The 72,089-nt window shown below is 47.8% G+C and overlaps 1 long non-coding RNA gene across 1 annotated transcript; it reads right to left on the reverse strand.

The window, feature by feature from the left end:
* Nucleotides 1-21,807: 21,807 nt before the first annotated feature.
* Nucleotides 21,808-51,923, reverse strand: LOC143823590 (uncharacterized). The gene is made up of 4 exons (XR_013226514.1): nt 51,840-51,923; nt 30,777-30,896; nt 28,486-28,535; nt 21,808-24,146 (listed from the first exon to the last, which is right to left on the reverse strand). It is a non-coding gene; the product is annotated as an uncharacterized LOC143823590 (long non-coding RNA).
* Nucleotides 51,924-72,089: the final 20,166 nt, after the last annotated feature.

Here is a 72,089-nt window from a genome sequence, read left to right on the forward strand (position 1 = left end):
AATGGGATACAGAGCTCGGAAGCGCTTAGACTCTATCGGTGCTCCCAGAGGGGTGGAGTGGCCAAAACAGCCTTTCTCTGTTTTTAAAATCAGAGTCCAGGAGCACTTTTAAGACCGACAAAGATTTATTCAGGGCGTGAGCTTTCGAGTGCAAGCACTCCAAGCACTCTTCATCAGACGAGTTCTGGCAAAGAGTGCTTGCACTCGAAAGCTCACGCCCTGAATAAATCTTTATTGGTCTTAAAAGTGCTCCTGGACTCGGATTTTATCGTGCTACTTCAGACCAGCACGGCTACCGATTTGAATCTTTCTCTACTTTTGTACCTCTGAGAAACCCCTGAAACATTTCTCAGCCTTCGAGAGTGGTGGTGCGATTGTGCGATTGTCGTGTGACTGTGCAGAAACGGTGTGACTGTGCAGAATATAGCTGTGAACATACCCACCCGGCTCCCCTCCACGTCCCGACCCCCTCCAGGCCCCATCATTGGCCACTTTGGGGGGAGGGTCAACATGACCATGTATGGCCATATCACCCGATAAATGTTTAACACTGTTGTTGTTAATAAAAAAATTTAAAATATATAAAATATTAATTAACTCCCACCCATTCGGGAAACCCTTCTAGGGTTTGAACCCTGGTTGAGAAACGCTGGGTTAAAATGTTTGACTAGGGTGTAGGGGAACCGGGTTCAAATTCCGTACTCTGCCATGGACCCTTGCTGGCTGAGCTTGGGCCAGACTTGCACTCTCTGCCTAAGCTACCTCACAGGGTTGTTGTGAGGCTTAAATGGAAAGGAGGAAAGGAGAACGATTGATGGAAGCTGCTCCGGGACCCCACCTGGAAGAAAGACAGAGGATAAATGCAGTCAATAACCTGAATAAGTAAGCCACAGAAAGTAACGTGACATAGGCTCTTCTCTCTATGAATGGGGCTTGGCGTGTTCCAAAGCAAGTGGGAAAAGACGGAGTGGAATGCCATCAGCCTGGGGTTGCCAGGTTCTCCTGGCCATCAGCAGGATAGGAGGGCTAGGATTATCAGAGGGTTCCCAGTTCTGGATTAAGAAATACCTGGAGACTTTGAGGGGGGAAAACAGGAGCAGACAGTATTTGGGACGGGAAGGACCTCATTGGAGGAGAATGCTGTGGAGTCCCCCTTCCAAAGCAGCCATTTTCTCTTGGGGAACTGATCCCTTTAGTTTGGAGATGAGCTATAATTCCAGGGCATCCCCATGTCCCACTTGTAGGCTGGGACCCCTAACCTCAGGGTATAGGGCCATAGCAGCTGTTCTCTCCAGGGAAACTGATCTCTTCATTCTGGAGATGAATTATAATTCCAGGGGATCTTCAGGTCTCTTGTGGGGACTGTTGTCCCTGTTGCCAGATACTGGTTGGGAAGCTCCTGCAGATTGGGGAATGGAGCCTGGCATCTAATCTGGTGAGCTGGGTTTGATCACCCACTCCTCTACATGCAGCCAGTGAAGGAAGAGAAGGTGATTGTAAGCTGCTTTGAGACTCCTTCAGACAATGAAAAGCAGGGTATAAAACCAACACTTCTTCTTCCACCCTCCAAAAAGTCTCTTTCTCCAGGGGAACTGACCTCTGTAGTCTGGCAATGAACTGTGATCCCAGGGGGTCCCCAGGTCCCACCTGGAGACTGGCATCCCTAACTGCAGCCAGAACAGCAAGGAACCAGTAGCAAACGTATTTCAAAGGGGGAATGGAGGAAACGCTAAGCCTGGTGAGTGGGAGAGCTTCTGCTGTAAGGAAAGAAGCTATTGTTGTCCGTCAAGGTTGATGGAAGGGCAGCAGGAAACCTGGGGGTGGGGAAGCTCAGGAAAGGAAAACATCTGGGTTCAAAGGAGCCCAGCCCTGGCCTGGCGGGGGGGGGGGGGGCTGCAGCCATGGTGCTGACACTGGGCTCCCAGGGATGGATCCCATTCCAGCCAGAACCAGGAGAAACCAGAACCAAGGCAAAAAGGTCAAGGTGAGGAGCTGCATTAGCCTGCGTGGAGAGCAGAGAGCTTTGCGCGCCTCCCAATTGGCCACTTGGCCCTGGAGTGCCACTCGGAGGAGCGAATTAGGAGCCGCTTTGCGGCTCCTGATTCGCTCCTCCAAGTTTTTATCCCGGACAGGGCCCGCCATAACTCCTCCCCAACAGCCCTTATTCCTTTATCTAATCCGCCCCGCAGGAGCGGATTAAAGATTAAAGATTTTCGGTAAAAAAAATCATTTTGGTTTCATTTCAATTTGGTCTCTCTGTGGGTTTTCTGAATGGAACCCCCTTGTAAATATTGGTGGAAATCTTGTTTGTTAGCCCCCTCTCTCTCTCCTAGAATTCTTTAATTCCCCCATCTAGATTCAGAAAATGGTCTACGTTAGATAGCAATGACTCTACAGATTTAGTGTCCAAATGGAGGACAAACCCTGCTGTGGTGGGTGGGACAACTGCCGTGACCATCTGTTGCTGGGCCCCTGATCTGGATTTGTTGGAAAAGGAACCCAGCAAGACAAGATGCTGCTTCTGTTTTGCAGCTGCCAGGCAAGACTCCCCTTGTACGACTGCGGAGAGACGTTATCTGCCAGGATTTCTGCTTGGCTGCTCCGAAGAATTCTCCTGTTCATACCTGCTTAGGCACTTCATGGCCAGTAAGAGAGGCAACATATTCCACGTATACACACAAGTGATGTGCTTGAACATCAGTGCTAGGGTCGATAAACTGGTGCAAATGACTGCTGGGGAATGTCATTTAGAAAATGGTGGGCAATGTGAGAACAGCAGGTGGGGGGAAACAAGCAGCGCACTGAGAATGCCACATGCCAAAAAGCAAAGAGCATTGATTTATTGCCAGAGGAGTTGGTTTGGAATGTTTTGCTTCCAGCAGTGGGTCTGGGCCTTTTCAGCACATGTCAGCCCAGGGCCAGAACACTCCTGCCAACTCACCTGTGTGCAGTGCTCCCCACTTGCCTGGCAATGAGGATACTAGAACTCAGCTTTCTTTGATGCAGTCATCTACATTAGCGATCCCCAACCTGTGGGCTGCGGACCACATGTGATCCATCGACTAACTGAAGGTGGGCCCCGAAGGACGTCTTCTCCCCCCCCCCCGGCCCTTTACTTCATCCACGATCCGGCAGGCGCACATGGGACTATCTTGTTGCAGAGAAACAAGCTCAGGGTTCCCATTGATTTGTCATTGTCATGAGTTAAAATTTCCATGAAAATAAAATGTTCCTTATGTTATTTATCTATCTATCTATCTATCTATCTATCTGTCTGTCTGTCTGTCTGTCTGTCTGTCTGTCTGTCTGTCTGTCTGTCTGTCTGTCTGTCTGTCTATCATCTATCTATCTATCTATCTATCTATCTATCTATCTATCTATCTATCTATCTATCTATCTATCTATCTATCTATCTATCTATCTATCTATCTATCTATCTATCTATCTATCTATCTATCTATCTATCTATCTATCTATCTATCTATCTATCCATCCATCCATCCATCCATCCATCCATCCATCCATCCATCCATCCATCCATCCATCCATCCATCCATCTATCTATCTATCTATCTATCTATCTATCTATCTATTTATTTATATTTCTATACCGCCCTCCCCGGAGGCTCAGGGCGGTTTACATTAAACTTATAAACAATACATGGAACATGTATTTAAAGATAAATTTATTTAAAGATAAATGTTCATTGTTGTGGCGTTTCTGTATCTTATTTTGAAGGGATGTTTAAACATTACCATAGCGACCAGAGTCAGAGAGCGTTAGGGCAGTGGGCCTCAGTAAAATTGTCAAGCGTTGAGTGGTCCCCGGTGATAAAAAGGTTGGGGACCACTGATCTACATGTTAATGTCAATGGGGTGGGTCCTTTTCTTTCTGTCGGACCAATAGCATGTGGGGAAGGGGGCAATTTTTATTGGTGAAATGGCACACAGGGAGGCTAATGCAAAGCCGTGGCCCTGTTCCACATTCCCCTCCCCACTAGAGCTGCTTTCTAAGAAAAATAAACCTCTTGAGAGCCAGTCATGGTTCTCTCATGTCTTACCTGATGGAGTTCTTCGCCACCTTTTCGACCAGGTCTTCTCAACCAAGGTACCAAGGTTCCATACCTCCATGGTGCAGGGCGGATTCTTCTGCCTCCCCTTCGGATGGGGCAAATGAGGGCCCAGTCCAGAGCAGGCCCGGGAGGGGGCCAGCCCGGCATTGGCATCATGTGGAAACTGGGATCCACCCCGCTTCCATATGACCTCCCTCTCAGTCTTTTCTGCCCATACGGAATCAGCCTCTGTGCTACTTCCTGCCGTGCATTCGTATGATTGACAAGAGAGGGCAAGGAAAGGATTTGTCTGTTTTCCCTCACCCCTACCTCCATGGCCAGCCTGCTTCCCCGCCTGTTGTCCCGGAGGCAAGCAAAATATTTGCCTTCCTACCCAGCAATCAGTGCAACGGTGCAGAGTAACAAGCCTACAGGGGCTTTCTCCAAGTTGATGAACCAGCAGTGTGTTTGGGGTATGTGCTGCAGGCTCTTCTTCAGAGGCGAGACCTGTGCCCGTCCGTTAAGGGGAAGACTTCTCTTCCCATTATCTCATTTGCCAAGTGACTCTTCCCCCTTTTCCCCTTCCTCTGCCTTCTGCACATTAGAATCCCGAACTAGAATAGCAGACAGATCCAAAGATGACAAAATGGAATCGTTTTCTCTGCTTGGCTTTGATATAATCACAACATTAACCACACTCGCAAAAGAGAGAGAGAGAGAGAGAGGCCTTTTTGTCGGTTATTTGATTTGCAAGTGCCACGTGGTCCATCTCCACCTGACTGGACGTAGCCTGCACAAAGCCGGAAGAGCAACAGGGTCAGCTTTGATTCAGAACTGGTCTGCGGAGACCCCTCCGTGACATCACAAGCTCCTTTCATCGCCTTCTCCAAGAAGCGCCATCTGTCCGTGCCATGCTCAGTTTTCCTCTAACGTCTTCATTTGTTCTGAGAGAAGAGGGGAAAGAGCAAGCTAATTGAATTTGCAAAGGATGTTAAATAAGAAGATGCTGCAAACAGAACCCAGGACAAGGAATGGGGAGATAATGATCTTAAAAGAGCACCAAGAGGTCATGTCTGGGAAGAAAATGGCAGATGAGATTAATTCCCAGCAAATGGGATTTTATTATCCACCCGGGATTGGGGTGGGAGGGGACTTCAGAGGTGAAGAGATGGCTGGGCTAGGAACAGTTCAAGATCCTTCCAAACGGAAGGATTCAAGATGGCTCTCATGCGCAGGTAATAAGGGTTGCACTGTACAAAATGGTTGTACGAACTCACTTGGATAAATTATCTTTAAACCGCCCGTGGCGCCGCGGGCGCCACGGACTAAATAAAAGGCTAAGGGGTTCTAGGGCGGGATGTGTCCGTGATGAGGAAGGGTCCGGATTCGACCCTTCCTCTGGACAGACACTCGGAGGGACCAATTGGCAGGCGCGCAGCGCCTGCCGATTGGTCCCTCCGATTCCCAGCCCCAGCAACTGCGAGCCGTGCACAGCGCGGCTCGCAGTTGCTCCTTGCCGGCGGCCTGAGCCCTCGGGAGGCGCTTCGCGCCTCCCGCCGCGTTAGGCAACTGGCAACGGAGCACCCACCAGCCGCGCGTAGCGAAGCGCCTCCCGAGGGCTCAGGCCATCACCAACGGAGTCCGAGCTGCCTTTCCGCAGCCGCGCCCCCGAGCCCCAGCGGCAGCGCCGGCGGCGGCCCCCAAGCCAGCCAACGCTCGCAGAAAACCAGCAGGAAAACGTCTGTGTCAAGCCGCCGCCAACGGAGTCCGCCCTGCCTTCCTGCGCCCAGACCCTCAAGCCCCAGCAGCACCGGCGAACGCGTCCCCCAAGGCGGCCAACGGCCGACGAAAAACAGCGCCAAAGCCTTGGGGGAGGGCCTGCCCAGCAGCCGCGTCTACGAGGCCGCGTTTCCTCCGTGCTGGCCGGCAGCAGCCGTGTCCCCCAAGCCAGCCAGCAGCCGCGGGACAGCCGGACCTCGACCTGCCTTCAAGAAGCGGCGTCCGCGAACCCAGCCGGCAGCTGCGGGACAGCCGGAGTCCGAGCTGCCTTCCTGCAGCCGCCCGCCCGAGCCCCAATAGCAGCAGCTGCGCCGTTCCCCGAGCCAGCCAGCAGACGGAAAAAAGCCTCGGCGAGGGGGCTGGCCAGCAGCCGGCTCTCCGGTGCCGCCTCTCCTCCGTGCTGCCCGGCCTCCTTGCCCACGCCCGGCCCCTTCACAGACAGGAACAGCGCGAATCCGGTGAGTGGGCCTGCAGTTCTGTCTCAGCTTCGGGGGGAGGAGCGCGGGGCCGCGTTTCAGAGGAGCCTCTGGGACACGGGCTGGGCGGGTGGCAGCGTGTCCCTTACCCCAGTGGTCCCCAACCTTTATTAGGCTGGGGACCGGCAGGGCATCGGGCTGCGCCCACGGGGGCCACGCCCTGCGGGCCACGCCCGCGGATCGGGCCGCGCCCGTGAGCCGCGCCCGCGGATCGGGCCGCGCCCGCGAACCGCGCCCGCGGATCGGGCCCCGCCCGCGGATCGGGCCGCACCCGCGGATCGGGCCGCACCCGCGGGCCGCGCCCGCGGATCGGGCCTGCACGGGCGCGGCCTGCACGGGCGCGGCCAGGCCCTGATTCCCTCTGCCCGCCGTCCCGCAGTAAGAAGCTTCCTGGGCCGCAAGCTTGCGGCCTGGGAAGTTTTTTACTGCGGGGGGGGGCGGGCAGAGGGAGCCGCGGCCCGGCGCGGGGACCACTGCCTTACCCTTCCCCCTTCTCCCCTTTCAAACCCCATTTTTATAAATGGGCTTTGAAGCTAGTTAAAGATAAAGGTAAAGGTATCCCCTGTGCAAGCACTGGGTTATGTCTGACCCTAGGGGTGACGCCCTCTAGCGTTTTCTTGGCAGACTCAATACGGGGTGGTTTGCCAGTGCCTTCCCCAGTCATTACTGTTTACCCCCCAGCAGCAAGCTGGGTACTCATTTTACCGACCTTGGAAGGATGGAAGGCTAAGTCGACCTTGAGCCGGCTGCTGGGATCGAACTCTCAGCTTCATGGGCAGAGCTTTCAGGCTGCATGTCTGCTGCCTTACCACCCTGCACCACAAGAGGCTCTGCCTTCTTGCAAAGGAATCACTAATTCTAGGCTCACATAGAAACAGTTGGGAAAACTGCATGCCTTCTTTTCTTCCATTTCTTCCCTTTAATTGCATTTGCATGAGGAATGAAACCAATTTGTTGTCATAATTTTAAAAAAATCTGCAACTTTTGATTGTGAATAGTATAAGATCAAAAGAGTATTGCTGGATCAGATCAGGGGTCCATCTCATTTAGCATTCTGGTCTCACATAGTGGCCAATCAGTTCCTTTGGGTGGCCAATCACAGAAATTTGAAACAAAGCAAGAATATAAGAAAAGCCTTGCTGGATCAGAGCAGTGGTCTATCTAGTCCACCATAGGATCACACATAGTGGCCAACCATTTCCTCTGGAAGCCCTCATAAGAACATAATATCCCTTGTGGATTAGACCAGTGGTCCATCTAGACCAGCAACCTGTCTCACAGAGTGGCTAATCAGTTCCACTGGAGGGCCAGCAAAAGGACACAGAGGCTGTCTGGCTCTGGGATTCAGAAGCTTAGTACCTCTGAATGTGGAGGTTGCCCCAAGTCACCAGAGCTAGTAGTCGTTGATAGACTGATATCTCTCCTCTGCACTTTTCCCAGCTTGAAATGTAAACTGATCAGGCATAGCAGGTGGGGGGGGGGAAGCGGTGAATCTAAAGACCCTGGTTCAAACTTAATCTCCACCGTGAACCACATGGTAGCCTTAGAAAGACCCAGTGAACACACATGAAGCTGCCTTATATTGAATCAGGCCGCCAGTACATCAGTAGCTCTCTGGACTCTCAGGAAGAGCTCCTTCACATTACCTACTGCCTGGTCTTTTTTAACTGGAAATGCCAGGGATTGAACCTGTGACCTTCTGCATGCCAAGCAGAAGCTCTGCCACTGAGCCACAGCTCCTCCCAAGTGTTCTAAATGCTACATATGAATACTAGTCCTGAATGATAATGTAGAGTTGTAAATATTACAGCAAAATGGTGTATGTCAAACAGTTAGAGTTGGTGTTGTAATTAAAAGCAACTGCCTCTACTCTGAAGAACCAGATTTGATTCCACACTTCTCCACATGCAGTCAGCAGTGCAACTTTGGGTCAGTCACAGTTCTCTCAGAGCTCTCAGCCTCACCTACCTCACAGGTTGTCTGTTGGGGGGAGCAGAAGGATTGGTGATTGTAAGTGATTTTGAGACTCCTTTGGGTAGTAAAAAGCAGGGTACCCAAGAACCCAGCTCCTCTTCTTCAGTGACCAGCCTGGAAACTATGGGTTCTTAGCCTAACTTCTCTTCTGAATAAATAGGGGAAAGAGTTATTTAGAGCAGGATTATTAAGCATATATTTATTTATTTATTTATTAATTTATTATTTATTAATTAGATTTATTCCTCGCCTTTCCCCGGAGGCCCGAGGCGAGTTACAGACATATAGAAGAAGTTAAAGACATATAGAAGAAGAAGCCTTGCGGAGGGAGAATCAGCATGGCTTACTTCATGGAAGGTACTTTCTCACCAACCTTTGGGAGCTGATTGAGAGTTTCACAAGCAAATGGATACAACTCATCTGGTCAATATCATGCCTTTGGATTTCCAAAGGGCTTTTCCTCTCCAAAGGCTCTTGAGTAAACCTTACAGTCATGAAACAGAACAATGGGTCTACTCTCTTGTAGAGTAATAACTGGTTGAACAACAGGAAGCAGTCAGTAAGATAAACACAGCATGGAAGGAAATATGCACAGGATCTCTAAGGGATCTGAATTGGGATGAGTCTCCAAGTGACTGAAGAGCTCCAAGAGAATCTCTCCAAACAGGGTGGACAGGCAGCAAAATGAGATTCAGGGCCATTCTGCACAGATTCTTTGTAGGAAGAGTGTGGCAAATTATAATCGCTACAAAAATGTGGTTATGCACAGTGTCGTAGACCATCTGACATACTCCTGAAACCGATCCGCAAAACGTGTTTCGTTGTAGTGCTTTCAGGGAAATCCCAAAAAGTGGATTCACCCTCCCAAAAGCACTACACTCTTGCAACCAATCTGCAACACTAACGGAAAAGTTCTGTGCATTACCATTGTTGTGATTTCAGCAAAGTCCCTCCCCCTGGCTCTCTCCTCTGATCTTCCGGCGAAGCGATCACCATTTTTTTTTCTCGGAGCGAGCAGAGATCAACGAACCGGTGAGCCTTCATTCACCCAGCGAGGCTTCCCCGGCTGCAGTCCCTCCCCAGAGCTGTTTTGAGTCACCAAGCACCACACAGCCCCATTTGCTGGTTTATTTTCCCTTTATTTTTCCCTTTATTTTCGGCTGAAAATCGCGCCCGTGCGGGGGGGGGATTTTGTTTTCACTCGGAGGGAGTGTGGCAACGATGAAACGGCAGCTAGATGGGTCTCTCCGTTGCAACGAATCAACGCAGATTCGTTGCAACGTGTTTATTTTTTTTAAGAACCTGCCTTAAAGGGAAAGGGGCTTTTCGGGAACATGATAACGGCCACCCATTGGCTGCTCGTTTGGTTGATGGCCAGGGGCGGGACAAAGCTCGGCAAATATCGCTTCCTGGCTAGCGATTTTTGCCGAGACCAGAAGCCTGTGGGAAACGATAGAAATGCAACTGGATTCCACTACAAAGGCAGGTATGCATAATGACAAATTCCACTATTTAAAACGGCGTTTTTTCGTTCCGAAACCAATTTGCAACATTGATCCTGGTGCGGAATGGCCCTCAGTATTAACTAGTGTAAAGGAATGCATCCTACTGCAAAAAAAAAATCCTAAAACGCAGGGGTAGTCAACCTGTAGTCCTCCAGATGTTCATGGACTACAATTCCCATGAGCCCCTGCCAGCAAGCAACTACCCCTGCTGTATACAGTGACTGTGACTGAACTGGGGATGATAACCATGATGAAAGGGATCATTTGATACCTGTATGAAAACGTCTGTTCAGTGAAATGGTAGATCCTGTGCTAGGGATTATTAGGAAAAGGTTTTGAGAACAGAACAGCCACGTTGATCGTACTTTTTGTATCAATCTGTTGGGCTGCTGTGTTTGGAACGTGGCGTACAGTTCTGGAAGCCAAATCTCAACGAGAATATCAGAGCGCTAGCAAGCTGTGCAGAAGGCCAATCCAAAAAAGGTTGCAGCTCTTTCCCTGCAAGGAAAGGTTAAGGAGACTGGGGCTTTTTGGTTTAGCACATTAAGGACGTCTAAGGAAATCTACATATGCAAAGTAAGAGACTTCAGGGAGAAAAGCTAAGCGTGCTGGGTTTCTGACGGCGTTCAGGCTCACCCAAAATATGAAGATGAAGAGGAACCGTTTGTTCTTAATAGCTAGATCAAGAGGTCACCAAACTTTTTGAGACTCTTGGTGCCTTTGGAATTCTGGCACAGCGTGGTGGACACAGTCACAAAGTGGCTGCCACAAAATGGCTGCCACGGAAGGTGGAGCCATCCACAAAATGGCTGCTGCAGCTCTTCAGCCACAAAGAGCTGCGGTGTCAACTGCTACAAAAGCAATGTTTTTAAAAATCTGCCAAGCCAATCAGAAGTCTTGCTGGGCAAAAGACCCACTTGGCCCCTCCCATTTCCTAAAAATATGTCTGCAGGCAACACGTTGCCCATGGGCACCAAGCTGTAGGCTAGATAAATAAGCAAAAAATGGAAACTAATAAGGACCAAAGAATAAGAAGAGTCTCAAAGGCCATCTGGTGTCACAACCGTACCTGAAAGTTTATTCAGGGAGATTGTGATAATGGACAGGTTTTAGGGATGCCACACCCCTGCTGGGGCTGGGGGAAACCCTGTTTTGGTAACTCCCCCCCCCAACTTTAGGGATTTAAAAAATAGGGGATTCCTCCATCCCCACAATTCTTCCCACCAGAAACTCATAGACCCAATGTTTGCAGCTCCACCCACCACCATCGCATGCATTGGCTCCCTCTCCCCAAAACTTGCAGAGCTGACTGGCAGTTCCTCATTTTTTTTTGAGGGGGGGGGGAGTAAAGGTAAAGGTAAAGGTATCCCCTGTGCAAGCACTGAGTCAGGTCTGACCCTTGGGGTGACGCCCTCTAGCGTTTTCATGGCAGACTCAATACGGGGTGGTTTGCCAGTGCCTTCCCCAGTCATTACCGTTTACCCCCCAGCAAGCTGGGTACTCATTTACCGACCTCGGAAGGATGGAAGGCTGAGTCAACCTTGAGCCGGCTGCTGGGATTGAACTCCCAACCTCATGGGCAAAGCTTTCAGCCGGCTGCCTTACCACTCTGCGCCACAAGAGGCTCTTCCAAGGGGGGGGGAGTGGATACATTCAAAGATGATGTCTGGGCAGCACCTTTTCTGGGTTTGCCCATTGAGTTTGCCCAAAATCCAGAGCTCCACTTCTGACACGCCGACATCATTTCTGTGTGACATCCACTTGTTGGGAAGTTCCCAGCCACATCCCCAAATCCCCCTGCTGCCAGCCCACTTCCACCGGGCTACGCTTACGGGGTTGTGAGTCTGACAGGAGATGGAATAATCCGCCTCAGTCTCCTTTGGAGCAGAAAAGGTTTCCTGGTTATTAGAGATAAGCTAATCTTGTACTCTTGATTCATGAAAGAAAAGAAAAGTGACCCATTTGTCATATTCATGATTCATTTTGTATTTTGTTACAGCTCCAGAGCACCAGAATCTGGAGCATTTTCAGCTATGGGTTAGCCCTCCCTATAGTGGCTCTACTCCTGGGGTAGTCAAACTGCGGCCCTCCAGATGTCCATGGACTACAATTCCCAGGAGCCCCCTGCCAGCGAATGCTGGCAGGGGGCTCCTGGGAATTGTAGTCCATGGACATCTGGAGGGCCGCAGTTTGATTACCCCTGCTCTACTCTGTTTTGGAAACCAGGATCTGATCCCGAGAACAGGATCTTCAATGTCATAAATTAGTTTGTATTTGTCTTTATTGTATATACATGTTGATCAAATAAAATGTTCCCTGGGGGTTATTAGAGTTAGAATTTGGGGAGAGGGGGGTTAGAGGGGGTCATGGACAAAGGGGAGGTGGTCAGAGGCTAAAATGTAACCTTTATATGCAAAGGTTGGATATCCTGGAATGCCACTTGCTTGGAGGCCATAGTGGGAATAGATGCACCTTTTCTACTGTTGGATTCTCAAAAACATCTGGTTGACCATTGTAGAAAATGGGACTGCTAAACTAGATGGATAGTTTAGCATGTACAGTTTGCCTAGGATGGGTCATTTGAACTTGTGGGTCACTGTACTGAGAAAATGTGCTAACCAAATGTGTTAATGTGCTAACCAAATGTGCTAACCAAATTAGTTTTGTTGCTCACCCTGTCTTTTATACTGTTGACTTGCATCTTCCCCACATCTTCCTGATGTGGTTGACTCAGGGGGCAATTCCGCACCCGGTAAATGTAGTGAAAAGCCTATGTTACGTAGTCATTATATTCTGGCCCCTGCATATGATGTCACCAACATCCAGCATCTGGGCAGTAACTGGCTGGCTACATCCTCCATTTTAAAGCGCTAATTGGGGAATCACATGAAGTGGATTCACCAACTTATTTAGCGCTAGCTACCGGAGGGCAAGAGCCTCTTGTGGCTCAAGAGCTTCTTGTGGCTCAGAGTGGTAAGGCAGCAGACATGCAGTCAGAAAGCTCTGCCCATGAGGCTGGGAGTTCAATCCCAGCAACCGGCTCAAGGTTGACTCAGCCTTCCATCCTTTCGAGGTCGGTAAAATGAGTACCCAGCTTGCTGGGGGGGGGGGGGTAAACGGTAATGACTGGGGAAGGCACTGGCAAACCACCCCGTATTGAGTCTGCCAAGAAAACGCTAGAAGGCATCACCCCAAGGGTCAGACATGACCCGGTGCTTGCACAGGGGATACCTTTACCTTTACCTTTACCTTTACCTTTACCTTTACCTTTACCTTTACCTTTACCTTTACCTTTACCTTTACCTTTACCTTTACCTTTACCTTTACCTTTACCTTTACCTTTACCTTTACCTTTACCTTTACCTTTACCTTACCGCAGGGCAACCAGCAGAGAAAATGTATGGAGGCTCAAATGTGCTAAAGGCCCCTGCCTCATCCCGCCCTCACATCCGCCTCCCTCTGCCCTGTTCCCGGGGACAGGAATGTCTTTTAAAAAATGTTTAACATCCTGGAGCAACGAATAGGTAGACAAGCATGCAGGCAATGCCAGAAATAAAAGAATTTTTCCCCAAAGTTGTAACACAAAGCATGCCTCTCTAAAGGCCCTCCCCCACAAAAAGTATCAGGAACAAGATTAATTTTTAAAAGTATCCAAAGACTTGTGACTTCATAAGGGGTGGTGTTCAAAAATGCTTTACATCTATCATTATATGCATAGGCATTTAAGCAGAGAAGTATGAATTTAAAAGAAAATTAGTAAGTATCGCAGGACCGTTAAAGCATGGAGAAAGGGGATTGGTTCCTAGAACTGATTGACAGATGGAAGAAAGTCACGTATAAAGCATGTTGCTCTTTTCCGCCATTTCCAGCATTCAACGTGGAAGGTGAGAAGCACAAAAAGGCAGCAAACAAAAGCAACACAACAAAAAGGTAAGGAGGGGCTTGGAGGTGCGATAATATCTAGCACTACGCCATTCAGCTGGCATAACGCTATTTCTAGCAATGTGCGGAAATGCCCTGAATTTCTTATGTATACATTACAGTCTTGAGCGTGAGGCTCAAAAACATACTTTCTAAACAGCAACTGATATCAACACAACCGTGCTACAGTCTAATTCCCTGTGCTGTAAATTGCGGCTAAATTTGGTGAGAAGTAGAGATATGGGGCATTTCACCATGAGCATGTTCAGTAGCTCAAGTAAGGTGTTCAGAGGTGTTGATTGAACATGAGCCAGTCTGCTGGTCTGCATGGTTCGTGCCAAACAGCTGCTAACACACATTAACAAGTTTGCACTGGGTTTTGACAAAACCGTCCCTTCTCAAAAACACTGACATGGAAGCCAATCAGCGGCCATTACTGTCACTAGGGTCTACTCAGGCAAACATCAAAAGGTAGGATTTCATTTAAAAAGAACTATAATTTGTGTCAAGGAATGCAAACGAAAGCCATGGATTCCCAGGGCTAGTGGTGCACAAGAAACAGACTTTTGTAAATATATATACACATGTGTGTGTGCGTGACTTTTATTAGAACACATTTTAGAATATCAAATTACCAATTAGCATCACCAGCCTCAAAAAGCAAGCTGCATAGACAATAAGAAGCACCAGCTTAACTATCTAATACATTCAGAAATTGCATTAGATGGCACAGTCTTCTCTACATTGTTGATAGCAAATCATAGGTGTAGTAGACCTTTAGTCTATAAGAATCCAAGCTAGTTTCTCTTTCTCCAAGCCCCTGGGCCAGTTATAGTTTTTGGCCCACCTGGATCAGATGATAATGATGATGATGATTCAGTCAGGATACATCCTGGCTAGAACTCTCTGAAAAATTACCTCACTACTCCTGATTCTTCCCCTCCCATTTTGTGGCTCGCAAGTTCTCAAGGAGAGCCTATTAGTCCCTTCCATAATTTGGCCATGAAGATAAGAGGGTTGTAGGTTGAGAGACCCAACTGGTAACACCTGAAAGATGGAATATGTTATTCACTAGACACATTAAGCCTGTTAACGCCAATAAATGCTTTGTTGTTGCACATTAAGCCTTGAGGGTATTGTGAGTCAGCCCTTAGCACAGGACTCCTCAGGAGATGAGGAATCTAGATCTAACAAACACAGACTGAAGGACAGTCTCTGGAGAGAGATTCTACAGAAGGTTCATCTCCTGACAATGAACCTCCCATACCTGAGCCATCAGCACACTCTCAGAAAAAGAAGGACCCAACTCACTTGTACACCATTAGAGCAAAAGAGCTGGTAGCAAAGACAAGCGTTTAAAGACAGAAGATGTAGTGCTCATCTGTAAGCTTTCTATTGCAACTGGAAGAAGAAAGGAGCTCTTTGCAGGATGACGGCTGAATGGAGGGACTCAGTTGCTGGAAGCAATCCCTGGATCAGGACCTGGGGATTGCCATGCCCTATATAAGTGGATTGCAACAGCAGGTCAATGTGGGTGAAAACTGGATCATCATTACACAAGAGTGACAAGACCCACTTGGACTGCTTGGAAACCCTAACCTTGGCCTCTTGGATTTCTTCTGGATCACACCTTGACCTTCTATTTCGCCCAGCCTCTCACCTTGTTCCTGACTGCTGCCTGCCCAGACCTTGGACTGTATCCTGACTATACCCTTGACTGCTGCTTATCCTGACCTTAGACAACACCTGTGACTTTTGCCTGGAACATTCTGATGCTGTGCCCTTCCTGCTAAGCTGCACAGAGGGGAGGAATCAGGGCTGCAGTACCGCAAAATCTGTAACTGATTTAATGGTCTATTTCAACAATTGGCTTCTGAGCAGGGCAGTCCTGTGGCAACGATGGTGGAGGGGGGACTGGAGCTGGGATGCACAAGAATGCAAGTGCATGAGAAGATACTGGGCAAGGCAAGGCAAGGCTGCAAAGGAAGCAGGCTGCCCAACAGGCTCCATAAACAGCTGAACTGATTATCCAAGATTCATCTCTGTCCTCTGCCCTCCCCCAATTATTTTTTTAATTAGGAAGAAAATCTCTTTCTTCACAAGAGTAGTAGTAGAACAAGAGTCGGTTCTTATATGCAGTTTTTCTCTACCAGAAGGAGACTCAAAGTGTCTTACAGTAACCTTCCCTTTCCACTCCCCACAACAGGCACCCTGTGAGGGAGGTGGGGCTGAGAGAGCCCTGATATTACTGAAGGAGAAGAAGAGCTGGTTCTTATATGCCACTTTTCTCTACCCAAATGAGTCTCAAAGCAGCTTACAGTCACCTTCCCATTCCTCTCCCCACAACAGACACCCTGTGGGGTAGATGAGGCTGAGAGAGCCCTGATATTACTGCTCGGTCAGAACAGTTTTCTCAGTGCCATGGTGAGCCTCAGGTCACCCAGCTGGCTGCATGTGGGGGAGTGCAGAATCGAACCCGGCATGCCAGATTAGAAGTCTGCACTCCTAACCACTACACCAAACTGGCTCTCACAGTCACACATGATGCGAATCAGGGCAGCAGGAGAAGATGCGTTTGGCTTTCACTGCTTTCTAGGATGTCCGATTGCATGTTCTTTCACCTCTCACATCAAAGGGACCTTCATAAGAAGCAGAAGGTTCCAGATCATCTTTAACATTTGGGAGAGATAAGCAGGCCCCCAAAGCTCACTCTGACAGGGCTTTCTGGGATTTGTTCAGAAGGCACTGTGTGGAAATGTGAAAAAAAAGAGCCAACATAACCCACACCCACGCAAGAGAGAACATGGAAGCTTGAGGAGTTGCATGTCAACCTATGGATGAGGCCCTAGACTCTTTGCTTCCTCCTACACCGAGCTCAGTGCTGGGTTTCTTCAAGTCCAGACAGCTCCTGACCAAACATTTCTATAGCAACAAGTCCACATGGCACCCCCACTGTCTGGCTGGGTGATAAATAGAACGTCCTCGAAGCCTGTGAAATTGAGTCGGAAGAAGATAAGCCGAGTTCTCCAAGGGCTCTCATGCCACAGGCTTGTCCCTAAGCAACACCCACGATCAAGCAAGAGGGTGAAAGGTGGGGATAGATTTCCACAGGATAACCTCAGATGCAAATGTCGCCTAATGGATTTGTTTGGTTCAGCGTCTTTTCTGTACCTGTGTCTGCATATGACAAAGGGAATTGTAGTGTAAAACCCTTGTCTATGTCTTAGAATCACAGAATAACTAGATTAAAAGCCCATTGTATTGTTAAATACAACAGGCGCTAGCACGCCGTTTCCTGACCCCGGCCACTTTGCAGCCCTCCTGCCAGCCCCCCCTACCCTGCCACCTCTGGCCCTCTCCCCCTGAATCCACACACTCAGCATGGGGAAAGGAGCAAGCCCACCACGTCTCCAATGTGGGCCTGCTCCTTTCCCCGCGTCGAAGCCTTTCCCCTGCCCCCCCCCGAGGCCCCGGCTTTGGTGCAGGGAAAGAAGCAGGCCTACCGTGTTGGAGACGTGGGGGGCTGCTACTTTCCCAGCAGCAAAGCTTCTCCCCCCAGGCCACTCACCCCCGAATCTGGGACATCTGGGACGGGCCAAGGGGACAATTGGGAGGCTTGCATTTCGCGGTTCCCGATTGGCCCCTTCGAGTTTTTATCCCAGACTCACCCCGCCCCTTTCTCCTCCCACATAGCCCTTACCCTTTTATTTTTACCGCTCCTGCAGAGCGGTTTCCAGATAGAGTTGGAAGGGACCTCATGGTCCAACCCCCTGCACTATGCAGGACACTCACAACCCTGTCAATCATCCACTGTGACCTGCCACCCTCTTGAGCCTTCACAGAATCAGCCTCTCCGTCAGATGGCTCTCCAGCCTCTGTTTAAAAATCTCCAAAGATGGAGAACCCACCACCTCCCGAGGAAGCCTGTTCCACTGAGAAACCACTCTAACTGTCAGGAACTTCTTCTGGATGTTTAGATGGAATTTCTTCTGCAAGGTATTGGAGTGTCGGGTGATGCCCTTGGCCTCAGAAACGTGGGATTCAGCACCGTATTCACTGAGCCACCTTTCAGGTGAAATATAGGAATCTCAATCTAAATGGGCAAAAAAGAAACCGTGGGCCTATGGGGGGAAATTAGTTGCAAGAATGGAAATATTGCCTCTCAAAGATAATTTTTCCCAAGGCTAAGCCCTGGTCATCCTAATTTTCTTCCCTGGACTTTGGCCAGATATTTTTACTCGTTCGGATCTCAGTGCTAGATTTCATGCTGATCGTGCAAAATACTCCATTTCATTATGAACAGAAGTCTTGGGACGGTAGCACTAAAAGCATAGTCAAAAATGGCACCATAGGATCTTTCTGCAGGTCTGATGTAAATTCGGGGATTTTTTTTTGGAGGGGGTGGGGGAGCCTATTCAGTGAGTCCAATTTATTGGCCAAAGATCGTCCACTGCATTCGGCTTTCTGACTAGAAGGCCCCAGTTTGGCCGCGTGGATTCAGCAAAGTGAAATAATTCGGGGTTCATCTATTGTTCAAGATAGATTCAAGTCGGTAGCCGTGTTGGTCTGAAGCAGCACAACAAAACAAAATCAGAGTCTAGCGGCACCTTTAAGACCAACAAAGAAAAGCTCACGCCTTGAATAAATCTTTGTTGGTCTTAAAAGTACCCCTGGACTCTGATTTTGTTTTGTTGTGCTGATTCTGAGTACAAGCATTCAAAAGCTCACGCCTAGAATAAATCTGTGTTGGTTTTAAAGGTACCCCTGGACTCTGATTTTGTTCTATTGTTCAAGAGTTTGCACAACTCCTGTTTCCGCACAGGGTGTCTATGGGAGAGAAAGTAGATGCGTACCGAAAGGACTATCCGTATCCTCATCAGCACAGAGAGGCAGAAGGAGGGAAGGGAGGAAGAGTTTCTAGGCAGAGCTGGAACTGGAGCTGCACAGATGGCCGTCTAGGGGACCCTCAGTCTGCAGCGACAGCAGTTCGAGTTCTGGAGTCAGCCAAGGAGGGACTCTAAATCCTTGCTGGGTGCCAACCGTATGTCGGAATGCCTTGTTGCAAGGGTAGGCAAAAAAGAGAGAGTTAACCACCGCAAAGACCCCACAAGCCCCTTATGTGATTTCGTTCCCATAAAGCATTGCGCTAGCAACATTGCCACCTTTGGAAGAGTGGGGAAGTAGATGCCCCCGCTGAAAGAGCACATTGTTGTATTTTGAGGGCAAAATGTGTATGCGTAGAAATCCCATGTATGCCGGGGATAAACATGAACCACTATCTAGAACAGAGATTCCCAACCAGGGTGCTGGGGAAGCCTAGGGTTCTGTGAGAGCTCTCCAGGAGTCATACGGCCTTTTCCAAAAGTTCATGTGGCTGCTGACATCACTAGAGGTCACTGGAGCCCCTTTCCCCTGTTGCTGTACAGCCTAGTCTCTTTCTCCACAATGGAAACAGTGAGTGATCAATCAATTGACTGACAGGCTAGCTCCCTTACTCCAACACTCGGTAGCTCCCAGTTGAATTCCGGATTAAGTTTAAGGTTTTGGTCTTCCCCATAACAACCTATGGATGTGAAAGCTGGGCCCTGAAGAAGGAAGACAGGAGGAGGAGAGATGCTTTCGAATTATGGTGTTAGAGATGAATGCTGTGAATACCATGGACAGCCAACATTACCAACAAGATGGTTTTAGAGAGGAGCAAACCAACCATGTCATTAGAAGGGAAGATATTACGGTTAAAGCTCACTTACTTTGGACATACCATGCGATCAAATTCGCTAGAAAAATCATTAATGGTCAGTGGCAAAAGGAAACGTGGTCGCCAAAGGATCTGCTGGCTCAACACGATCAAAGCCAATACAGGGATGACCATGAACCAACTAAAAGAAGCAGTCAGAGACAGGGGTGCATGGCGAAGACTTTCCTATGAAATCACCGAGGGTCGGACACGACTGAACGGATAACATCATCATCATCATCATCATCATCATCATCATCATCATCATCATCAATCGCTAAAACCTTAAACTTAAGGTTTTGGTAATCACCTTCAAGGTCTGGGGCCAGTGTACCTGAGAGACCGCATCCCTGCCTATACCCCCCAAAGAGCCTTACACTCTGCCACCTCCAACTTGCTGCGGATCCCTGGCCCCAGAGAAGCATGTCGGCCCTCAACAAGGGCCAGAGACCTCTTGGTCCTGGCCCCCACCTGGTGAAATGAGCTCCGTGAGGAGATCAGAGCCCTGCCCGAACTTCCACCAGGCATTTGGCTGAGGCTGACCAACTCAAAACATCTGTTGGTGTCCCCCCCCCCTCGGACGCCTCCTCCATGACTGAACAATTTGATCTCCCCAGGGATATGTCAGTGTTGTTGTTCATGCTATGTTATGTTATGAGTGTTACCTGACAGATTGTTATAATGTTCTATTTATAACGTTCTATGTAAGCCGCCCAGAGCCGAAGAGAAGGGCGGTATAAAAATCCAAACAAATTAATGTCACCATTTCCAGGGTTCCATAAAACCTGAAAAATATTTCAGGGGTTCCTCGGTCAAAAGGTTAATTTTGAACAGTGGTTCTCAACCTTCCTAATGCCGGGACCGTTTAATACAGTTCCTCATATGGTGGTGACCCCTAACCATAAAATTATGCAAGTGTTCTTTCCCAGAAATTAAACCGAAACTGACCAAGGGTGTGAAGATCCATTGTTCATGATGGTATGTCAATTGGCTCCTCATTTCAGTTCTGCCTCTTGTCCCACCATGCCGATCTCGCTATTTTCCACTGCTCCAGACAGACGAACGCTCTATCTCGATCTACCCCACAAGGCTGTTGTGTGGATGGCACCCCCCCCCCGCCAAGCTGCTCACCCTGCTGCACCCTGACCCCCAGGTTGAGAACCACTGATTTATAAGGTGCCTGTTCCTTTCCAACATTGAGGGAGGGCTGTTTTTGCTTTCAAAAAGGCATGAGGGGAACAAGATCTACTCCCCATGGCACTTTTTAAGTGGCCAAATTCTTCTCTAAAATGGCATCAGCGGCCACATATCCCTCCTGCGGCCACCTCAATGTCCCAGTTGGCTGCCGGGATTAATCTCAGTGGGGAGTTTAGCAGTGAGAAATGGATTAGCAGAAAGCAAAATTGACGGGATCTGGGAGAAGTGTTTAAGTGTCACCTTGCCCTTCCGTGACCTCTAATCCTTGGAGCATCTGGGCAGGACCACAGGACGTCTTCCCTAAAGGGCCTGCCTCTCCTCTCCCTTACTGCCGTGCTGCAAATTTTTCATGCATCGCTCTGTGCTCATCCCTCCAAAATCTCCCATTGTTTGTGCAAAGACGGTGGTCTGTCTCCCGTAATGAGCGCCAGGGGAGGGGGCTGCTCAGAGTTTGTGGATGCTCCTGTCCTGTACGCTTGGCCTTTGATCACTCCGCTTTGCATTATCTGAGAAGACACGATGGCTGCGGAGACACCTCCCTCCCCGCACACCCCTTCTCCCCCTTCCCAGCAGTCATCAGAACGGGAGGAGAGCTCTCCCCCACCCTCCTGCCGGAGAAGGCTAAAGCAAGCTTGTGGCAGCCTGCATGCGAAGAAGTTGCTGTGGGCAAGGCCGGGAAAGGAGCAAGAGGCACCGGAGTGAAGCCGACAGGCAGGGCCGTGAGCAGGCAGACGCCTCTTGGGGGGCCAGATCTCGACGCGGGCCAAGCATCTGCTGCCGGATGCGAAAGCATCTTCTCCTCCACCCGGCCTCTGTGTTTGTAAATAAAGCCGATGCTGCAAAGAAGCCCTAAAGTTGACGTGGGTTTCTCTCTGGGTTCAGGGCGGACAGGGACCCTGGAAGTGATTGGAGCTCTTTATTAGGGGTCCCAGCATGATACAAGCAGAGGCAGAACGGAATCAAGAAACCCACAGTTAGCGAAGGGGGACTATCCAATCCTATGTATTTAAACTCTACGGGAGTAGTCAAACTGCGGCCCTCCAGATGTCCATGGACTACAATTCCCAGGAGCCCCCTGCCAGCGTTCGCTGGCAGGGGGCTCATGGGAATTGTAGTCCATGGACATCTGGAGGGCCGCAGTTTGACTACCCCTGATGTATTATGTTATAAACTTTAATAAAAGAAAATTAAAGGAAATAAGAAACCCGCAATCAACCCCAACTTATATCCACAATAGACCTTCCCACCCGTGTTTTCTATTGGTCAGTTTTGCCTTAAACGGACTAGATCCGGCAGGTGGGATTTAGCCCGGCATCGGTCGGTTACAATCCTGCCTTGCACCTCGAGCTTGGTCCTCAGCAGAACTGCCTTCACCACACAGCCGGCCCCTGGAACGTCTCCCTGCTTAGAGGCTGGGGCGAAGCTAGCCATGTTTGTTGGGTTGCCAGCTCCTGGTTGGGAAACTCCTGGAGATTTGGGGGACGCAGCCTGGACAGTTGCAGCCCTCCGTGTTTGCAAGTTGCCTCTGTGCCAGGATCCTGCCCCGCAGGTAGCCGAGGGCAGACGCTAAGGCGAGAGGCGCTGATCCAGTCCAGCACCTCCTGCCTCCCCAGGCCCTCAGCCCCTGCCAAAACTGGGCAAGGCAGCCCCAGTTGCCAGGGCCCCTTTGGGAAGGGAGCTGGGCCGGGCAGGGGCCAGGGAGGGGGCACACAGTCCCTTAGAATCAGGGCTGCCAACTTCCATGAGGGGCCTGAGATCTCCCAGAACTACAACCGGTTCTAAGGCAACAGAGTTCAGCCCCCCTGGAGAACGGGGCTGCTTTGTAGGGGGGAATGAAGCCCCACTCCTCCCCAAACCCTGACCTTCCCAGGCTCCACCCCTTCGAATCTCCAGGAATTTTCCAACCTGAGCTGGCATCCCTAGATATTGTTCACCTTCCAAAGCATCCATGTTCTCCAGGGGAACAGATCTCTGTAGCCTGGAGAAGAGCTGGAATTCTGGGGGATCCCCAGGGCCCACCTGGAGGCTGGCACCCCTGCCTCCCAGCTCCCCCGCTAACTGCCTGCCTGTGACCAAGGTCGAGGCTGGGCCGCGCTGTCTGCCCAGGGATGATGATGATGCGGGGGGGGGGGGCGTTCATTAGCTGGGCGGCCTGCCCTAATTGCCTGCTGGAGCTCAAACAATTGCGTTAGATGCTGCTTTGCCATCGGAGGAGGAGGCTGGCAGAGGAAGACAACGAGGGTGCCCGGGAGGGGCGCCTTGCCGGGCGGGGGGGAGGGGGTCAGCGGTCCTGGCCAGCCCAGCGCTGGAGAAGGGACGGGAGGGGACGGGGCGGGGTGGGACCGGGGGGTGTTATGGTGCGTGGAAGCAACCGGCTAAGCAGGCTCTCCTCTCCAGCCGGTCGCCTGCAAACATCGATCCGAGCTGGTAGGGAGACAAAAAAGATTGACAGGCCAATGAAAGTGCTTTTTTATTTTCTCTTGCACCTACCTTAGGGATGCCAGCCTCCAGGTGGGCCCTGGGGATCCCCCCAGACTAGAGAGATCCGTTCCACTAGAGAAAAGGGTTGCTTTGGAGGGGGGAATCTATGGCACTGTGCCTTGATGGTGAGGATGCCAGCCTCCAGGTGGGCCCTGGGGATCCCCCAGACTGGAGAGATCCGTTCTGCTAGAGAAAAGGGCTGCTTTGGAGGGGAGGACTCTGCCATCATACCCCACCAAGGTCCGGGGGGGAGGGACGGACCTGGCATCCAACTCTGCCTGTCTCTGCCACCTGAACTGCTGCTCCATCCCATCATGAGCCCCCCGTTCCTTTAAGCAAGCCAAGGGGCAGGCGGATTCCCAGAGCAAAATCCGCTGCTGTAGTTCTTTAGTGGTAGAGCAGATGCCCACTGGAGGAAGAGCCTTTGTGGACCCCCCCCTCCTCCATCCTGCTTGTACAACAGGGGCTGCCAAGGGATCCTGTTGGTGTGCTCCGAGAGGCAGAGGGAGCTGGCAGCGCATCCAGCGCTCACAGAATTAGCTCCGCATCATTTGGTGGTTTCTGCTCTACTAATTTTCGGTCCAGGCCTCATTTACAGCTCTTTAATCTCACGTTTTAAAGGGCCAGCTTCCCACCCTGGCAGATCCAAGAAGCCGGTGGGGAGGGGGAGAACATCCTGAACTGAGCTGCAGAAAACTTTGAATTCCCGATTTGATCATCTGCCGTCGCCTGGAGGGATAGCATCTCTTGTCACTGAGACCCAAAGCGTGGGGGGCACAGATATTTGCCTGGCTCTGCTTGGAGTCCCGGGGGAAATGGTATCCATTGCTAGTAGTCCGAAGAGCAGACTGGTGAGAGAATGTGCACCAAACAGAAGGTTAGTTCAACATGCTGGCTGCATTAGTCTTCCAAAATATTGTTGCAGTTCCCACTTAGAATTAGATTCAGATGAGGTTGTCAGCATATGACAGTGGGCCCAATCTTGTGGAATTTTTGTTTCTTTCAGCATGCTTCTGTTGGAAATCTGGAAGCAAAAGAGCAGGCCTGTTACCAGGGGTCCCTCCTGGCTATCAGGCATAGCCAGGATTTTCCCTGACCCACCCTTCCAGTTTGGTGTAGTGGTTAGGAGTGCAGACTTCTAATCTGGCATGCCGGGTTCGATTCTGCGCTCCCCCACATGCAACCAGCTGGGTGACCTTGGGCTCACCACGGTGCTGATAAAACTCTTCTGACCGAGCAGTGATATCAGGGCTCTCTCAGCCTCACCCACCCCACAGGGTGTCTGTTGTGGGGAGAGGAATGGGAAGGCGACTGTAAGCCGCTTTGAGCCTCCTTCGGGTAGGGAAAAGCGGCATATAAGAACCAACTCTTTTTCTTCTTCTTCTTCTTCCCGGCCATGTGATAAAATCATAGGGTTGAAAGGTTCCATAGAGGCCATCTAGTCCAACCCCCTTCTCAATGCAGGGTCAGCCTAAAAAGCAGGCTTTCTCAACCAGGGTTTTGTGAAACCCTGGAGTTTCTTGATGGCCCTGGATGGATTAGAGGTCAGTGTGGGCAGGCAGTTTCCTGCATAGTGCATGGGGTTGGACTAGATGACCCTGGGGGTCCCTTCCAACTCTATGATTCTCTGATTCTTGGATTCTAACTCCCGTTCCTCCTGTGTGGGAACCCCATCCAATTACGCCAAAGGGCATGATACTTCTTTGCACAACTCTATCTCCATCTCTGACCTTTCAATCCTCCAGTCTTCTCAGCAGGGCTCCTTTCCAGACTGTGGGTCTGGAAGAGACAGTGGGTCCAGAAGATCACAGAAAATAGGCCCTGGGAGCAGAGGGCAGAGATTTCACCCATGTCTAATTTTCCCCTGCAGGATACCTTTGAGGGAAGACTTAAAAATCTTAATGTCCCATAACTCCTGGATGATTATTAATATTTGTGTCAGTTGTGTTGTTGTTGTTGTTAGGTGCAAAGTCGTGTCCGACCCACTGCAACCCCATGGACAATGATCCTCCAGGCCTTCCTGTCCTCTACCATTCCCCGGAGTCCATTTAAGTTTGCGCCGACTGCTTCAGTGACTCCATCCAGCCACCTAATTCTCTGTCATCCCCTTCTTCTTTTGCCCTCAATCGCTCCCAGCATTAGGCTCCCAGCATTAGGCTCATTAGTCAGTTGTGTATTGCTGATTAAACTTCTGGAAACTGAGAGGGAGATGGGGGGAGATTTCTGGCCCCCTGGAATTTGGTCGCAACTTGCTGTTCTGCGTCCGCAGGGAAAGGATTCCCGAAGGTGCCAGATTTTTGAGTATTTCATTGCCTTTGGTTGGGAGGAAGGAATCACTAGCAGCGACACAGAGTCTTTTAGAACAAAGGTGGCTGTATGCTTAAGAAGCTGCAACAAGAATTCTCAGATCAGTGGCTACCGAAAATAAACTATCAAGGGGGTTGCAATCCGGAGAGAATAAAAACACTAAGCCCAAATTCTTCACTGACTTGATTTCGAGGCTATTGGGATTTTGTGGCATTTTCTCTGACAGGAAGAACAGCTGTTGAGGTGGTTTTTCCTCTCCCCCCCCTCTTTTTTTAAAAAAACGCCTTTATCTTTATCACTTTACATGCAGTCACCCACAGGAAAGTGTAGGTGGAATTTATGTATGAAAGCGTATTCTTGATACTTCTTAAAATTCCCTGCTATCCAGGTGCCTCATTTCCTTCTGCAATTTAGTATTTAAATTTTGGGTACATCTTCTCATTCCTGGTGATTTCTCTTCCTCCACTGGTTTTTCTGCTTTCCTTAAATAAAACAGCTTGCTCTGCTGGGAGCCGACCTGTAAGATGTTTAAGGAGCGCTTAGCGCTACCTGGCTTGTGACAAAAAGACCTCAGATGGACTCTCTCCTGCTTAAAGTGACTTAATTGGTGGAGAAATCCCAATGAGGTTCTGTCGGGATTGCTGATCTAAGCAAGACCATCCAAGAGGACACTTTCTCCTTTGACTCCCAGTGCAGTAAAATAAAGTACATTATTTTGAGGTTCAGTTGGGCCACCATGTTGGTCTGAAGCAGCAGGGCAAAGTTTCGGTCCAGGAGCACCTTGAAGACCAACAGGGTTCTATTCAAAGTATAAGCTTTTTGCATGCAAGCTTGCTGCTTCAGATATAGTGAAACAAAATTTCCTCAATTAGACATATGAGGAAAGAGAGGACCAGGGGGTTGGGGTGGAGTGAGGTGTTTAATTGCCATTGTTAATTATGCATCTGAATTTTAGCTAAACCTTCCTGGAAATTAACTCTCCGCCCCCCAGCCTCTATCTATATGTATGTTTGAAGAAATGTTGAGCATTTCCGCACCTTGAAAATGTAGCCAGAGAGCATTGCAGCCCCTTCACATGATGACGTCCACCTCCAGAGGCTGGCCAGTGGCCGGGTCACAAAGTCCTGCATTTTACGACTTGGTGAATCCCCAAAAGTAGATTCACCACCCTAAAATGCGTGATGTCCCCGCACACAACCAGCTTTCAAGCAGCAGAAGGAAGGTATGGTGGGGGAAACGCGCTGTAGCCTGCCAGCTTTCTCCCGCCCTCACTCCCGCCTTCTCCCCCCCATCCAGCTTGGTGCAGATTTCTAATCTGGCAAGCCGGGTTCGATTCTGCGCTCCCCCACATGCAGCCAGCTGGGTGACCTTGGGCTCGTCACGGCACTGATAAAACTGTTCTGACTGAGCAGTGATATCAGGGCTCTCTCAGCCTCACCCACCTCACAGGGTGTCTGTGGTGGGGACAGGAAAGGGAAGGTGACTGTAAGCCGCTTTGAGACTCCTTCCAGTCAAGAAAAGTGGCATATAAGGTGATTGTAAGCTGCTTTGATACTGCTTTGATATGTATATAAGAACCAACTCTTCTTCTTCTTCTTTGTCTTCTTCCTATCCTGTGCCCAGAAAAAGAGGCAGAACTCCCCTCCATCACTGAACAAGTCCCTTCCCTCCCCAAGTACCTTGCAAGTACCTTGTCTGGGGGGGCAGCAGTGGCGGTGAGGCCTCGCAAGGAGGCGTGTGCATGTGCGGGCGGGAGGCAATGGCGGCAGCAGTGGCAGGCCTCGCACGGGAGTATGTATGCATGTGCATGTGTGGAAGGGGGTAGAGGAAGGGACGGGGGGTTGACAGCTTGGGCAGTGAGAATCTGCCTCCCTTGCCCTGCTGTATTTTGTTGTTGTTTGTCTTGAGTGACAATGAATGTGAATTGCCACGCATTGCTTTCAATTTTTAATATTCCTGTGCATATCTGATGCAATGTATGTGCATAGAAGGAATAAGTCATACATAATTTTAAAAAAAATTGGCATTGTGGGAACCGCTACCTGGATATGCTTGGATGGGATTGGTCAGCTAGAATGATTGACAGGCCGATGAGAGGTGCATTGCTCTCACATCGGCCTTTTCAAGTCACAACTACCTCACAGGCTGCCTGATGCGGGGAGAGGAAGGGAAGGTGATTGTACGACCCTCTGAGACACATGAGACCTGCTGGGTCACCGTGGCCAGTCACAATTCTCTCACGGCTCTCTCAGACCCACCTGCCTCCCAAGGGGCCTGTTATGGAGGAAGGTGATTGTAAGTCCCTTTTAGTAGCAAAAAGCAGAGTACAAAAAAGCAACACAGTCCTTCATGAAGGCAAAATTGGTCCCCTACCTGTCTTCAAGTCGCCTCCTACCTACCCGGATCTCTCGTTCCAGTCTCTGTGGTTCCATTCCTGGCTGAGGAAAGCCAACTCTGCATTGTTTGCTTTACTCTAATCAGAGCTACCCAGGTAGGATCTCCTGTTAGGTGGACCGGCTAGCTGACTCGTTGGCCTGGTACCTGCTCATATCAGGTTGTCATCTCACCACAAGAGTCCCAGCGGCCTCGGGCATTGCATGAGGGAAGGTTCTGGCCCAGTAGCAAGTGCGCCTCCCTCGTTATCCAAATAGGAGGTCTCCTAATTCAGCTGAAGAAATTGGGCATTATAATTGGAGACTTGGCGAAAGGGGGCAATGTCAGGATCTCCATCAGCATTTAGGGGGATGTTCCCTTAAAGCAGGGGTAGTCAAACTGCGGCCCTCCAGATGTCCATGGACTACAATTCCCAGAAGCCCCTGCCAGTGAATGCTGGCAGGGGCTTCTGGGAATTGTAGTCCATGGACATCTGGAGGGCCGCAGTTTGACTACCCCTGCCTTAAAGGAACCCTAAAGAACCAGCCAGATGTAAACTGGAGATGTTCTTTATTTGAGAAGATTAAAGAGGGACTAACAAGCACACAATAACAAGCAAAACACAGACACAATTGTCTGAGGAAAAGGGATAGCGTTTTGGCAAAAAGGCAATATTTACTTACCATCACGAAGCAGAGAGAGGCTCACGGATTCAGCAGTGAAACGACCAGCACTTTGGGGAAAGAAGGAAAAACATCTACACACAAGTAGGGATGTGTGCAAGGTGCTCAGAGCACACACACACACACACACACAACAGAAAGGCAAAATGATGTAAAAAATAAAAAACAAAGAGTTCCAATCAAAAGAATACACCCATGTAGTGTGGTGGTGAAGAACAGCAGTCTGTAGTCTGGAGACGCAAGTTTTATTCCCCACTCCTCCTCCACATGTATCCAGTCGAGTGACCTTGAGCCAGTCACAGTTCTCTCAGAGCTCTCTCAACCTCACCTACCTCATTGAGTGTCTGTTGTGGGGAGAGGAAAGGGAAGGCGATTATAAGCCACTCTGGGATACCTTCAGATAGTAAAAAGTGGGGCACAAAAAAGACAGCTCTTCTTCTTAAGTGTGCAATGCTCAGTTTCTCCTTCTGCAAGCCTGTTTACCTTGAGAGAAGAAAGTAAGCAAGAGTGCCTGAGAGAAAGCTTGATCCTCATCAATACAGCGGAGGTTTCACAAGTTGAGTCCAAGGGAAAAAAAACAAAGAGAGTGAGAAGAAATAAAAGGCGTTTATAGACACTTGACACAATTCACCTTCTAGACTGTGAATGGCAGGGACCTCTTGGCCTGGTTTCTCAACCCTCGGGCAAGATTTCGATATCAGTGGGCAATTTGCATTAAAAAGCTGGGGTATGGTAAATTTTCTTCTCCCTCCTTTCTTGCATAGCCTTTGTCAATTTTTTGCTCTCTGCCATTCCAAAATGCTGCTCAAATGTGCTCTGGTGCTTTACATGTCCCAGAGCACAAGGCATGCTATGCTTTTTTTGATCAAGATGTATTTTTGAGCCATCTTCCTCTCTGACAAAGAAGAAGAAGAACAAGAAGAGTTGGTTCTTATATGCTGCTTTTCTCTACCCGAAGAAGTCTCAAAGTGGCTTACATTTGCCCTCCCTTTCCTCTCCCCACCACAGACACCCTGTTTAAGGATTCGTGGGGTTCGTAGCATCAGAGCCAGTTTAAGGATTCGCAGGGCCCGAACAGAGTACAATTGTGGTGGGAGCAACCAGATTGTGGTGGAGGGGCCTGCCACAGTGGAAAGGGGTGTCACTCTGAGTGACTTAAAGAGGGGAAAGGGGGGAGGAGAGAGGCTATGGCCTGATCAATGGGGGGGAAGGCTCTCCGTTGAGCCCCTGGAAATGCAAGGTCCATAGACCGTGCTACGTTTGCTACATGGGTAGAATAGTCCTAGATACCGCTCTTATTCACTATACCAGAGGTAGTCAAACTGCGGCCCTCCAGATGTCCATGGACTTCAATTCCCATGAGCCCCTGCCAGCGACCCCCTGCCTCCACCTGGGCATGCAGAGGCAGCCTGGGCCCCCCACTCCCCTCCCGGGCCATCCAAACCACCCCCCCCCGCCGCTCTGGCTTACCTCCTGGCCCCGGTATTCACCAGGGCAGCCCAGCATGCCCCGCCCCCATGCATACACGGGGAACGACAGGGCATCCTGCCCCGCCTCAACGGCACGGCAGCATCACGCAGTAGCTGCTGCCATGCATAAAAGGCCGTCTTGCAAACCCTGCCTCTTCAATTCACTTGATTGTTACAAGAGTTAATCTTTTCTCCTCTCTTCGGCCTTACTTTAAAAACAACCAGGCGGGCCGTTGTTTGAATTCAGATGCTATCTTTGGCCATTTAGGAAAAATAGGAGGCAGTCTCACAATGTGGGCGGTCTTTGAACTTTCCATTGACTCCTTTGCACATGTTGTTGAAGCTACTTGCCTAGGAACCACATCTGACGAAGGGAACACAAGCCATCCGTCAGATGCTCACACCAACCCCCCCCCCCAAAAAAAAAACCCAAACCATTCCTGCTTAATCCTGCCTATTATCCTATTATTTCTTTCAAATTTAGGCAGTGTGCTGGAGTGCTTTCATGAACCACATCCCTCAAAAAAGAGGGCAACATAGGAGCAAGTCAAAGTCTCTGTAGTCATCACAGCAAGCAGAAGGACCTGAATTCAGCCCTAGTCCTCATGATTTTTCACTTCTCTCTTCTTTTTTACAATTTGCCTGTGCTGTTCCCCTGCACAGAGTCAGCTCCGCTCTCTCACCCACTTTCTCCCTGATGGACAGGGGGAAAAAATATATTGCTTTTGCTTCTTGTACAATCAACTCTGCTGAGCAGAGCAGTGCGCGGTGAATAGGAAGCCTTGAGCATTATTTTTGGTCTGTGATAGCTTTATACCTAACTTGTATGAGAGGCATCCCGGCGTATTGACAGATCACCAACCACGACTTTATAGTCTTGGACCAAGAGTGGACATACTTGTTTGGCAGCAGCTCTTTTGTCATGCTGGGCATTCTTCAGCGCTGTAACGGAACAACACAGGAACATGGGAGAGTTCTCAGTCTATTGAGCCGCACATTACACTCTGCCAAGAACATGCGGGTAAAAGTTTTTTTGCCTCCGTTAATAGGCACCCGATCATTCTTGCACTAACAAAAGGGAGAGAGACAACATCATTTCCTCCATGAAATGCGCAATTCTCGGTGGTTCAACACTCAGTTCTTACTTTACTATATCTGTCATTGATTAGGACTCTCCATACTTCAAGGTGGCGGTTTATGGGGAACGAGGGGCAAAGCCCATTGTACCCAAGAGCAGGGGTAGTCAACCTGTGGTCCTCCAGATGTCCATGGACTACAATTCCCATGAGCCCATGCCAGCAAATGCTGGCAGGGGCTCATGGGAATTGTAGTCCATGTACATCTGGAGGACCTCAGGTTGACTACCCCTGCCCAAGAGTACAATGGGCGCAAGCACACATACCTGCATTGTGGTTTTTTTGGGTGCTGATCCTCTCCCCGCCCTGTTCCCCGTTGTTGAGATCCAGTGTGTTGGAGGTGATTAAGCAGTAGGAGGCTCTAAATGCAGGAGCCCAGTTTGATCCCCCCACTCCTTCTCCATGTGCAGCCAGCTGGGTTGCCAACCTCTAGGTGTCACTTGGAGATCTTCAGGAATAACAACTGATCTCCAGGCACAAGTTCTTCTGGAGAAGACAGCTGGGAGGGAGGGAGGGAGGGAGGGAGAGCAGAGGCCGCGCTGGGTCCCATGGGGCTGGTGGGCAGCCTTTACGCCTTCTCCCACCCACCCACTTACCCCTGGACTCATGGGGCAACACCTCCAAATATCAAGGAACATTCCTAACCCATTGGTCACCAAGCTCCAGGTGTGGTCTAGCGACCTCCTGGAATTGGAATTCATCTGCAGACTATAGAGATCAGCTTCCCAGGGGGAAAAGGCTGTTTGGGAGCTGTTTGACAGCTCATCTCCAGACAACAGATATCTGTCCCCGTGGGAAAAAAGGGCTGCTTGGGAGGGGAACTTAGCAGCCTTTGCCCCACAGAGGTCCAGGGATGCCAGCCTCCCCCCCCCCCCCCCGTCCCGGGAGGCATTTCCCAGAAGGACAGCGCTTCATCAGACTGCAGAGATCAGTTCCCCTGGAGAAAAGGGCAGATTGGGAGGGGGGACTGCGGCCTTGGGCCCCACAGAGGCACAGGGATGTGAGCCTCCAGGGCGGACCCCAACTTCTAGACCAGGGCAACTCACTGGGCCTGGCTCTCCTCTTCCCCCCCCCCCCAAAGCTCCCTCTGCTTCTCACCCAACCCCCAACATCTACAACATGGCAATTCACTGGGGCTGGCTTTGCTTCCCCCCTCACCTTCTACACCTGGAGTTCTGTGAGAGCGCTTCGGGGATTAGGTGAACTCAGAAGTTCAGATGGCCATCAGTAGATGTCCCTGGTGTAAGGTGACCAGATTGTCCCACTTTTGGAGGGACATCTGGGGGTACATGGCAAATTGAAATTGAAATTAAAAATATATATATTACAATATTATTTTTGTGTTCTATGTGTTCTATGAAACTTTTTGTTGCTCCATATAGACCAGATTTTTAATCAAGAACCCCCCCTGGTCAATGGTGTCCTGCTTTACCAATGTTAAAATCTGGTCTATATGGAGCCCCCTTCCCCTGTTGCTCTACAGGCCTAGTCTCTCTTTCCACAGTGGAAACAGTAAATGATCGATCGATTGATTGGCTGGCTCCCACATATTATTTCTAAGCCCACTTCTCTGAAGGGTGTGTCACCACTCCTGGGATCCCCCCCCCCCAGCCTGAAAATATTTCAGAGGCTCCTCCATGGTCAAAAGATTGAAACAGGCTGCTCTAATCTATGTGCAGGGATGGAACCTGGGGACGACAAGGACTTCTGTGGGCTACAATGCCACACAGCCCATACTCTAAAGCAGCGGTTCTCAACCTTCCTGCCACTGTGACCCTGCGGCAGTGGCGGTGGAGATTATGGCAGTCGTGACAGTGACCCAAAAGGGGTCATAGGGTTGTGCGCGCCCTGGTGATCATGGAAGGCTGAGGCAGCCAGTGCTGCACTGTGGAGGACCAGCACCCCTCCCCTCTGCGCCGCTGGTCACCTCGGCCTTCCATGATCGCCAGGGCGCACACAACCCTATGACCCTTTTGAGTCACCACCACCGCCAGTGGTACTCAACCCCTTCCCCTTTGGGTCACCGTGGCAGCCTCAGCGACTCCCCTGAAAGGGTGAATCGACCCTTCTGGGGGTTGGGATCTCCAGGTTGAGGTCTGCTGCTCTAAAGCATCCTTTTTCTCCAGGGGAGCTGATCTCTGTAGTCTGGAGAGGAGCTGTAATTCTGGTCCCCCAGGTCCCACCTAGAGACTGTCATCCCGACACCCACCCCTGATGGTTCCCAGTTTTTATTATGGCCAAGGCTTTCTTCCTTAGCAAAGTGAGTGAAGTGTTCAGCTGTGAGGCTTGGGGAGGCCATCCTTTTGCCCCTGCAAATTGTTTGATAGCACCTGAGCACATGTGTCAGCCTGCCTGTCTCTCGCTTCAGTTTCACATGGAGACAGAAGGACCGTTCTCTATTGATTTACCATCTCTTTATACTTACTCCCTTTTAAACACTCTTTCCAATACAGCAATTAATTTGGGTGACCGAAGAGGTGTTTCTCATCCCACCGCATCTATTCTTGAAGCATCTGTTTCCATGATGCTGTTGATCGGAGAAGAACCTGTGACATCAGTTTGCCTACTTGGGGGAGTGGTGCTACTTGGCTGATTGGCTGGGATCCAGCAGGCCGTGTGGGAGTTTTGTGACAAAAGTGAGGTTTCTTCTTCGTCAGTGATGCTGTTGATCTGAGAAGACCTTATAGTGCTGGCAGGGGTTTTGTTCAAACACATATTTCTGGCCCACAGGGATGGAAAGTGAGGTCCCTCTCCAGGTCCTCCACTTGTAATTTTCAAATCTACTGTTCACTAGACACTCTGAGGTCCCAGTTCTCATTTTTTAAAAATATTTCCTGTTGTCTGAGATTCTTTTCCCCTTATACTTCTGCAACAAATGAACTGGGTTCAGCTTGGTGTAATAGTTAAGAGTAGCGCTTTCCAATCTGGTGAGCTGGGTTTGATTCCCCGCTCCTCCACATACAGCCAACTGGGTGACCTTGAGCTAGTCACAGTTCTCAGAGCTCTCTCAGCCCCACTACCTCACAGGATGTTTGTTGTGGGGAGAGGAAGGGAAGACGATTGTAAGCTGCTTTGAGACTCCTTTGGGTATTGATAAGCAGGGTATAAAACCAACTCTTCTTCTGGATACTTTACAAAAAATGAAAGCTGAGAATTTAGAGGACCTGGTAAACAGATCATTGTTAACAGAAATAGACCTATCTTCTCAGTTTATGATGGGAGAATTAGCAATTCTAGGAGACCAATAAGCAATGCAAGAGTCAGTAACAAGCAAGATACTCCATATACAAAGAGAGTATCTGTCAAGAAATATTGGACAGAGTCAGTTCTAAAAATTAATCAAATGGATTTTTATTGGAAACAAATAAAAATGGTCCCAAACAGCATGCATACAATACAATATAAACCCGCCATACAGAGGAAAGTGAAGGGATGACTGGGTGAGTAAAAGAGAGAATTTGGGTCATATTGGGTCATTATATTTACTGAGAAGGAGGGGTTCCAGAAGATACAGCATGCTCAGCAAGATGGGGCTCACATAACAGAGAACGGAGAAGGCTTGTCTCTGCTCTCTTTTTATAGCAAATTTGTACCTTGGAGGCCATGGAAGCCCTAAAACAAAGCCAGGAAGGCAATGTCAAAGAAACAGTGGTTTGTTAATGGGTGAACCAGATTTTAATGTGGAGACCCTAATGGGCCATTAGGGGAACCTCTGGAATTGGGAGTGGACTGCATCTGCATTCTGATTGGCAGGAGGAATCCAGGTGTGGAGGACCTTCTGTTAATGGGATTTTGATGTGCCAGTAATCAAAGACAGAAGGAAGCTGCTAGAAGAATTACTTCACCAGGAAGAGGGGAAACAATACAGGATAGTTAATTAGATCTGCCACTGGTCTGGCTCCTTTGTTCCAGTTGTGCTCAAATGGGGAAGGGCATACTGCCCAGCCCTCTTTGTGCAGATAATTGTGATAGCCAGGAGATCTCTTGCTGGAAATCTGACCTCACACAGAACCTGGCATTTGACCTATTTCTGTCACCCAAAGTGTTATGGGTGGGTAGCCATGTGTTGGCCTGACATGTGTTTCTTATAGTGAACCAGAAATACAAATGGAAGATTGTAGTTGCTTTCCTCTTTGCACAGTGAAGTTTATATCTGTCAATTGCCAATTAAAAAACAAAACAAAATAGTCCCTTGGTATCTCAGGAAGGAACAATGTAAACAGAGGATGGAGATAGGTCAGTCATTCTCAACCAGGGTTACTATTAGCCTGAGGGTTACTCCAGAGTCCCAGAGGCTTATTCCAGTGCGTGTTTGGGGGAGGGGGGGTTGTTGTTGTCAGCCATTCAGACTCTTGGTGATCCCATGGCACAGCTGTCACCATGATCCCTGATCCTGCACCACCTCCGTCAGCTATGCAGTGTTCTGGCTGGTGTACACCTCAATCAAGTCCAACCACCATGCCCTTTTTCCACTGACCAATCCTAGCATAAGCACTTCCTCCATTGAGTTGGATCGCATGGTATGGCCAAAGTAAGTGAGCCGGAGATTCGTGATTTGGCCTTCCGGTGATTTATCAGACTTTATTAAGGTGACCAGATTGTCCCACTTTTGGAGGGACATCTGGGGGGCACCTGGCAAATTGTACTTATGTTGCAAGTAAAAATATATATATTACAATACTATTTTTGTGTTCTATGCATTCTATGAACATTTTTGTTGCTCCGTATAGACCAAATTTTTAATCAAGAACTCCCCTTTACCAATGTTAAAATCTGGTCACCTTAGACCAGGGGTAGTCAAACTGCGGCCCTCCAGATGTCCATGGACTACAATTCCCAGGAGCCCCCTGCCAGCGAATGCTGGCAGGGGCTCCTGCGAATTGTAGTCCATGGACATCTGGAGGGCCGCAGTTTGACTACCCCTGCCTTAGACTTTATGTGCTATAGTATTTCCTTGTTTGTGACTTTTGCAGTCCATGGAACCCACAGAAGCCATCTCCAACACAGGAGTTCAAATGAATCAATTCTCTTGTCTGATATTCCAAAATCCAGTGCAGGTTTGCTATGTGATCACAAATGCCACACACCTGTTGAAAGCCAGCTTGAACATCTGGTAATTCTCTTTCAATGGTTGTTGCTATGCGTTGTTGTACGAGCAGGATCTTACCAGCCTGGGAAATGAGGGCTATAGTGTGGTAACTGGAACAGGTTTTGGAGTCACCCTTTTTGGGTAGTGGGATAAACACAGATCATTTCTACTCCTCTGGCCAGTTATTAGTTTCCCAGATTTTCTGGCACAAAGCTGTAATGGGTTTGATTGATACACATCTCAGCAGTTTCATGGGTATGGTGTCCGTGCAATGTGGGGGTAATTATTTAAAATATAATTTTTAAAAAAGTTAAACTTACTTAGGGAGGAATCCAGAGGACAGAGTAGCTTTCTGCTCACCTGTCTAGTCTGTGGTCACCTTCTTGAATTCACATGCAATGGAAAAGGAATGGGAAGGAAGAGTGGAATTTGCTGCACTTTCCCCATTGACTCCTTCCATTTCCCCCCTCTCAGAATTTCTTCTCATAGCCCCACTGGTAGAAAATGGCTGGAGGAAAGCTACTGCAAGCAATGGGGCTCAGATACTCAAGCAGGAGAGGACAGTGTCCAATGCCAGAGAGTCCAAAGCAGCCATTTTCTCCAGGGGAACTCCTCTCTATAGTCTGGAGATGAAACGAACTTCTTCTTTTAACAAGCATTTAATATTATTAGTGATGCCAGGCACACTGTAAACATGTGACTTCCGGAAGTATGGCAGGGAGGCGTGGCCAGTTGGCAACACTTCTGGGTTACTCAAAGCCTGAAGAATATTTGAAGGGTCATTACATGGCCAAAAGGTTGAGAACACCTGGGTAAGGAGAACGCAGGGAAACGTGTCCTGCAAGAGCCCCGTCTCTGCCTCCTCGCCTGGGTAGCCATAGCAACAACCAAGAAACCACAGAGTGTTATTATCACGGTGTGGAAGTCACCAAGCCAGGGAAAAGGACACAGATCCAGGGAATTACAAGTTTAAGTTAAACTCGAGTACCTGGCAGATTGCTGAGACGATTAATAAGGCAGTCAGTTTGGAGGCACCCAAAGGAATTGGCTAACATAAATAGCTCAGAGACGGCTGTCATACCCAACGAGCCATGCTGACTTCACCGACTTTTATACGAAAATAAATTTAGAAGGTCAAGGAAATAAATAATAATAATTCATATGGTTTGATGGCCCTTCTCGTCTTGAGAGCACTTCACACACTTTGCAAAGAACTTGGATAACACACGGCTAGAGCAGAAGAAGCACAGGAATGAAATTAGGGTTGGGCAAAGCGGCCGTTTGCTCCCAAAGCACCCAGCGCCGCGGTGCAGGGGGGGAGGGGAGGTGTGGGTGCCAACCAGCATGCCAGCGCCCACACCTCCTCTCCCCACCCAGCACCATGGTGCTGGATGTTTCGGGCTCGAAGGGCTGCTTCAGATGCTGATGCGCCCAACTTAAACGAAATCCGTGGTTCTGTCTTGCAGCCCGAAGCAAATGTTCAGGGGGGCTGCACTGGAACAAGCTGTTGGCGGGAAAAGAGGGACCTCGAGGGCAGGGTGGGATGGCGCCATCCGAAAGGAGGAGCCGAGCCTGAAGCCTCCTGGATGGAACTATGAAAAATGCTGTGGGAATAGCACGATGGAGAGCAGACGTGGGGTGCTTTTGGGACCAGCCGGCAGGTTTCTAGTGGGAGGTTAGCGTAGGAAAGCAGTAAGGGAGAAAAGTGGCACCTGTGGGGAGGATCTAAGATGGGGTCCCAGTCTTTTTGACCCTGTGGGCCCCTTTGGAATTCGGATGCGGCATGGTGGGCTGCAGCAGGAGGTGGAGCCAGCAATAAAATGATCACCACAACTTAACGTCAGGAACAGTATAAATCCTTGTTCTGCGGCAGCCATAGCTGTCAAGATAACATTATATATATATATATATATATATATATATATATATATATATATATATATATATATATACACGCCTTGCCCATCAAAGCCCCAATTGTCAATCAGAAGTCTTGCTGGTCAAAGGCTCAACCTGGCCCCGCCCACTCCCTAAAAACACTTGGCTGGGGCTAGGAAAGGTGTCAGCGGGTGCCATGGAGCACAAGGGTGTCACTCTGGAGGTCTCCGACCTAAGAATATGCCTGAGTTTTCTGCCTCATCTGAATGGATTTCAGTTGGGTTGGAAGGGGGGGAAAATCTGGCGACTAAAGTTGTCAAAGTTTTCAGCTTTCTGGCCTCTACCGATTTCCCTGCAGTGACATGTTTATGTTTAATTTGTGTGTTTTCCTCATCCAGAGAACCTCAAGGAGAGGCCGGCCTCCCTGCTCAAAAGTCCACCCACAGGCACCACTCCAAACGCTCCATCTGGCCCCGTTGCTGAGGCAAGGAGAGGCGGCCATAGATTGTCACCATTGAGCTGACTGGATTTTAAAAATGGAAGCTAGTTTTTAAAACTGGTAGGATATTTAATTGCTGTATTTTAATCTTGTCCTAATGCCGCCTTGAGCCTACTGGGGAATGGTAGGCTAAACGTCTTAACACAGCCCGCGGCGACTAAATAAAGCCGTAAGGGCTTAGGGGGAGGAGTTAGGGCGGGCTCTGTCCGGGATGAGGAAGGGTGCCGATTGGCCCCTTCCTCCGGACAGACCATCGGCCGGGCCAATCCTTGCCCTGCCGACAAGGGAGCAATCCCCACCCTGCCGACAAGGGAGCAACTGCGAGCCGCGAAGAGCGCGGCTCGCAGTTGCTCCCTTGACGGCAGCCTGACGCGTCGGGAGGCGCTTTGTGCCTTCAACGTGTCAGGCCGCCGGCTAGGGAGCCCCCTAGTCTAAAATAAATAAATCGATAGACCAGTGTTAGTCAAACTTATTTATTGTTGAGAAATCCCTGAAACATCCTTCAGGCTTCGAGAACCCCCATGGTTGGGAAGAAGACCTTTATATCATCATCATCATCATCATCACCACCACCATCATCATCATCATTAAAATTTATATCCTGCCTTCCTCTGAAGACTCGAGGCTAGTTACATAAAAATATAAATTCCATAAAACACCATAAGACCCCCTAACCCGTATAACTCCCAATTTACCAAGATGGCCAGGTCCCTCCTACCTCCCACAGTCATGTAACAAGGAGTGCGCTAAAGAATGTATAGTGGAGCCTGAGGAGGGCCCATCACTCTTATTAGTCTGTCCTAAACCATAGACCTGACGGAAGAGCTCCATTTTGCAGGCCCTGAAGAACTTTGTCAGCTCTGTCAGGGCCCTAAGCTCCCCCAGGAGCTCATTCCACCAGGTCGGGGCCAGGACCAAAAAGGCCCTGGCCAGGGTCGAGTCTAGGCGTATCTCTAGGGCCAGGGACCATCAACAGATTAGTACCCTCAGAGCAAAGAGCCCTGCGGGAGGCACAAGGGAGAAGTTGACTAGCCGATCTTGCCATGTTAGCTTGCTAACTAATAATTTTTGGATTGTAGTTGTCGTTAATGGATTTTAATGGATTTTATGGGGGTTTTAGAATGTTGTAACCCGCCACGAGCTGCAAGGGAGTGGTGGGCAATAAATCGAATAATAATAATAATAATAATAATAATAATAATAATAATAATAATAATAATAATAATAATAATGAACAAACAAGCGATCCCTCAGGCTGAGCCCAAGCCACAAATGGCCTTAAAAGTCAGAACCAAGGCCTTGAACTTGATCTGGGCCAAAACTGGCAACCAGTGCAGCTGCCTCAGCAATAGCTGGATGTAAGTCCTCCAAGATGAATCAGTGAGAACCCTAGCAACTTTCTTCTGCACCAGCTGTAGTTTCCGGGTCAAGGATAAGGATAGGCCAGTGTAGAGCAAGTTACACACCCACCTAGAGCCCTTCCCACCCCCTCCAGGCCCATCACTAGCTATTGGGGAGGCAGGTTGACATGATCGTATGTGGTCACATCACCCAATAAATGCTTAACAAATTTTAAACATATATCAAAAATTAATTGACTCGCACCCATTAGGGAAACCCTTTCAGAGCCATCAAGAAACCCCAGAGTTTCACAAAATCCTGGTTGAGAAAGTCTGAGCTAGGTAGCTAGATGAATGGATGGTGACTGACAGACAGACAGACAGACAGACCAATCGATCGATGGATCGATGGATCGATCCAGCTTGGTGTAGTGGTTAGGAGTGCGGACTTCTAATCTGGCATGCCAGGTTCGATTCTGCACTCTCCCACATGCAGCCAGCTGGGTGACCTTGGGTGACAGCACTGAGAAAGCTGTTCTGACCGAGCAGTAATATCAAGGCTCTCTCAGCCTCCCCCACCCCACAGGGTGTCTGTTGTGGGGAGAGGAAAGGGAAGGCGACTGTAAGCCACCTTGACACTCCTTCAGATAGAGAAAAGTGGCATATAAGAACCAACTCTTCTTCTTCTTTAGATAGGTAAGTAGGTAGGTAGGTGGGTGGGTAGGTAGATAGATAACCCAAGGAAGTGAGTCCCTTACTTGATCCCAGGTGTGGTTTGAACTCATGAATTTGCCTGATTGGTACTTCATGATCAATATTGTCTACTCAGACTCTTTAGTCTGAGCTTTGAGATTACCCACTGCTTGGTCCTTTTAACTAGAGAAGCCAGGGATTGATCCTGCATGTCAAGCAGATGCTCTACCACTGAGCTATAGCTCCTCTCCAAATAACTTTCCCAGGTATCTGCCATGCATGGCCCCAGATAGAGAAGTTAAGTCTGTGCCATGTTCCTGACCAGAAATGGCCACTTGCAGGCATAAGTTCCAAGGGGCAAACAGGCAGAATGCCTTATGCTTGCCTTGACAGCACAGGGACAGGTTTGAAACCCATAGCTCATCCCTCCCATGCTTTGGTCCTCATCTGACTGGGGGGGGGCATTTAGGAGCTTAAAACATGGACCTTCCAGTGCCACATGTCATCCAGCCTGGATTGTTGGCTCTGGCACCAGTCATGCTCCGCAGTGGCTCTGGGTTTATGGATCAAAGTGTGTTTGCTCTGTCCATGGGTCTTAGCTTAGATTTCTTTGTGGGAATGTCAGACTGGAACTGAAGTCCACTGGAGTAGCTCAGGGCCACCTGGTAGGGTTGCCAGCTCTGGGTTGGAAAATACCTGGAGACTTTTGGGGTGGTGCCGGGAGTGGGCAGGATTTGGGATGGGGAGGGGCCTCAGTGGAGTAGAACGATGGAGTTTCCCTTCCAAAACAGCCATTTTCTCCAGGGAAACTGATCTCTCTCACTTGGAGATGAGCTGTAAAACCAGGGGATCCCCAGTTCCCACCTGGGGACTGGCATCCCTGCCATAAGGTCATAGACACTGTTAGTTTCACACAGGCAGAGGAGTTTTTGGCAATAAAGGAAGGTATGGATGTTTCCCACTATAGGTGGAGAACTGCCTTTGAAATTGGAGAAAGGGCTGTTTTTGTGCTCTCTCTCTCTCTCTCTCTCTCTCTCTCTCTCTCTCTCTCTCTCTCTCTCTCTCTCTCTCTCTGAGTTTTAAATAACTGACATCTTGTGGGTGAAGATGATCGATGTCCTAGCAAAAGCAAGTTTATGATGTGGCACTCTTTTGCCTGGCTTTTCATCAGAATGGATGGCTATAAATACAGGGAATCAATGCTTGCTCAGCCACCAATCTGGCCTCCTCCCCCCACCCCCATCCCGTAATCACCATGCATTGCCTGTCCAAATTTTCCCTCTTGTCTTAAAAAAGCGGTGCATGAATTTTCATGTATATATTACAGTCACAGCTTATTCCTACTATATTTTGCCCTGGCTGTATTCAACCCTCTTTGGGAAGACTTTTTAATATTCTGTCCGAACGAGGCTTTGGCCCCTGTGATTCCCAAACTCCAGAAAGTAGCCAACATTTTTTTAATTGCTGGTTTTATGTGAAGTTGAGGGCCTCTCTAATCATACCCCCTCCCCTGCCCCAGGGTCTTTTCTAAATCACTCTAGCGATTACCATCTTCTCTGCCTTCTCCCGGCCACCGATGGAGACGTCACGCTGACAGATACCAAATATATAGCTATGGCCCTGAGATTTTGGGATAGTCATCTAGACTCGGGTTGATGATTATATTGAAACCCTAGCCTCCTATTTTACTGGAAATTGTTCGTAATTTTCGTTTTAAGCTTTGCTGATGATTCGTTAATTGCTTTTAATTATAGAGATTGTAGGGGTGTTTCCTCGGAGGGCTGGTTTTATCTTTTTTCTTTTTTCCTGCTGGATTTAAAATCCTATGTTTTATATAATTTTGTTACGTCTAAAAACCTTCTGAATTGCAGAGGCATGCCTGTTGATCAACTGCACTAAGCTAACATTTACTCGTTCGATACTTTATCAATTAAAAGGGAAGCTTTTAAAAGGCGACATAATGTTCTGGGGATGTGCAGGCCTTGCAAAGATTCATGATGATATGTTATAGGATGGGAAGGATTCAGCCAGTAATTATGCTCAGCCAACTTTTGCATCCGGTAAAGCTGATAGGCAGTACAGGATTCTGCTTAGGGCTGATCCTGCGTAGAGCAGGGGGTTGGACTAGATGGCCTGTATGGCCTCTTCCAACTCTATGATTCTGTGATTCTAGGATTGACCTTATCTGAGGGAAACCTCCACATTCAGAGGCACTAAACCTCTGGATCTCAGAGCTGAGAGATAACTTCAGACCTCTATTCCCTTGTTGGACCTCCAGAGGAACTGGTTGGCCACTGTGTGAGACAGGATGCTGGACTAGATGGACCACTCACTGGTCTGATCCAGCAAGGCTCTTTGAATGCTCTTATTAGGGGAAGGCCTCGGCCTCTGTGCCCTCTTGTTGGCTGTCCAGAGGAACTGGTAGGCCACTGAATGAGAGAGGATGCTGGACCAGATGAACTACTGGTTATGCTTTATTGGTGAGATTAATAACTTGTTTGAGAAACAGCTCATTGGAGCGTTTATTACGTAAGCAGGATACAAACTTGGTTTTAAAACTATATATAGCATCGCAATGCCTATAAACCTATTACAACAAAGAAGCAGAATGAGAACAAGTTTTGAATATGAAAGTATAAGGAAGTGGATTTGGAGCAAAAATATATTTTAAAAAAATTGTGAGATACGTAACAGACTTACTCTTGGACTTGGGTATATTGGAAGCTGCAGCAAGTGTGTAGAAATGATGAAATACGTAACCTGGAATGATGATATTAAAAAGTTGTATAGTTGTAAAATATATCAGTTATGAAATCTGAAACTTAAAATGTTTGAAGTAAGGACTATTGCATTTTGTAGAGAATGTCTGAGGATTGTAATGAAGGGGATAGTGGTTAGGAATATTCTCTGTTCTATGCTTTGTAGTGTATAATGATTTTTTGATATATGCAATTTGTTTCCTTTTGTGTTTCTTTTCTATTATCCTTAAATATATATTATATATATATATATATATAATTCTTAAAGACCTGCCTCTCCCATGCTTTCTCCTGTCCCTCAAATGACCTTTGGAAGCTCTGAGACGAAGGAGCTGACATCCAGGCATGCAGGAGTTAAATCTCCTCTCCAACATGGTTCAGTGGAGTAGTCAAAAAAAATTCTTTCTGACAAATTGCCTGTGAAAAAAAAAAAAGGGGGGGGGAGAGAAACTAGTGTCTCGTGTGTCGTAATGATTTCTTAAGAGTTTCTAGCACCCAAATGGCAGAAACTATTAGCAAAGCAAATTGTATTGTGTGCATAATTCACACCAGAGAATCCCGAGTCCGGCTCTCCATTATTCATGGAAAGAGCAAGCTGAAAACCTCCCTCATGCTGTGCACCAGCCCTTCAGGGAGCTGCCGCCTACCTCCCACCCTTTGCACTAGGTTTGATTTCCGTTCTCTCCCAATTCTGGCCTTGCCTCAGCTCCCTTCGCTGCTCCCTGTCTCCCGTTCGGAGTTAGAAACGCCGTCACAGCCTCTCCGAACAGCTGGGCTGCCTCGAAAACATTTGCTTTATTGAAAAGCACTTTAGCTTCTGTCTATTCCAAGCTTTATTGCCTTCTGCACAGGCTGCTCCTAGGCCCAGAGCTTTTATGAGCAGAGAATGGCTTCCCTCGCTCTTGAACAAATGTGAGGAGCTGCACGCACAACACTCTCCCTCACCTTGCCTCGTTCGCCAGTCCTGCCTGTCCCAAACTCACCGGTTTTCATAGCCGTGGTCCATCATGGGACCTTCGGGGAACCCGAATCAACCCGAATTGAATGCTGTATCGATTTGGGTTCCGCAATTCATCTTCCAAATAAGGAGGACAATTGCAGTTCAGCTTAAAAATACTAGGGGGGTGGGACTTGAACCAGAAACGGTTTGGGTTTTCAGAGCTATTTTAAAGCCAAACGGGACATCCCTAGGCCTTTCCAGGAGCTGAGGAACCTGACCTGGGTACACACTTCTTCCTTTGTGCAATGGGAGAGGTTCTGCTGGGATGAGGAAGAGTGGATGTTTTCTGCTTTTCCCAGAGAATCGCCTGCTTGGAGGTTATTTTTTTACCCATTTGGCAGGGGTAATGGTAGAATGGAAATTCCCTATACATTTTGGCAAGGAAGAGCCATGAGGAAGGCATTCATGGTGGGACATTTCCGGATCTCTCTCCTCCTTAGGTATTGCCAGGCTTCAAGTGAGACTTGGGGATTCCCTGGAATTATGGCTCATCTCTGCACCACAGAGTTCAGTTAGTTTCATGAGGGGGAAGTCTATCAATAGCCACTAGCCATGGTAGCTGAGGGGAACCTCCCCATGCAGAGGCACTAAGCCTCTGAATCCCAAGGCCAGGAGGCAACATTAGGGGAAGACCTCAGCCTCCATGCTGTGTTGCTGGCTGTCCAGAGGAAGGTGGGTCTGAGAGAGAACCGTGACTGGACCAAGGGCACCTGGCAGACCTCAAGTGTCTCAAAGTGGCTTACAGTCACCTTCCCTTCCTCTCCCCACCACAGGTACCTTGTGAGGTCGGTCGGTCTAAGAGAGCTCTGAAAGAACTGTGACTGGCCCAAGGTCACCCAGCAGGCTTCATGTTTCTCAAAGGGGCTTACAATCACCTTCCCTTCCTCTCCCCACAAGAGACCTCCTGTGAGGTAGGTGACATCGAGAGAGCTCTGAGGAAACTGTGACTGGCTCAAGATCACCCAGAAGGCCTCATGTGTCTCAGAAGGGCTTATAATCACCCTGTTTTTTAGTACCCAATGGAGTCTCCAAGGGGCTTACAATTGCCTACCCTTCCGCTCCCCACAGCAGACACGCAGTGAAGTAAGTCGGGTTGAGAGAGCTGCGAGAGGACCATGGCTGGCCCAAGATCACCCAGTAGGCCTCATGTAGCAAAGGATCAGGGAATGAAGCCCAGTTCTCCAGATTAGAGGCTGCTGCTCTTAACTGCCCTGCTGAGCTGGCTCTCAAATTGCTGTCTGGATCCGGTTCAAGGTTTTGGTTTTAACCTTTAAGGCTTTACGGGGGTTGGGACCCACATACCTGAGGGACCGCCTGTCGCCCTATGTGCCCCGCAGGGCTCTGCGCTCTGCGGGAGAAAACCTACTGATCGTTCCCGGCCCCAGAGAAGCACGCCTAGCCTCAACCAGGGCCAGGGCTTTCTCTGTCCTGGCCCCCTGGTGGAATGAGCTCCCGGGTGAGCTGCGGGCCCTGCGGGAGCTGTCAACATTCCGCAGGGCCTGTAAAACGGAGCTCTTCCGCCAGGTCTATGGTTGAGGCTGGGATTGGCAAGGAAGAACATTGCCCCCTGGGGGGTTTGAAGTAGTCATCATCACCCTCCATCCCCCAATGCCCTTGTTCGGGTAGGGGAGAGTGGTATTTTCCACCATGTTGGATATTTTTATAGTCTTTTAACAGGGGTTTTAATGGGGGATTTTAAGAATATTGTTACCCGCCACGAGCCTGTAGGGAGTGGCGGGAAATAAATTGAATAATAATAATAATAATAATAATAATAATAATGATAATGATAATGATAATGATAATGATAATGATAATGATAATGATAATGATAATGATGGTGATGGTGATGGTGATGGTGATGGTGATGGTGATGGTGATGGTGATGATGATGATGATGATGATGATGATGATGATGATAATGATAATGATAATAATAATAATAATAATAATAATAATAATAATAATAATAATAATAATAATAATAAATGCCTTGCCTTCTGAGGTGGCAGAAGGAGACATTCTGCGGGAGAAGGCTTTCAGCCGCAGAGCTTATAGCAGGTGCTGGAAAATGCCCCCTCCTGTGACTCCCAATTTCATGGGTTACCTGTGCAAAATTGAGTGACTGTGCGACCCAGCTCCAGCCTCTTTGCTGGCCTCCTGACCCATTGCAAAAGCCATCAGTCCTTTCCCCTATTTTTATTTTGTGTGTGGGTGTATAACTTTTATGGGTCTGGAAGGTAGCTAATGAAGGTGCCGCGGAAGGGAAGGCTTTTGGTCAAGCTTCTAAATGATTGCAGTAAACAACGCCTACAAAAAAAGAAGGTGCATCGAGATAGGCCAGGGCAGGTTTGTCCTACAGAAATTGCCAGCCAACAAAGAAAGCAGGGGGGGAGGGATGAGAAAGGGGGGGATAAGAACTTTGTGGCTGAACTAATTGGATTAACATTGGCAAATGATCCTAGGGAGGTCAGGAACTGGGGAAGATCTTGTTGGTTTGCAGCAGCTGAATAAAGTCTCACTGGGTTTGTTGTCCTCTCTGCACACAGGTCTACAAGCTCTAAATGGAGTTGCCAGCTCCAGGTCTGAAAAATCTGGAGGCTTTGGGGCTGGAGCCTGCAGAGGGTGGGGTTTGAGGAGGTCAGGGACTTCACTTGAAGTATAATGCCAGGCAACTCATCTTCTAAGCAGCCATTTTTCACTAGGGGAACCAATCTCTGTTGCCTGGAAATGAGCTGTAATTCTGGGGGATCCTAAGGTCTCACCTGGAGGCAGGCATACCTAGCTGCAATTGTGCCCAGGGTCGTGAGCCTTTGGGTGTGGACTGAAGGGAAAGCTCTAAAGCAGGGGTAGTCAACCTGTGGTCCTCCAGATGTTCATGGACTACAATCCCCATGAGCCCCTGCCAGCGAATGCTGGCAGGGGCTCCTGGGAATTGTAGTCCATGGACATCTGGAGGGCCACAGGTTGACTACCCCTGCTCTAAAGGACTCTGGTCTTTGGCTCTTAGCCGGAGAGTCAAGCCTAGGGCTGGGCAGAGATTAGCCAAATGAGAAAGAAGACTTGCTTGACCATCGGATGCCTCCACTTTATTTCTTGATTAGGTGTTTGTGTGTGTAATTGTCAGCCACAGCTGGTCACCCTCAGGGAGAAAAGCAGAATATCGATGTGGATGAGGAGGATTGGCCACTGGAAGCCATGGGCTAGACAGGAAGAGGGAGGGTTGCCAGCTCCAAGTTGGGAAATACCTGGAGATGTTGGGATTGAAACATGGGTAGAGTGGGTTTTGAGTAGGACTTCAATAGGATACAATTCTATAGAATCTATACTCCACAGTGGTCATTTCCTCCAGGTGAGCAGATCCTAAGAGATCTCCAGCCACCGCCTGGAGATTGACAATCCTAGGTATGGCAATTCATTCGACTCTAATAGGGTTACCATCCCTCTGCCAGTAAAAGGCCAGGAGATTTTGGGGGTAGTGTCTGAAGAGGATGGAGTTTCAGGGTAATGTCACTTCTAGATCATACTCAAGGAATTCCTCATCTCTATCTCTTTACCATAGAGATTAGGAAAATCCCTACAATGGCACCAAGGATGTGACATCACTTCCAAGTTGGAAGTTGATGGACATGTTATCACTTCTGAGCGATACTCTAGGAAATCCCTCCCCCACCTCTATAGTCTTTACCATAGAGATTGGGGGAAATTCCTAGAGAATTACTGTGAATGCATTCTCCCTCCCATATTTCTCTCCTTCAAATTATCAGAGGACTGAAGGCTGCTATCACTAGGCACTGGGTAAATTGGATTTTGTCATGAGTGCCAAGGTAATATTCTTCCTCTCTGTCTCTTTCTCTCTCCTGTTTCCTTCATATAAAGGGCGTATCGCTTTTAGTATCTGAGTGCACTAAGCCCTTTGCGAGTAAAGGGCAAAATATTCTGATTGCTCTTCTACAAATGGCTTCCCTTCGCCAGTTTGTTTTCTTGCTGGCGCATTATGAGGAACTTCCTTGGGACTAATTTGAGAAGAGATAATGAACTTGTTAATATCTTCATTTTGGGGCGAAGTCCCAGGCTCTGTTATTAATTCTGTCTGTTTTTAGTTCTGCTGCTCTCAGGTCTTTCCCCATCATTACAGCGGGCTCTTCAGCCAGGAAATTGTACCACAACAGAGTGAATATAATTTCCCTCCATTTGTAAACCAATTCCTCCCGGTAAAGGCCTGGCCTAGATTTTCTGATAATTCTGTGCTCAGGGACATTTCTGAATTACCAAACATGCTTCAGAAGAGGCATTACTATCGTGCTCTCCAACATTTCACAGATGGAAGCGGGGACAGTCTCCTGTTATCTGTAGCACTTCCATTCTCACACCAAAAATAACAAGTGTTCTCATCCTATGATCGGCAGAGGACTCTTTTGTGTCAGTTTGCTATATTTACTTCTTCGCAAATGTCTGCTTTGTGCTGATTTAAATGTGAAGAGTTTGTTCTTTTTGTTAGAACTAGCCATACACGCACGCACGCACAAACACACACACACATAATGAATATTGTCAGATATTCCACTTGGAAACTTGTGTCACTTTCATTGTACATGGAATTGTGGTGCTCTATTAATATGGTCTTGCCACCTTAACTGTAAAGATTGTTGGAATATTTTCATTTATTATTTGTGGGCTCCAGATGGTTTATGTTATATTTGTACACCTGTGATTTGCACCTTTCTGTACCTTGTAGTTTGCTTTTAGAGATGAACTGCGGCCCTCCAGATGTCCATGGACTACAATTCCCAGGAGCCCCTGCCGCAGTTTGACTACCCCTGAACTAGAGCAACATTCAGCATCCTGCTATAGTCCTGTCTGTGGTTCCCGCTATTAAAAGGGGGTTCAGTAATGACTCGAAGACAGTCTTTCCAATAACCAGCTGTTTTGTTCAACACCAACAACAGAACACTGAACAGCAAACACAACAAACTTTTATACATTTTGAGGTTCCCATCAAGACCTGTGATTAAGGCCCTAAGTTAAGGCCTCCGATAAATCCATGATAATGGCCAATCATAGGTGATCCTGCGTTCTTCTGAATTGTGACTTAGTCCACGATCCCGGATCCAAGCTCCAAGGTCACTGTTTCTTTGAATCCACATACACAACCCCCATTTTCCTGCTTATGGCAAGAGATGATGATGATGTTATCCGTTCAGTCATGCCCGACCCCCATTGATTCTATAGGAAAGTTTTCACCATACATGTCTGTCAATGACTACTTATTTTAGTTGGTTCATGGTCATCCCTGAATCGGCTTTGATCTAACTATTGACCACAAATGTTCAGTCAGTAAAAACTGGGGCCAAATGGTGAGTAAGTTAAGAAAAAAAAATTAAACTAAGAACATATTTTTAAAAAAAGAAAAAAGAAGGCTTTGTCTACTCACTGGACATTCTCACCACAAAGTTCTTTAAGAGTCCTAGAGCTACCAAGAAGTGACAAGGATACCTCAAGAAATTGTGCTCTAGGAATCTCCATGATTTCTGTGGTCAGAACTTCCTGTAGGTAGATGAAATCTTATTTTTCTTTTTAATTTTTCTCTCAGGACACTACCACCCCATAACTCTTATCCCTCCCATCCCACACTTCAAATGAGATCTGTTACAGGTTGTCTTAAATCCATGGGTTTGAAAGGAGCCACTGGGAATTCAATCAGCTCTTTATTGTGATCTCAGCAGGATGTTACAAGAGCCAAAGCTGAACTGAGAAAAACCTACCAACAACCCCAACTTATATACACCTACAAGAACAAAAGGATCTCTCCACCCAATAACCTCATTGGTCTTAAGCAGAGACCTCTAACTGGCCATTAACTCTGTCATTTAATTGGTTACAGGACAGCAGTAATCCTTGTTCCCCACTGGCTGTTTTTATAATCCCCAGATGGGATCTCAAGTTTCTGATTGAGTGCTTCATGATCCCAGCTCAGATTTCAAGCTATGGTCCTTAAGGGAACTGCATACACAACAGGTTATACCATGTAATACTTTACTGAAGAACTGAGGGCATTTCCGCATGTGATAAATGTAGTAAAATGTTTGCCGAATGTAGGCGGCATATTCCAGCCCCTCCACATGACGTCACCTACATCCAGCATCTGGAAAGCAGCCAGCTCGCTACATCCTCCATTTTAAAGCGCAACTTTGGGAATCCCAAAAAGTGGATTCGCAACCCTAAAAAGCACGATCCACTGGCAGACAACCAGCAGGCAACCAGCAGAAGGAACGTGCAGAGGGTGAAATGCACCCTCCCACCTCAATTTCCTGCTCAGCGAAGGAGGCAGGGTGTGTGTGTGATAGGTTGATGGGGGGGAGGGGGTGAACCACCCTTGATTAATTTGCCCTGATTGATTGGGGGTTGGCTGGGAGCTTGCCAGAAGCCGTTCATCCATTTTAAATGACTGGGGGGGATCTGCATCCCTCACTGTTCCCTCTGCTTGCTGGCTGTGGTTTTTTTTGGTGGAGGATTTAAATAATGTTTTCATAGAACTGAATACACATCGCTACATGTAAGTCTCAAGTAAGAAAAGAGGGGGGGGTGCGGCCAACAAACCACCAATTGGTTGGCTCTGTTGATTGACAGGCCGAGGAGCGGTGAGTGAAATAGCATGTCGCTCTCATTTGCTGTTTGTGCAGCATGTGTGAAGGGGAAGACGCGGCAGGAAGATTTTTAAGTGTGGAGAGAAGGAGTAGCAGGTGGCAGGCATCTCGCCATTTTGATAATCTGCCAACTTACTTATTTAATATCACTACTTATCTCCTCTGTGTGGGTTTTAAAGCAATTTTTTTTTTTAGAAATGCAGACTCCTGCCATTTCCCTCCAACAAGTGATACCCCCAGCTCATGCAGCCAGGATCACCTGTCCTGTACTTTGCTTTGCTCCCATACCTTTTCCTGGTCATTCCCCCCTTCCAACCTGTAAGCCTCAGAGATCAAGTGAAGTCAGCCTTGAGGCTCTCATCCTCACCATTTTGATGCTTCAGTGTTTTGTTCCTTCCCACTCGAGGGCTTTGCACCCTCTGGCCCACCCACTGACTAGGAAGTCACAGAAGTCTGTTGTTTGTAGAGGAAGGAAAAGGTGTTTGTAAGCTGTTTTGAGACTCCTTTGGGTAGTGAAAAAGGAGGGGTGGATAAAAAAAAGAGCAACTCTTCTTTTTCTGTAATGTAAATATCTCTCCCTCCCTCCCTCTCTCCCTCTCCCTCTCTCTCTGTTTTTGCATATGTGCCAACAATTTCCTGGAAATAATGGAAGGAATAAATTCATGTATGGTACCAAAGCCCCTTGCTTAAAATGATCACAGGGAAATACAACTGATCTTGGAAAGGAGGGGAGAGGAGTGGGAGGGAGGGAGGGAGGGAGGGAGAAGCAGGGTGAGAGGCCAGCTGCCAACACACTTAAGCTCCTTAGGCTTGTGATAACTATAAAGGGAACAGAGATACTTACGGTTGTCATCACTGAAGAGCAATGAACCTCTCCGACAAGAGCCCTGCTAATGGCATGGGAACTCTACTGCTCCCACAGCTTACTCTCCGCTGTTTTCTCGGCGACGGACTCATCATCCCTATACCTCGCCTGAAGCTGGCTTCTGAGCATGCTCACGGAGCTATTCATTTACCTTTGCTCTCAGCACGGCCTGCTGATTGCGGGCATGCACCGGTAAAGCCAGGCCGCGACTCTTGCGCAACGTGTGTTGCTGTGGAAGTCAGGCCAGTCCTGTGTCACAGGAGGGAAGTGGGGTCTGTCTTGCCAGGCTTCTGCAACACATGATCATAAACTCTCCAGAGCTACAGCCCGGGTGCTGGATGGGTCTACAGGAGCCAGTGCAGTGCAGTGGCTAGAGATCTGAATTAGGGGCTTGGATCCCTGTTCCGCGGTGAGTCACCTTGAACCCATCACATTCCGTCAGCCTAATCTACCTTATAAGGTGGTTTTTGCGAGGATAAGGTGGAAGAGGGGCTGCTGTTGTGAGAAGCAGCTGTGGGTCCTGCGGAGAAATCCCTTATTGCTACAAAGTTTAGATTAGTTTATGAAAAAATGTCTTGGTCCTAGGAGAAGACAGCACAGAGGAAGGCGGTCAATTGCTCCAAAGCCCCACTCTAGTATGGGCTAGCAAAGGTTTGGGAATGCTAATGGCCAACCTGGCCAGGGGTCCATGAAATGGCCAGCTCACCTTACCTCGGATCTGACACCTAGGAGTTGACACAGTGTTGGGCAGCCTTTTTCCCAGGCGAGCCAGATGATCTAAACTCTCTGTTTAGACTCCAGCAAGACAAGCAAGGTCACTTAGAGCAGAATAGATAAGGACGCCCCACTGAGGGCAGCTTTGGTATGCAAAGGTGGACAGGAAGCAACCCAAGGATTTATGGTTTTATTACACCCGGCCTGGAGGAGTCTGGGAGAATGCAGTCAGAGGAGGGGGCATGAATCGGGGTTCATGACACTTCCACCATTTGAACATACTATTTGAAATGCTTCCAGGGAAGGGAGGCTGCCAGTTCCTATATCCTGGGGAGTCCACAGGTGTGACAAGCCATTCTTGTAGTTATCCAGATTTTGCGTAGTGGAAAGCATGGGCATTGTAACACAGAAGGGAACCTGGAAAGTTTGGTGGGTAATTCCTAAAACAACCAGTTGCTGGCAGCACACCAAAGAAGAAATAAAAGAGAAACCCCTGCAAGGGTTGGGTGAACTTGGAGAACATCACATGGCCAGGTAGAGGTTTGGGACATTTGTTGGGTACCAAGCTGCCTTGGTCTGAGTAGAGCAGTACTTACAGGTCAGGGGGGCCATTTTGACACCGGTCCGAGTTAGGGAGCATGCTGGTGGTAGAAAGTCCTCTCAAGACATAGCTGACCTGTGGATTTTTAAGGCAGGAGCAGTTCAGAGGTGTTTTGGCATTGCTTACATCTGCATAGCAACCCAGGATTTCCTTGGTGTCCCCTATTCAAATACAAACCAGGACTGACCCTGCCTAGCTTCCAAGATCTGGTGAGATCAGGCTCCCTGGTCAGGGCAAAGGAGAACAGTCAGATATAAATATAAAATAAATAAACACGGAAGTCTCCAAGAACAGCTCAGCCTCCTTGTGGTAGGATCCTATCAGCCCTGACCCAAATTCCTGACGCTGGATTCTAGCCATCCCGAGAGCCTGGTTCGTTCTGGAAATGTAGATGGTTGTTGGGCATTGATGAAACTAGAGCTCCCGGAATGACCAGGCATGATGCATGCTGAATTATAGCGGTTTACTTTTCCTAGAATTTAAGGATGTTTAATTTCACAGTCGATTTTATTGTATTCATTATATTCATTGTACTTGTTAGATGGGTTCATAGAAAACCTGCCGACGGTGACAGCAGTGAGAACATCTCTCAGCCACCACTGCTGTGTCAGCTGAATAGCATCCAGCCCAATTATTCAGAGTGATTCAGATTTCAACTAAAACTGAGTCACAGATAGATAGGATGTTGGCCTTTAGATGCGATGTTTTTGCATGAGCCCTTGCTGATAAAGTCTCTCGAATCTGATGAGACCTGGACTGTTTTTGCATTAGGACACATTTCAATTCAGCCTTGCTTTGGATTTCGATTGAATGATGCAAGTTGGCACTCTGCTTTCCGCATTTATCCATTGATTGATTGATTGATACATTTATATGTATTTGGGCTTTTGTTCCCTCCTTTTCTAGGCTGTAATTCACAATATGTTTTCCGCATTGGGGTTGGAAGGAGGCAGTCTCCCATGATGCTTTGCTCCCTTCCCTATTCCAAAAGGGTTTTTTTGGGGGGGGTGCCTGATTGTATCTTTCTTTTAATTGTGCCCCTTCGTTCCACATTCTCTCCCCACCCCTCTTTTCCCCAAGTGTTTTTTTTCTTTTAAAAATAAGGCTATCATGTTACAACACTGTAGCGTTATAACAAACAAGGCCTTTTTTTGTCCCTGGAGGATTGAAGAAGGCAGTGAGCTTCTGAGGGATGGGGGGGGGGCAAGATGGGCACGCAGAAATCTATGTGCGCCTCCCTGATGATGCACAGGGCAGCTATTAGGTTGCATGGGGAGGAGAGGTGCCAAGGTCCTCTTGCTTTCCCTCCCTGATCTGAGCTGCAGCCACCTTGTTAGATCTCATTATATCCCTCTTCAAAAAGCAAAAATTGGATATCTAGGGATTCCTTTGCTGTGGGGTAAGTGAGAGGGCAATTCAGGTCCGTGCCTGAAAAGGCATATTTCAGTGCGGAAATGGACAAAAAAGTTGAGCTTTTAAAATGCAAATCCGACCATATCCTTTGTGCGGAAAGTGTCCTGGGTGCCAAACTATTGATTGGTTTCCTGGTGGGGGAGATTGCTGACCTGTCTGGTCCCTTTTTTATGAATTGTTTCAGTCTTCTCTCTCAGGAATGTTGACACAGTTCTGGATTCTGAGTGAAGTAGTACAAGGGTCGACACTGAAGTGAAATTGTGCAAGGAGTCACTGCATATAGTATTATGGGGGACTGTGAACTCCTCACGAGGAGACCGAAGTTTCCCGAAAGGGCTTAAAGAAGCAATTATTATACCTCTGTTTCTAGATCCTCCTGGCCAGCAGCTGGGGGTGGAGATGCCAGATCCATGTTGGGAAACTCTTGGAGATTTGAGGATGGAGCCTGGGGCTGGCAGGGACCTCAGTTGGTCATAATGCCTTAGAGTCCACCCTCCAAAGCAGCCATTTTCTCCAGCTCTCTATAGCTGGAGATGACCTATAATTCTGGAGATCCCCAGTTCCCCCCTAGTAAAGGTAAAGGTATCCCCTGTGCAAGCACCGAGTCATGTCTGACCCTTGGGGTGACGCCCTCCAGCGTTTTCATGGCAGACTCAATACGGGGTGGTTTGCCATTCCCTTCCCCAGTCATTACCGTTTACCCCCCAGCAAGCTGGGTACTCATTTTACCGACCACAGAAGGATGGAAGGCTGAGTCAACCTTGAGCCGGCTGCTGGGATCGAACTCCCAGCCTCATGGGCAAAGCTTTCAGACGGCTGCCTTACCACTGCGCCACAAGAGGCTCTTCCCCCCTAGAGGCTACTATAAAAAAGGGAGAATACTGTGCAAAGCTAACAATGTGGAGACTCTCCTAAACAGCATATATAGCATGTATTAATAAACACACTGAATCACAAAGCCAGTCCACACTAACACAATGACAGCTGTTAAAAAATGCAGGCGGCTGACAAGCATTTTTTGAAATATTCTTATGCAAAGCTACAGTCCACCAGACTAATATGAAGATGAGAAAACATTTTGTGAGTTCTAACTGACCTTGGATGAAGATATGCAAAGCACAAAAACATACTCGCGATTTCTGGTACTCCTTTGTTGCAATTGGCATCATTACTCCATGAAAACTTTCCGCCAAGTGGGGAAAAGATAACCTGCACTGAGCGAATCTAGCGAAAGCTTCTCCTGCAGCTCGTGAACCTATTTGGGAGCCAATCGACTTTTGTGTTTTGGGGCTGTTATTTTGTTATTCTGTGTTATCCTTGCGATTCAACATGTTTATTAAGAGATACTAGATAAGTGATGTATGAGAGTCTCCACTTGTTAGCTCTTCACAGCCTTTCTCCCCCTTTGGGGGATTGTCTATTCCCACCTAGAGGTTGGCAGCATCCCTATTGTTGACAAAGCTATTGCTGGATGCTCAAGTATTAGCTAACAATAAGCCAGTCTCTAACTTTCCCTGTGGGGGGAAGATTGCGGATTGTGCTGTGATTGAGCAGTCACAGAACTATCTCGATGACCTATCTGCCCTTGTCTCCTTTCCATCGGGTTTCAAGCTCTTGGAACAGAGACGGATTTGGCGGACAATCTCTCAATACCGGCAGAAAGGGAATGCCTCCATGGTAGGTTTCCTGGAATTATCAGCTGCTTTTGATATGGAATTATCAGCTGCTTTTGATATCATTTGCTACTCTTGGAGCGATTGAGATTAGATAGCTCTGATGCAAGACTTTTTTATTACAAGATTTAAAAAAAAATCAAGAAGAGAATAGACATACAGAAAGAATGTAGGAAATTATACATAACGCTTTGAGAACCATTGTTCATTATGGAATATAATAAGATATAGATTTTAAAAGATCTAAATTACTGCCGTCTTCTCCTCTTCAGATTCTTAACACAAATTGCCCCATCTCCCTCGTGTCTGAATCTTAACATTATTCAATATTTGATACTGAAAAAGTTAATTGCTATATTATTTATACTGTCATGACTTTGGTTGCTGATGCCAGTCTTTTGATTGGTTGAATTTTTGCTTTGCTGATTGGCTTCTGGGTCACAGATTCCTTTCCTCCTTGCCTCTCCCCTTTAACTTGCCTTCAGACAGACACACACAAACACACACACACACACATGTGCACATACACACAGACACAGATTCCCCCCACTCCTCCCTTGCCTATCCCCCTTACCTTTTCTTCTTGGTCCCTCCCTCTCCCTCCCTCCCTCCCTTCCTCCCTCCCTCCCTCTCTCCCTCCCTCTCTCTCATACACACCTGCACACACAGACTCTCCCCTCCCTTCCCCTTCCTTACTGTTCAGGCTGTGGCTCCACTCTTCTGGCAGAATCTCCCCTCTTCTCAGCGGGATGGACATGGGAATATGGGTGGTGGCACAGCAGAGCTTTGAGGCCTAGATCTGATCCTTGGAGCTCTGCCATGGTATTGACAGTGTCTCCCCTTTTCTCAGGTCGGTCCTGCTCTTCTAAGGGTAGGATGAACCTGGGAAGATGGGCAGCACCTCAGCAGAGCTCCAAGGACTAATTCTGAGCCTGACAGCTCTGGTTCCGCTGCCACCATCTACTGCCACACTCCCTAAGGTGGGACAACAGCCGTCATGTCCATAATCGTTTATGTTTTAGGGAGCGCAGCAGTAGATATGTTCCACAGCAATAAATTAAAAAGCTAAATTAAAAAAAAAACAATCCATTAAAAACATAAGATATTATCTAATTCCCTCCAACTGGTTGAGGCCAGCATGGTAAGGAAGATCTGACAGGCTCCCTCCCCCCCTTATAGGAGTTCTGCATTCCTCCTTGCACTCCTATATCAGTTCCTGGAGGGGTTAGAGGGGTTTTTCCGTTACGGTTTTCATTGTTGGAGTCTGATATGTATATTGTTATGTCCAGTATGGTGGTGGGGGGGTTAATTTTGGACGAATCTGTAACTTGCCATGACTCAGAAATGAGAGTGGTGGGAAGTAAGTCCAACAACAACAACAACAACAACAACAATGATAATACATAACAGATTTGGGAGCAGTGTTTTTGAAGTGGTTCTTTCCTCGGTCTCCAGCAGGGAGACCAGAACTTCTTGATGGTTATTTAAACCCTGACCAATGGCCTGGTGGAGCAACTCTGTCTTGCGGATCTGCATAACGTACATCTCTACAGGCCTCCACTCTAGAGACAGTGTCCTCTTACTCCCACACACATGATGCCAGACAAGCTGGCTATTTGTAATAGGAAAAGGGCTCCTGAGATTAGGCTTCTTTCTCTTCTTTCGACTGCGACCTGAATGTGAATGAGATCTACTGGAATAAACATAAGTTTACCTTTTCCGCAATATACTCTTGGGAGATTTATTTTCTACACTCAGTATTACAGCTTAAGGCTGAGCAAAACTCTGCTATATTAACCAGGTATTCCAATAGTGACATCAATTGCTGGATTGTCTTGAATCCCCACCTCCATCTCTGAAAAGGACAAGGGGAAAGGTGCAAACAGGCTTCTGAGCTCATGGAACTGGCTTGGAGGCCTCTGCAATCACTGGCATAGAATCATAGAGTTGGAAGGGGTCTCCAGGGTTATCTAGTCCCACCCCCTGCACAATGCAGGAACTCACAATGACTCGCCCACAGACAGTGACCCCAGTTTCATGGCCAAGTGATCTCCCTCCCCCACAAAAAATCTCCAGAATCCATCCTGGCCTGGAGGAAATTCATCTACCATCCCAGAGTGGCGATCAGCAATCTCCTGGATATTCAAGGAAGGGTCACAAGAGACGAACGCTGGCACAACCCTTCCTGCCCACCCACTCACAATCTGCCCAAGTTCATAAAAAATCAGCATCTCTGTCTGGTGACTATCTAACCTCTGCTTAAAAACTTCCATGACACAAGAAAAGGGGTGTGAATCATACTGACACTCACTGCAGCTGGAGCCTGAGCTCTGTGTCACGAAATATAATTACTAGAGAACTAGAAGAGAGGACAGATATTCACCTGCATATTGAGACACTAGTATGCTTTTTAGGAGTGATCCCTGACATGCGTAAATAGGAACGGAACAGGGCCAGAGATTTACCAATCTGATGTTTGCAAAACAGGTGTCGAGAAATTAAACTTAGATTCTCCACCTTGCCCATTGTCAGTCCTGCTGACTATCGGCTGTGATCACCACTGTGTCATTTTGCACTTCCGCACGAGGCATTCTCCACCGCGCGCAGCCACTGTTGATGCATGCCCGCAATTTACTGGCTTGCCGGGCTTTCGACTGCCCCAGGGTAATGGTGAGCAGATCATGCATCATTTAAAATCAACTGCATTAACTTTTTACTCTGCACGAACCGCAGCGGTGTTCGTCATGCTGGTGCATGCTCAGAGCTCTCTGGAATGAACTACAGTTCCCAGGTGGCTCTGCAAGAACACACCAACATGATCCATTTAGCACAAATGAACACATCTGAATTTTGGCAGCCAGGCCAGTCAAGCAGCTTCCCCACTCACCAGCCCAGCCGGAACAAGTCAGTTGAGGAAGTAATCTACTCCAAGTTAGTCCTTTCTGTTGTCTATTGGTGAGTTAGGCACAGGGATGGAAAAAGGGATAGGTGTGACAAAGCAGTGCATGGACAGCGTATTGGCAAGCTGGATTGGACAGCCAGGAAGAGATGAAGAGAATCCACTTCAGCTTCCCTGCTCCCGGCCCCAGCAGGATGCAAGCAAATTTTAAGTAGCATTTTTCACAAACTATATAACAAAGGTGATGGTTGAGCGGCGGAGAAAGCTCTGTGATGTGCAAAACATTCCACAATTTAATTTCTGATGTTCATAAAAGCAAACTTTCCCCCCCCCCAAGTGTTTGATCGTGCTTTTCACAATTTGTTATCAAAATGGGAGGTGAACAGATGGTAAGCAAGCATCCCTCATCTCAACGGCAAAATTGTTCATGAAAGGCTGCATCTGGTATCCATGAAGAAATGAGCAAGAGGCACTTTGAGCCGTGGACCCCACTTGTGTGTTGATAGGCAGTGTTGGATCCAGAAACATCCCTCATCTGCAAACCGACTTTGAATTCAAATTGTCTGCCATCTCCCTGGTCAAACAAACTCTTCATCTGGTTCAGGTGGGTCACGGTGATGGTCTGAAGCAGCAGAATAAAATGTGAGTCCAGGGACACTTTTAAGGCCAACAAACCTTTATTCATTATAAGCTTACTGGTGCAAGCACATGTCTTCATTTCGCTGGATTGATCTTCACTTTACAACCCGTGTCCTGACTATTAAAGGCAAACAAATTGATGGGACACCTTTGTTTTAAAGTCTGACGTGACGATGTTTTAGGTTCTGCCTCTCCTGTAGACTGACCAGTGAGAGCTGATAAATGTTAGGGAAAGCCAGGAGTTGGGGAGCTGTGAGGGACATTTCCACACAGAGGTGGACAATACGCGCCACCCTCTGCTTGCAAATGTGCACTTGTAAACTCCCCGTTTTGCTGCTTCCTGACAGGAGATCCCTCCCATGTTATCCTGCCGTCTCATCGTGGCTTTTCCCTTCCTGATGAGGCAGCAGAGAAGATGGAAGCATGGACAACCCACAGTTGGGTTGTCAATCAATGCAAGCCACCAATCCTCTCACAGCATTGGTTTTGGGGACTCAAAAATAATTTTTAAAAAAAGAAATACTCTTCCACATTACTACAGGATCATGCCACAGTAAAATATTTTTCAAGATTTTTTATCAGGATTCTTTGCATAATGGTCTTGATTTCTGTTCAGGTAGATTTCTGATAGGCTGGCCACAGTAATTGGACCCCAATGATTGTGTGTTCACAAAAAAGATTAAAAATGAAGAACATGGACACCATGCTAACAGGGAGAGGTCTGCTTTATCACACAGCCCCACCTCCTCTTTCCCCATTCATGCCCTGGTACCAGAAAACAAAAACATGAGTGTGTTTTAGATAGGGTTGCTGCCTGCTCCTAATATTATTGTGCACACTGAATAAAACATGACCATACATTTTATTTCCACTGATACGTGGGCACGTCACTTTGCAGTCCTGTAGCAAGGTGGACCACACCATTTTTTTAAAGAAAATTTTTTAGTGATCCAGAAATGGAGAGGGGGGGATGGGTGAGGGCGGGCAAAATGCTAACAAGACTGTTGTGTATTTCTTCTTTCAGACAGTCTTGCCCCTGTTTGCACCTTGCTGTGCCCGGCAACAAAAAAGGAGAAGCGGATTCTACCGCTTTCCCTCATCGCGGGGCAAAGGGCAGGAAAACTTGTGCCAGCCACTGGAGAGCTGCAGGTTGCTGCTGATGTCATGAGGAAGCAACATTAAAATCTGTGAACAATGAGAGGCTGGGCAGGGGCAAATTCCTTGTGTGGAAATAGTCAGGGTGAGTGAGCGAAACTGTAATGAAGAACAGCTCAAAGGTAACTGTCTAAAAAGAGTAGGTTTGTACCAAAAGATCCCAAGTGTGGGGAAAGGGAAAGAGTTCAAATGTTCAACAACAACCAAAATGTGTAACCTCTACCTGACTGTCTTCAGTGTTATTTTCAAGCCATAAATTTAAGTGAACTTCTTATTTGTTTAACCCTCTATCCTGGTCGTATCAGGTGAAGTAACCTCCCATACACACACACACATAGACAGAGTCTCGTACCTTGGTCTATATATCTCTAGAGAGGGAGAGGGAGAGGGAGAGTAAGAAAAGGGCATTACATCTGGATAATAAGAATTATTTTGAGGTAAGCCTCATGGGGGAGGGCATTCTAAAGGCCAGGTATCACCACTGAAAAGGCCCTGAGCCTCATTACTGCTCTGCTTTCTGTAATATGTATGGCAATATTTTCAATGTAACAAAATTTAATTTCAATTCAAATATCCTGTTAGTTCTATTGTGACTGTCGAAACAAAGCACATTCTTTTGGTCCCCCCCCTCAAACTTGCACCCTATTCTGTGTCGTTTTTAATGGCTCTAATAAAATACATTACTTGACCTTTTTTTGAATTTGTCATTGGATTCATAGCTACCTGTAATCTCCATTTGAGAATACCTGAGTTCAACTGATAGACAGGGATTCATCAATTGGAGGGGGGAGGGGGAACTGTTCTTATGTGCTTTTCACCAACAAAAGGTAATGCTACTGTACTCTTTACCTTGTAAAGCTATAAAAATTAATCTGTTGTTCTTCCTACAAGGACAACCGCACGCTTCCTCTGCTTTCAGCCTTCCTCTGCTTTCCGACCTGTGTGTTCAGTTAAGTGTTAAAGAGACATATAGTCAAATTTTATTTTTATATATTCAGTGGGATGGGATGCTTCCATTGTTTGCTTCTTCCTCACAGAAGGCCAAGCAGGTGACCTTACACCAGCACCATTTTAAATTTGAATACCTGTTCTGTCTCACACAGGATGCTTGCAAGACAAGCTAAGATCACGACCTAAGACATCTTTTTTTCCCCTGACATCTCTTGAATATCTAATTCTTGTGTCTGTAATGATATAAGTAACTAGTCCTTTGTTACTCGGTTGCATTTGACATTTGGTCGAGTGTAAGAGACAGTGCAGTAGAACGAAACTAAAATCCTGACTGAAATCTCTATCATCTATTACAGAAGATTTCAGGGATTTGGGAGGATTTAGATGCAATCTGTACTTATCTGAGTAGATTAACAAAGGGTTGCTTGTAACCTCCTTAGGCTGTTTGTCTTTCTTCCTCATAATGCCCAACAAACAGTACAGTTTGGATTATCATCCTTTCCACCCACCTGATCAAAGACTGTTTTCCAGCAATCTAATCTACCATCCAGGTAATGTGACCTGCTTCCCCACCCCTTTTTTTTTTTGATGTGAAGTCCCAGTTGACATATGGTGACCTTGTAGGGCAGTAGTGGCCAAATGGTGGCTCTCCAGATATCCATGGACTACAATTCCCATGAGCCCCTGCTGGCAGGGGCTCATGGGAATTGTAGTTCATGGACATCTGGAGAGCCACAGTTTGGCCACCCCTGTGGTAGGGTTTTCAAGGTAAGAGATGTTCAGAAGTGGTTTGCCATTGCCTGCCTCAGCGTAGCAGCCCTGGACTTCCCATCACATCCAAATACTGACCAAGGCCAACTGCTTAGCTTCCAAGATCTGACGGGATTGGTCTAGCCAGGTAGGTCTAAACTTGCCAACAGAGGATCTTTAAAGTATGAATTGCCACCCCTATTATCTAAGCTTTTATCTGGGGTTTTTTTCTTAGAACAAAATTATTAAGGAATGGACATTTGCTTATTTTCATCTTCCTTTAATCTAACTGGCAAAGACTGATGGCTCTTTTTTGGCAGAGGCACCATTTCCCCCCAAAAGGACAACCTCAGCTTTTTTCATTGGTCTATTAAGGGCTACATCTCCCTGTCTTTAGAAAAATCTTAAATATTTTACATGCAGTCTCTTCTCAGGCACCTTATGGCTTCATGCAGCCAATTATAGAAAGATTTCTCATCTCCTGGGACAGGTAAATTCATATCTGAAAACTGACTAAGAAGAACTTCTTTCTCTTCTTGTATTAAGCGCTATAACTTCTGCTGCAACCCTATTTGTACCTAGAAAGCTGTTATAGTCTTGGTGATCTCATGAGAATTCTTCAGTTCTGATAAAGTCAACACAATATCTATCTGTCTGTCTGTCTGTCTGTCTGTCTGTCTGTCTGTCTGTCTGTCTGTCTGTCTGTCTATCTATCTATCTATCTATCTATCTATCTATCTATCTATCTATCTATCTATCTATCTATCTATCTACCTCCTGCCTTCAAAGGAATATTTCAGGTTGGAGGACTTGTTCATTAACCTGGCATTGCACAACATCAGTGCTGGCTCCACCCTAGTCTCCACCATCACCTCTCAGGGGATGGGATGGAGATTTGAAGGGCAGAGAGCATATCCACCTCTCCCTGTTCTCCTCTTGCCCACGAGCATAAAGATTTTTGTGTGAGTGTCATTCTTAACAGACATCTCAGGGTTTTGTTCCTTCTGATCCATGGGTGTCAAACGTAAGTTCTGGGAGCTATAACTGGCCCATGAAGGGCTTTTCTCTGGCCTGCAAGTAACTGGTGCAGACGAGGGGGCAGGAGGCTGCTCTGGAGGGGGTCAGTGAGTGGCGCCACTCCAGTTCTGTCTGCAGCATGGCAGGACAACCTGGTCTGCAGCAGTCAAGCAGAAGCCCTTTGCTTCAGTGGCAACCTCACCTTTAAGACCAACAAAATTTCGTTCTGAGCATAAGTTTTTCTGTGCATGCACACTTCTTCAGAGGCAGGTCTTCGATGAAGTATGCATGCACTGGACTCAAAATAATTTCAGAAATTCTGGAGCAGTTGGACACTTTCCAGGCTGTCTGACAGTGGTTCTTGTCATTCACTGTTTAGTTTCAGGATCCTGGGAAGAAGGTAGGACTGGAGCATGAAGGGGAAACAGTGACTCAGCATCACTGATATGCCCCTGACGGGGATTTTGAGGACAGGATCGATTGTCAGTCCCGTGTTTAGCAGCTTCACTTCCCATCTTTCATTTCACCATCTGAGTGGCTTGCAGAGGCCTCGCTGGCTTCGTGGAAGCACATCCTGTTCACTTGCCAACCTTGTCAAGGCACTAGGAGAAGTTACATGGGGGTCCACGATGGACAGAGGACTCCAGCTGGATGTCATTAGCCAAAATGGGCAAACAGTGTGGGCAAATAGATGACTGTCTCCAACCAGCTTGAGGCCAGGGGCAGCTTTGAGACTAAGAAAGTTTTCTTCAAGGTAGAAGAAATGCACCCTTCTTCAGACACATACACATGAAAGCTTATACTTTGAATAAAACTTTTTTTTTGTTTTAAAGGTGCTACCGGACTCAAACTTTGCTTTGCTGTTTCAGACCAACCAAGCTACTCACCTGAATCTATCCAACCAGCTTATCTTTTGAGTGTACCAACAGAGAGCCTGTATAGACAGCAGGAGAGACCAAACTGGACCTTCCCAATGTAAAAGGAAAACTTTGCTGAGGTCCAGTTTGAATAAGAGTTGCACATATGTCTGTGGGAAGAACGTGGTGCACTTTCCCCCTATAAGTATTCAAGGGGGTGGCTGTTTCCCAGACCACTTTTGGCAGGCCATTTCACAAAGTGGGGGCCACCACAGAGAAGGCACAGGTATTGCCAGATGTTGATTTTGCACATTTGCAGGTCGCTCAGCGGATCAAAGCTGTTCCGGTGGTGCATAGGGCAAAAGGTGGTCCCACAAATATAAAAGTCTAAGGCCACAGATGTGGTATCCAACACCTTAAATTGAACCCAGTAACTGATAGGCAGACAGTAGAGTGATTGTAGAATAGGAGTTATATGTGTGCTCCATCTAGCTCCTAATAACAGCTGAACTGCAGATTTAATGTTCTTTCTCTGTCTGTCTCTCTTACCCACTCACCCTTTAGATGGTCATATCTCATTCCAGTACGAAGCTGTGGCCTCCTGAGTTTATGAACCAAAGCCCCACACTCCAGTTCAAAAGTCCACCCCCAGTAGCCCCACTGAGAATATTGTATGGTATAGGGATGGGCATGAACCCAATGACTAATTAAGGTGGTTATGAATTTTGGCTGGCTCATGGTTCATAAAGAAATGTTCATAAACAGAAGAACCACAATGTACATTCATGAATTTTGATACAGTTTAAACCCCTGCTTTCTGCTCTTCATGAAAAACAGCTACTCTCTCATCTCAACAGCCGAGCTGTGGGGGCAGCCTGCTGCTGTGGCTCAGTTGTTTTGATTGGCAACATCTGAGCAGCTCCCATGGTTCAGCAGTTTAGAACCCAAGCAGCTTAGCCATTGGAGCTGGTTGCTCCCCATAGTTCTGCTGTTTTGGGCACATACCTCACAAACCCAGTTTGGTTCATATGTGAGCTGACTGGCTTCATGGTTTCGTTCCTGATTTGCCATGAACCACAAAACAAACCACATTTTTGTGGTTCAAGCCCTTCCCTAGCATGGAGAAACTGCACAATGGGAAGAGGCAACACTCTCCATTATTGCATGCCCCCATTTATTGTATGCCCCCATTGATATGGCTTTTATTAGCACTGTTTTAAAAAGCCAGGAGGACCTAGACATGTTGCTGTTTTCCAGGGATCTCCTCTGTATTGACCTTGAAACTCACCAAAACAAGTATGAGTAAACCATTCTGTGCTAACGTTCTGATATCGAGCTTTCGGAATAGCAGTATCTAAGCAAGACAAAACCCAGCAATTTTACTGAGAAATACAAATAATTCACAGCTAGTTTTAGAACAGCTGGAGTTTACACCACCATGACTCAGATGGGAAAGGTCCTTCACAGAATGGCTTGGGGGGTGACTTTGTGTGGCACACTGGTGAGGGGAGCAGTCCTGCTGTTTCACCACACTTGCTGCCAGAGTAGTCATGAAAAATGGAGGAACCAGACACTGAACACCCTATGTGAGGCTCAGTTTGAACTGGAATGCTCATATTCTGAGAGCTTGGAACTTTGTAGCTGCCTGCCTGAAGAGTACCAAACTGGACATCTCTCTCTACTGTCTTTCCGAGGCTGGGAGGCTCTGGTTGCAAAGCTGCAGTGAACCTGTTGGGCAGCTTTCTTATCTTCTAAAGAGTCACTCTGCCTCCCACAACATGCCCTAGGATTGCCTGGAGTCGAGGAAAAGTGAATAAGAAATGTGTCAGACTCATTTCCATTTTCTGTCCATCTCTTCTTGTTGGAAGCAGCTGGACAGAGGAAGAATCCCCACAATTCTGTTTTTCTTTCTTAATTCAAGCCTGTTTGTTAGCTAGAGTAGCTCTTCCCTATCGCCAGCTACAGAGGGCCAGGGTGGTGTAGTGGTTAGAGCATGAGTGTAGGGTTTGGGAGACACAGGTTTGAATCCTCACTCTGCCATGGAAGCTTTGTTGGATGAAATTGGGGCATTCACACAGGAGGTGTGCTATACATGGCTGGTTCACAGTGCCAAAGGTTGCTGATAAGTCCACTAAAAACAGCAGAGAGATATAGCCTTTGACTCTGTTTAGAAAGAGATCATTACCCTGCTGGTGGGCCTCCAAATGGCACCTGGATTTTGGATACTACGTGACACAAAATGTTGGATGGGATGGGCCATCTGCCCGATTCAACATGGCTTCTCTTATGTTCTTATGCTCTGTCTGAGGCAGTGATGCTCTGTATTCTTGGTAGGAGGCCAAACAGGAGGGCTCCTGGAGTTCAGGCCCCACTGGTGGACCTCCTGTTGGCACCTGGGTTTTGGTCACTGTGTGACACAGTGAGTTGGACTGGATGGGCCATTGGCCTGATCCACCATGGCTTCTCTTATATTTTTATAGATGGAATGCTCTGTCTGAGACAGTGATGCTCCATATTCTTGGTACTTGAGGGGCCACAATGGGAGGGCTTCTGGAGTTCTGGCCCCAATGGTGGACCTCTTGATGGCACTTGGGTTTGGCCACTGTGTGACACAGAGTGCTGGACTGGATGGACCACTGGCCTGATCCAACATGGCTTCTCTTATATTCTTATATCTGGAGAAAGGATGCTTTGTATTCTTGGAGCTTGGAGGGCAACAGTGGAAGGGCTTCTTGAGTTCTGACACCACTGATTGACCTCCTGATGGCACTTGGACTGGATGAGCCATTGGCCTGATCCAACATGGCTTCTCTTATGTTCTTATGCTCTGTCTGAGGCAGTGATGTTCTGTATTCTTGGTACTTAGGGGCAAAACAGGAGGGCTTCTGAAGTTCTGGTCCTGCTGGTGGACCTCCTGATGACACCTGGGTTTTGGTCACTGTGTGACACAGAGAATTAGACTGGATGGGCCATTGGCCTGATCCAACATGGCTTCTCTTATGTTCTTATGTCCTAGGACCCCCAATGCTGGTCTGAAACCATACTGAAAGTGGTCTAGGGAGAGGATTTATCCTTGGAGTTGCTCTGCAACTGCCTTTTCTATTATTTTGGCCAGGAAGGATAAATTAGAGGCTGGGCAATTGTTAGCTACATCATTATTTCCCCTAGCAATTACTTTTTAAAGGAACAGATGGGTGACGGCATGTTTTAGGGCACGAGGAAAGGTGCCCTGAATCAGTGACTGATTTATCATAGAGTTCAGGAACGTATTGGTGTGACCTTTACAAGCTTTAAGTATCACGAATGGGCAAGGGTTTAATGTACAAGTGGTAGCTTTCCCAGATCCCAGGATACTGACAGTCTCCATGGCAGCAGCCAGCTCAAAGCAATACATAAATTTCTAGTGTCTCAGTTGTATTATAGCTAGCATCCAAATCAAAGTGTACTTGAAAGATTACCTCAGCAAAGAGCTTTGCAAAAGTGTCACAGCTAATTGTCATTTCCTAAGAGATTAAAAGCCAAGACTTTGGAGTCAACAAGTGGCAAATTACTTTCAACTGCTGAGCTGGGCACAAACCGGACTTCACAATTTAAAAAGTGTAAAGGGGGGGGGATATAAATACATGTCTCAAGACATGGTAGACAACTCCCAAGTCTGCTGTTTGTAGAGTCTCACAATGGAATGCAGGAGGCAGACTTTGGCCTATTATGCACCCGTGTTTCCCTTTGCTTTCACCATGCACACCTGTTGTGCTTTCACCATGCACACCTGTTGTGCTCAGTTTGCTTTCTGGGCACTTTCCCCTGATTTTCTGAGAATGCTGTTGTGTTGATTTTTCTCTTGTCTTGCTTTCAAGCTGAAAATAATTCAAAAGTGTTCAGAAGAAGGAGAAGAAGAGCTAGTCCTTATATGCCACTTTTCTCTACCCGAAGGAATCTCAAAGCAGCTTAGAATCGCCTTTCCTCTCCCCACAACAGGCACCCTGTAAGGTAGGTGAGGCTGAGAGAGCGCTGATATCGCTGCTCGGTCAGCTTTATCAGTGCTGTGGCGAGCCCAAAGTCACCCAGCTGGTTGCAGGTGGGGGAGCAGGGAATCAAACCTGGCTCGCCAAATTAGAAGCCTGCACTCCTAACACTACACCAAGTCTACATTTAGACTGTAAGTTCCTTGTGGTAGAGACCTCCCATTGTGCTTGACCGGCTGAGTTTTATGCTATACAACGCACTGGCATTTGCGGGTACGGGAAGTGGACCTGTCTGTGATATGTGATTTGATGGTGAAAAACCAGGTCACTTATGCAAGCCTCAGGGATACATGCCAGAATTTTGGGTCATATGGGAAGGGCTCTACTTGCGTGGTCAGCTCACTGGCACAGAACTTCCAACTGCGCATCAAGGAACGAAGGAATGGACTTAGAATCGCCTTCCCTTTCCTCTTCCCACAACAGGCACCCTGTGAGGTAGGTGAGGCTGAGAGAGCCCTGATATCACTACTCGGTCAGAACAGTTTTATCAGTGCCCTGGTGAGCCCAAGGTCACCCAGCTGGCTGCATGTGGGGGAGTGCAGAATCGAACCCAGCTCACCAGATTAGAAGTCTGCACTCCTAACCACTACATCAAACTGGCTCTCTATTCCCAGATTTCCCCCTTACCCTTTTGCTGCCATTGAAGGTTCCTCCCCTGCCCACTCTACATCTCCACTATCCTCCTTCCTTCATTAATGTACAAGTTCCAGTTTCCTCATTTTATTTTTTTCCAAGTCTAATGCAGGCTTTCTCAACCAGCCCTGGAAGGATTTCCCCAATGGGTGGGAGTTAATTAATTTTTCATATATTTTAAAAAATTGTTAAACATTTATCAGGTGACATCATCATATATGGTCATGTTGACCTGACCCCCCCCTCCCAAAATAGCCAATGATGGGCCTGGAGTGCAGTGAGAAGGGGAAGGGCCCTCGGTGGGCGTGTACATAGCTATGCTTCCTAATCATATTCAGCATGACCATGCCACTTCTGGGGTTTCTCAATGGAAAAAAAAAGAGAGATAGTCTGGTCTGGTGATATGAGACTATCACTAGTCTCAGGTCACTAAATGAAATAAAATTAAAGCAAGGGGAAGAAATTTAAAAGAAGCTGCCTGGGGATTAGTTCCCAGCTGGTATTGACTTGAAAGGGGGATTAGAGAGGAGGCAAACAACATCATCCCCTGTGCAAAAAAATTAATAAGGGATTTCAGGGGACATCATCTGTGCAGAATGAAATTGATATAAGATGTAAAGAGAGACAGAAACTGGGATGGGAAGCCTAAAGCTTTGAAAACATGTTCCCCTTTAAAGCTTTAGTGAACAAAGTTTTTTGAGGGGACCATTTTGGCAGGCTCTAGAAGCCTAACATTAAAATGGCAGATGAGCCACACAGACCTTCTACAAACCTCTGAATTTAAGAATCACTTGCAATTAATCCGGTTGGAGGGCAGCGTGCAATCTGCACAGGACAGGCTTCTGAAAACTGCCAAGATCACAACCAGTGTGCAGGATCAAATTAGAGAAACACAAAGAGAAAATCACACACATTTGCAAGGAAGAACAGGAAACTCATGTTAGCATGCAACTGCGCTACGGCATCAGTGGAAATATCCCCAATTTTATTTCAGCTTAGAGGCAAAAGACTGAAAAAGCTTTCTAGAACTGCTGCCAGAGGACTCCTCCCCCCATACAAAATGCAGCCCTGTGCACTGTGGTGGTTGCAGCCAACTTGCAAAGCCAGCATTAATGGGTTCTACTGGAACATTCTATACACTCAAGGTGTCCCCCTGTATTATGAGTTCATGTGCCTTTCTCATTTTTCAGTGACCAATGACACAGCAAAGGATCCTCTAATGCAGTGGTTCTCAACCTTCCTAATGCTATGACCCTTTAATACAGTTCCTCATGTTCCTCAGTTCCTCAGTTCAGTTCTGCCTGTTGTCCCCCCATGCCAATCTCTGCTGCTTTACCACTCTGCGCCACAAGAGGCTCTTATGCAAATCTACTTTGAAGGCATGAGCCTCTTGTGGTGCAGAGTGGTAAGACAGCTGTCTGAAAGCTTTGCCCATGAGGCTGGGAGTTCGATCCCAGCAGCCGGCTGAAGGTTGACTCAGCCTTCCATCCTTCCGAGGTCGGTAAAATGAGTACCCAGCTTGCTGGGGGGGTAAACGGTCATGACTGGGGAAGGCACTGGCAAACCACCCCGTATTGAGTCTGCCATGAAAACGCTGGAGGGCGTCACCCCAAGGGTCAGACATGACTCGGTGCTTGCACAGGGGATACCTTTACCTTTTTTATTTAAGAAAATGCAAATCTACTTTGAAGGCATAGTTAGGTCTGACAAGCATAGGATAGACAATATAGGGTCTCTTCCGCTTCCCTTGGGATCTCGAACAAGGCACAGTTCCAAGGAGTCAAAATACAGAGATAATCATGTGGCCATCAAGGAACAGGAAGGTCTGGGAACTGCAGGTCACTAGGGAAAGGGAGGGGAAAGAATGTGGAAGGAGGGTAAGGAGGCATAAAACATTATGGCAGGAAATCAACCTTGAGGTGTCAAGTAAAAGCATCTGTGTTACATAAAGGCCAAGCGGCCAGGCTAGATCAAAACCCTAACAACCAGTAGAATAAAACAGGATGAAATCATGGCAGAAAGACCTGTGGATTCTGACAGATAGTAGCAAACCAAAGTTTGGACATGTGTCAGTGAAAATGCTGTGGATTCCAAACCAAAGGCATCATTTCAAAAGCTCCTGCTTTGGGGCTTGAACCTTCATGGGGGTACAGTCATGCCTTTATCTTTAGACATCCACAAAGGCTTTGCTGCAAGTTGTAAGCTATACCTAAAGCTTGAGTAAGCATGCGATGGAGAGCAGGAAGAAGGACCTGTCAGGGGAGCTTTGAAGCCTGACGTGCTGGTACTTGCTAGGTTCATGCAGATCTTGCTTCAAGTACCAACACTGGATAGGAGGGATGCAGTATCCAGAGAGTATTACTTCACTGCCCACTTCTTGCCAAACATGAAAATCTTGAGATCTTTGAAACCATTACACGTTGGACCTTAACTGCTCCAAACCAACTGGAATAAAATGTAGTTTATGTGCAGAAATGTTTGTTCCATGGGGTTTTATCAACATGAAATTCTGTTACTAGCAATATTTGGGTAGTTAGATCTCAGCTGAAAGAAATGTTGGGGTGTCTATAATCTTCTGTACAATAGATTTGCTTTGTGGTGTGTGTGGGAGAGAACGTATTCAAGGTTTGGTGGGTGCAGTAGGATGGAGTAGGTCTCCCTGATTGAAATGGGAGGAATAAAACCTCCCTTTCCAACACACACCATGACTGCTAGGGCCCCCAGCTTCCTCTGGGATACCAGTTCATTACCAGACAACAAACAGCAGTTCTGTAATGGCTGCTTTGGAGGGTGAGCTCTGTGGCATGGTACCCTCCTGAGGTCTCTGTCCTCCCCAAGCTCCATGCCCAAATCTCCAGGAGTTCCCCAGCCTGGATCTGGCAACCCTAACCCCCATCCCCAG

This window comes from Paroedura picta, chromosome 14, assembly GCF_049243985.1.
Source record: "Paroedura picta isolate Pp20150507F chromosome 14, Ppicta_v3.0, whole genome shotgun sequence".
NCBI lineage: Eukaryota > Metazoa > Chordata > Lepidosauria > Squamata > Gekkonidae > Paroedura > Paroedura picta.